We start from the raw sequence: 65,086 nt of genomic DNA, 5'->3' as shown, positions 1-65,086 counted from the left end.
GTCTACGGTTTGCACTTCCTAATTTAGGGGTTTAAACATATTCTTCAATGATTTGCCTGTGTCTTTGGTGCATTTGAGAGCCACTTTTTAAAATTTCACTCTGGACTTTCATGTAACTGAAAATTAACATTTCTATTAAGTAGCTCATGACTGAAATGGTGCATCTTCATTTAAAGCTCTGCCACTTCAGGAGGTTAGCTGCAGCAAAAATTAAAGCGATGAGACACAAATGGATTTTTATAAGGGTTACATTTAAATCAAAATAAAATATTTCGCCCTCTCACGAAACACCAGGCTTTCATTAGCTGCCATACGTAGGTTGCTGGTTAGATGAAGAGCAACTGGAAAAATGTTAAAGCAATAGAGAAAATGGCTGAATAATACATGATATGGGGTTTTAATTAGCAGGCAATGGAGGGCACTTGTTAATTAAAACAGAATGTTGTTCAGAAAGGTCAGGGGCTGGTGGTGTGGCTTGATGGAGAACAAGTGATCTGCATGACTAATAAGGCAGCATCACTGGAAAATACATATATAACAGGTCTTTCGGCTCTTCTTGGAGTTGTGTGGCTGATTTGTTTAAATGAAAATGATCCCTGTCTTTGTTTGATCAGAGTATTTCTGGTTATCCTCGCTCTTTGATAGGAGCGACGTGGTCGCCTGTACACGACCTCACATTTAAAAAAAAAAAAAAATCGAGTTACATTTCTGGCTTGCTCGCTTACATCTGTCTGTCAGTCCCGAGGTGAAAACTCGGGACGTTCATCAACCCCTAAAGGACAAACTGAGAATATTTTAGAGGTCAAAAGGTCAAGGAGTGACTGAGCTATCAGGAATGCTCAGGGGGAAGTTTAGATTTTGGCTCAAAGCTCCACTCGGACTCAAGGAGGCATTCATGGCAGCTAAGCTAACCAGCAGTCCCTCGCTGTCACGGTAACATATGAAGGGTCTCTGGCTCCAAAAATGACGGACGACAAGTGTATTTCCAAAAGTTAATGAGCTGGACGAAGAGATTCAAAGTGATTCTATCCGGACAATCTTGAACTTAAAACTAAGTGGAGCAGTTACCCGCGGCTTAAAACCACGAGACCATAATCTAGAAAGAAATATTTAAATACATTTGATTTCATTTACGGCTCATGTAAAGCTGAATGTCATGTGTTTCGGTGTAAAGCCCCCATGACAGTTGTCTCCTTCAAGGACTCATCATGCAATCAGCTCTCAAGAAAAGGGTGCCATGCCATGAAAGTGGCCAGGGTCTGTGCTGCTTCATATTCACTTAGAATTAATGTTTCTGGCAGATTTTGGTGAGAGGCTCTCATCTGAGCACAAGTAGTGCTTGACAGTAGGTCACAATACAATCAAGGAACTGCTCTGTGTTTTTGTAGCCGCAGCACCTCGTCTGAAACCAAAATCAGCTGAAGTCCAAATTAGACAGGGCGTGGAGCAACAGTTCCTCCTCAGCCTCTCAGAAAGAAAATACACGGCTGACATACGTAGAGTCGAGGCTTGAATTTGATCTTGAGACACATGATAATGTGCGGGCTCATTTATAAGACAAAGGAGGACTCCTCAGGATATTGTAATCTCACTGACTGATTATTTCAGACAAAGAAAGAGAGAAAAAGAACTTTATGATCTCAAAAAAGGTTGGTATTTCTCCAGGAGTTGAATTCAAAAATCCCACACTGAACAACAGGAGATGGAGGTTTTTTTTTTCCCCCTCAGTGTGTCAAGATGGGAAAAAAAAGCCACTACCAAATGCTGGAAACCAAATATGTTTTAGGAGTAGTTGACATGAGCTGATGAAGTGCAACGTTCAGGTAAAATGGCATGTAATCTGATCGCCTTCTTAAATCTTTACAGGACAACAAATGGACCCTAATACACCTCACAATAATACTCAGTCTCAGCTTGATTAGCTCGCCCTTCTCATCAGCTCTAATATCTTACACCACCTCATCATCATCAGCAGGCGTCAATATGAAGTAGCTGCTCAGCTCAAACACTCATCTGCTGGAGAGTCGCTGGCGGCAACAGGTTGAACAATCTCACAAACAAACCTTCTTCCCTGCCTGAGGAACTCAAACGCTGCCTTGATGATAACGCCGTCCGACACCACGCCAGGAGCCAGGAAACAAAGCTCGACACCACAAGTCCTCCTGTCCTCCCACAATAGATGCTGCTCACCCCCTCCTCACAAGCAAATGGGCCTTGTCACCCACACACAAATACCCCTCCAGTTTTTCACTTGCTATCCATTTCCATCTCGCCAATAAAAGATTGAATATGCAACAGCAACCAAGAGCTTAAAGCAATACCTCACGAAATGAAAGGGATATTTAGCTTTCAAGTCCCAACAAATCGGTGCCCTGAGTTCACCTCTGCGTTTGCTGAAGGAGCAGGTCATGTGTACTTAGCTTGACGATCAGTGACAGCTACAAATGACAAAACTGTCCAAACCCCCCCCCCCCCCATTCCATTTACAAACTCACCAGCATCATCCTGTTATCAGCAGTAGCTTCATTGTGGAGTTACATAGAAGTAATGCAGAAGGGGGAAAGAACATCTTGTGAGCTTATTACTTGTGTTTGTGCGTACTTGAGTGGTTCTTTTTGGGGTGAAGTATCACTTGACTGTTACCGTGAGAGACGCGCGCGACCAACAAAACAGGCTTGAGTTAAAAAAAAAAAAAAAAAAAAAAACAACAACAAGATGATTATGAACAACGTGAGTGGATAAAGGAGAGCGGCGAAGCAAAAGAGGAACCAAACCAACGCTAATATTTTACAGGTGAGACAAATGGTGAGAAGTCAGCCGTCAGCCTTGAAAGAAAAACAGTTATTGCACAGCGACCGCCCGCCCAACCATGAGCTCTACTAATGTGAAAGCACCGTTGTGTGCGATACCAGAGCAGGTCAGGTCAAGTGTACTTTCATGCAATGTGAAGAAATGCCACTCCACTTGTTTTACACTTGACAGTTAAGAGGTCGTCGGTTTGTCTCGGAAAGTTTGTTTTGTTTGTGCATAATGTTCACAACCATTAGCTGAAGTAAGCAAAAAAAAAACACTGCACGCATCACTTCAGTCAGGTTGTGCACTTACAGTGAGACAGTGTGTGTGTGTGTGTGTGTGTGTGCGTGCGTGCATGTGTGTGTCCGCGTGCATGTGGCTAACTAACTGGCCCTGCAACCAGTCACTGTCCGCACGTGCAGCAGATTTGGGGGACAAAGGGTTAAAGTTTAGTTTAACAGGGCAAAAACGCTCTATGGTTCCCCAACCACAGCAGGGGCGACGTGGGTTTCACCCCTTTTCCAAACCCTAAAAGTTCTGGTGGACACTAATTTTAATAGGGGTTCACATTATATGTTGTTTTTCTTATATTTGGCCATTTTTCATGTTTGTGAGATTACTGCAATACCTTTTCCAGTGACATTCCACTAGTGGACTTGACCTGAACCGGCTTAGTAGATAATGGCAGAATTTTTCATTTTTGTGTGAACTATCCCCCTTGAACAAATATTTTTGCCAAAAAGTGCATTTCATTTTATATACACACACACACACATATATATATACGCACACTCACCATTCGCTGTCTTGAATTCATTTCCCCTGCACAACTTCTTGATAAATCCAGAATAAGCCAGTTACATTCCTGGAGACTGAAGATTAACAACATTAAAACGATATAAATGTGTTCACAATCTCTCTGACCCGCCGTCTGTGTGAACACCGAATATTCTCAGCACCTTTCTTTATTTTTAAGCGTGAACTAAAGCGATCTTGTTGACAGGCAGTGGTGCTCTGTTCCTGCCTGTGTGCTTGATTACTGAAGCGGGATCAGGTGTGCAGGTGTGGGCCACCATGCTGCTTCTCATCACCTCCAACTACAATAAATGTCAAAATAAAGCTTGAGAGTCTTTTTCCTCCAGTTGCTCTGGCCACCTCTCCGCCTTAGCCGACTCCTGACCTCTGCTCTGCTCCTGATCTCGTTAGATAAATCTGGTCTTTGTGTCTGGATTTTTGGATTCCCTCTGCCTGGCTTCCCCTGGATCACCGGACTTCTTCCCCTCAGCTCCTGATCAGTGGCCCACCCCCAGCGACCCGTTTCACCCTTTCATTAATAAATGTGGCTTTGCTCATACCACTTGGTGTGAATGTGTCTACATTTGGATTGGCACAGTTGGTACTAATAAATGAGTCGATATAGCGCAAGGCTTCAAAGTCCCGAAGGTGACTTCACATTTGCCACCGACTGGAAAATGACCATTATTAAACATCACCAAGTTTATATGTAGAGTTTTTGTCACATGAAAACAGCACACACGAGACAAAGTTTTAAGATAATATAGTACAATTTTCTTACTCGCCAACCTTTTACTTAAATCTCATATCCTGATCTCCTAAATCCTAAATTTCATGTTAAAGCCACTTGTTGTACTCCACTTAATTTCAAATGAAATGACATTCTTACTTCATTATTTCATCCACCTCTGAGTAGATTAGTATTCTAGTGTGTACTACGATTACAGAAACAAACAGAAATTAAATTAGAATGAATAATTCCGGCATCAGTTGTTTCTCCGCGACGCATCTCATGCAGCATAAAGGGACTAAAATTGAGTTTGTGGCTCCATCGTGTGGTTGAATCCGGTTATAGCAGCGAAAAGCAGTGTTTTCTGTCGCTGGGCAACCCTATACACAAGTGGAGATCCTCCTCCTCTTTTCCAAGGGCTCGATTCTCAGTTCTGGTTGATTTTACATCATGGCAGCAAAGGAGAAAATAGATTTAGTTCATCAAAATGCAATTCACGTAGAGATGATCCGGAAAGAGCAAAGACACCAGAGACTGCACACGGAGTTCAGCATCAACCCTCACAGGAAGTGTAAGTTCCAGCTCTTCCCCTCTCATTGTCCACCTCACACAACGGCTCCTACAGGTTAATTAATATGTCGTAGTATTTATCGTTCTAATTGTCAGTTGCACACAAATACTACACTCTCCTGGTAGCCCGCTTGTTTTAAAGGTTCACCTGAGTAGGAATAAGACTCAAAGATTATACTTTCCTGGAAATAAAGTAGTATTTGGGTGGAATAAGACTCAAAGATTATACTTTCCTGGAAATAAAGTAGTATTTGGGTGGAATAAGACTCAAAGATAATACTTTCCTGGAAATAAAGTAGTATTTGGGTAGAATAAGACTCAAAGATTATACTTTCCTGGAAATAAAGTAGTATTTGGGTGGAATAAGACTCAAAGATTATACTTTCCTGGAAATAAAGTAGTATTTGGGTGGAATAAGACTCAAAGATTATACTTTCCTGGAAATAAAGTAGTATTTGGGTGGAATAAGACTCAAAGATAATACTTTCCTGGAAATAAAGTAGTATTTGGGTAGAATAAGACTCAAAGATTATACTTTCCTGGAAATAAAGTAGTATTTGGGTGGAATAAGACTCAAAGATTATACTTTCCTGGAAATAAAGTAGTATTTGGGTGGAATAAGACTCAAAGATTATACTTTCCTGGAAATAAAGTAGTATTTGGGTGGAATAAGACTCAAAGATTATACTTTCCTGGAAATAAAGTAGTATTTGGGTGGAATAAGACTCAAAGATAATACTTTCCTGGAAATAAAGTAGTATTTGGGTAGAATAAGACTCAAAGATTATACTTTCCTGGAAATAAAGTAGTATTTGGGTGGAATAAGACTCAAAGATTATACTTTCCTGGAAATAAAGTAGTATTTGGGTGGAATAAGACTCAAAGATTATACTTTCCTGGAAATAAAGTAGTATTTGGGTGGAATAAGACTCAAAGATTATACTTTCCTGGAAATAAAGTAGTATTTGGGTGGAATAAGACTCAAAGATTATACTTACTCAGACATATAGTAGTGTTTGGGTGGAGTAAAACTTTAAAACTATAGGTACTGCAACAGAAAGTAATGCCGAAATGAGAAGAGGCTTTAAAATGATGTTACCACAGAAATTCAAGAAATAACCTATCATTTTAAGTAAATAAACTTTAAAAATGATCAGTACTTCAAAAGTAAGATGTATTTCGGTGAAATACTACCCTTGTTGCCTTGTCATCAGACTCAGCTGGTAGCGGTTTCGAGGAGAACCGGGTCCTAGAAATGAGGACCTGGAAACTGCAGCTTTGGCCTTGCAGACATGTAGTACTCTTTCTAAGTGTACTGTTGTTTACAAGTAACGTTTTTGAAGTAACTCCTCTGTTATTACAGTAACACTATTATAACTGTAGTATTCCACCGCTAACATGTCGCCCCCCCCTCCCCCCCAGTGCATATCCTGCCAGACAAGCCCATGTCCAGGAAAGTGGCAGAAACTGTTGAAGAAAACTGTAAGTCGACTTTGATTCTCCTGAAGGAATAAAGTGACTGGAAGCTTCAATGACACGAGAGAGTGAAGAAGTAGAAACAGAGGAAATTTAAAGTGGCATGAAGTGTACTGGCCCTGTTCGGACCGTCCCACCGTGACCATTACTACAGCCAAAGACCTAAAATCATTCTAAAACAGTGAACGTTTCAGGAACACCTAAACCGATACCTCGACTCCGAGGACTGAACGATGCATTAAAATCCATTTGAACAAAAATGAAATTAGATTACGTTTGTTTTCCTCTCCTTTGGACCGTCACACACAAGCCAATTCATCAAAATGTGGTTCAGCTGAATCTGTTTCAGCACACTGGTATTACCTCACTCAAAAGCACCTTCGCAACATTGAATATAAACTACATCTTTGCTCCCTAGGTCTTGAAATCTGATACCAGGCATCATTTGATACTTGACAGCACTGAAGCCATACAGTTGGTGCCCTAAAAGTGCCAATGTTGGATGCCGAGCCCCACAAATGATTCTAAGACTGCATGGGTCCAGTCGTAGATCTCCTAAAATAAATGGGATATTGCTTCCCTGCATTAGTTTGGAGTCTGACTGAAGCTGGCTGCTGGTCGTATGTCCCGCCTTCATTAAGCTTCATGGATGTATTTCAGTAAATAGTTAGTAGTGCGCTGGAGTGAACAGAATACATTTCTCATCTTCATCTTTGCTCTTTTCAAGCGGATTTCATCAAAGCCTTCCACGAAGCTCGCCAGGAGCCCACCAGGAAATACGCCATGCCACTGACCGAGAGCCAGGAGATAGGATGGGTCTCGACTCCGCTGGTGAGGGAACGTGGAGAGCCAAGAGGTCACTTAGATTACCTGAACACATTCAAGTTAGCAGAGGGCGAAACAGCAGCAGCCATCTTAGCAAGCTCAAGTCTCTCCATGCTTAAAGAATCCTCCCTGTAAACTTCATTTACTAGGAAAAGCAGATTTACCTGACAGCCTTGCAAGAGTTTGTTTAGCAAGGAAGTGAATGGAATGGATGATGTGACGCACTGACGCGCTTTAACTGAACCCTAATCCTGTCCCGTTTTCCCCACAGATCCCCTCGTCTCGTGACGACGACAGACTGAACTACTACCGACGCAGCTCAGACATCACCAAACACAAGGAATCAGCTCTCCGGTCATCTAGTTAGAGCAGGAAGAACACCAGAAATCCACAGGAAGTTCACTCTAATTCTGGTTTGGTTCATACTCAAGTCCTGGTCAGGGATGATGATCTTCAACCCAAATGTTCACTAAACCACCCAGCAGATTCTCTCTGAGATGCCAAAGCTTCCTTGCAGAGATTCAGCCCCTTTGTGTGGACCACATTTGGGTTTTTTATTAATAATGTCTTATTGGAGAGTTTTAGGTTTTGAAAATTAGGCTACAGTATAATATGCAGCGAGAGTTCACCACTTTATTATGAAGCTCCAGCCCGGAAAAGGTGACTTGACTTTGTCAGTGCTGTTCACCCCACCGCACACCGCCCCTCACCGGAGCCGCCGTCCTCAACCATGGTCCTGCATCAACACTCAATCCATTACGGCCTTCTTCCACACACAACCTTGAGAGTTGCTCGTGTTGAGGGCTCAGGTTCAGCTGAGTCCCCGTCCCCCGGGGGGGGGGGGGGGGGGGGGGGGGCATTTGCACTGCTTTTCACAAAGCATCACATACTGATCATATTAATGAAAGGAAAGGGCAGAAGTGACAGCTGCTCAATATTAGAAAATGCCACGTCACACGGGAGAGAATCGATGAGTTGGGAAGCAGGTTCGGAAGAAATACGACAAAATACACTAGACGGGATAAAGCGCTCGCGGTGAAAATCACACAGGAAAGACAGTGCAGAGTCAGTCGTGGGCAGAGAACCCCCACCCCAAATAATTCCTTTAAAAAGGTGCACAAAAAACTGGCGTTTGAAAATCTGAAGTTGTTCTTCTCTTTTAATGTCAACATGCGCATACTAAAAGATTTGAAAATAGAAGATGACACACTCTTATGGTTGAACCAGCTGTGCCAGGGCTGCTTTCTCACTGGTTGTTGTGGTTCTGCTTGAGAAATAGTAACACAACGATCCCGATTATTAAATATCAAACATGTTTGACGGGATCCGGTGGAAGGGGGTTGAACTTTAGGTGGGTCTGAAACCAGCTCACACCAGCTGGATAGATTATCAGTGAGTCAAGATTCAGACTTCAAATCAACCCTATCATCCTGCAGCGTGTGTCAATCACCCCCCCCCCCCCAACAAACCTCAGGAATATTGCATGTCGTGACACAGTGTTGCATTTTGTGATGCTCTTGACCATCCGCTGTCAAGTCGACCATTTCTGCAACCACGTCCGTCAAAGAGCTTCCCCAGCAGTACAGCAGGGTGTCGTTCACTCCCTCGGAGTGGCTTGATGGAGAAAATACAGTCCTCCACATGAATCCAGACACACACAACAGATACTATAAAAAGTCATAAAGAGGTCCGTGTTCCTACGCCTCTCCTTGAGTGCAGCGACGACAGCAAATGTGGGAAATCCAGGTCCAGCCTCCATCTTGGTCTTATGATCGACCCTTCATCTTCCTGCGCACAGACTTGCCCGGGCGTTTCTGAAAGCCAACAAGACAGGAATAAGCTTCTCTACGGTAAACGGCAGCATACCTATTAAACACAACTGTTTGTGTGTGACTCACATTTTGTTTCCCTCCTTTGCCTTTCTTCCCTCCCTTTCCACCTTTTGCGTGAGCCACTTTAGCACGGAAGCTGGAAACATCGTTGTAACTGTCTTTGGTGTTCCACTTCTTTCCACTCTTCTTGCCCCCGAAACCAAACTTCTGGTCCTTGTATTTTCTCTTGGCGTTGGGACTGTCAACACAGCAGCAGCACGATTAAGATCCAAGAAGCAAATACATTTTTACGCACATTGTTTCCCCGCTGAATGTGGACGCCTCACCCCTTCTTGTCTGGTGCTTTCTTGGAGCCCTGAGTAGAGTCTTTACCCGCCTTTTGGTCTCCTTCCAAGAAATCTAGTTTGTCAGTCATTCCTGCAAACAGGCAACATTTGGAAATCACTTTAATAAACACTGTCAAAAGTAGTTTGGAGGGGGTGATCACCACTGTTTATCTGGGCAGAAAGAAAAGACAGCGTTCATACAAAGCTACAGGGTAAGATACACCAACCTTTCTGGTATTTCTTTACAGCTGTCATCATGGCCTTCTTCTCTTTCTGCCTCTTCTGGATCACCTCAATTTGTACCTGGCGAGTAAAAAGACATATTAATGACTGGAACCATGGCATCTTGATTCCTCCTGACTGCTACTTTCCTTACATTTAAAAATGCAAAGAAACAAAACTACTTTGGAAAACACAGACCAACCTTTTTGCCAAATTTCCGTTGTTCTCGTAGTTTCTTGGCCTTCTCCGACTTCTCCAGTATTGCCTGCTTTGAAATCAGCTTTTTCCTGATCTGGATGATGGAGGAGAGATAAAGTTTATCAGGTAACAATATTTGAATTCAGCTGCGATGCAGCGAAAGATCAAGTGTGCCAGAGATTGAACCGATCAATGCAGCAAAATATCACCCGCCGTTCCAGCATAAATATCAAGTATGGAGGGTTTAAGGCATCCGGTTGACTTTTTGGGTGCAGGTTAGAAATACAGAAGTCTCTTTCATTACTTCAGTTGCTAAAAATTTATAAATCAATAGTTGAGTAATGTGACGATAAACCTTTTGGATAACAAACCACTCACCTTCTGCATGTGCTGGTCTGACTTCGCCATTTCTGCAAAGTAATCCTCAGGCCTCTTGGTGGCGATGCCATGCTTCTTCAGGAGCGGCAGTGCCTCAAGGACTGTGGCTTGTGCTTGGCGGTAGCTGTCAGGTAACAATGTCTTTTCAATCAATCACATTTTATGTATATAGCACATCCTCAAGTTTCCGTACCAATCAAGCGACACATTTACGATTCTGTTATTCACACGAGTTGATGTAACTAAGATAAACATCATTATTAACAGTATTTACTTCACTTATTGATCTGTTTGCTTCTTTGTTGTTCTCTATAACTGTATTTGGTTTTTCACTACATTGTACAAGAATCATGGCAGATTTTTATTAAGGGAGTCAAAACATAAGCCCCTGGGGTTTCTTTGGTCCTGCACATGCCTCTCACAGTGTATGTGTGTATATTTAGTTTCAATATATCCCATGTGGGGTTTACATCTGTTAAGGGCTTAAAAGATTGTTTTGTCTACTACACTGAACACAAAAACAAACTGCAACTTTTTTTCGGCTTATTAAAGAAAGACATGAAGCACAGAATGAGTAAATGAACAAAGCTCAGCTCACACTAACATAAATATATCAGTCACACTCACAAGAACATCTCTCTTTGGAAATCATCATCTGCATTGAGGCCTCCATTTTTCACACTTGGTTCTTTTCCTTCCACCTTGGATAGGACGTCTGCAACCGGGGGGTTGGTCAGGTCCAGCCTCTCCACCCAGGGAAGGTCTTTCTTGAGGTCAGCCAGGCACTGTTTCATGCCCGCCTGCGGGATGCACATGATAGTGTTTCATGAAATGTCCACAATCCAAACAAGAACACTAACATTACAGGATAACGGGTTTCCTCTCACTCACCACATTGTTGGTGAATTTTCTGGGTTTATCCACCAAAAGGTTCATCCCGGGTTTTAACAGTCCTTTAGCAAATGCTTCTTGGAGCTGAGGAAGAAAACTTCATGAGATAAACTCACTTACATATAAAGATGTCACGATGTAGAAACAAAAAAAGATCACAACTACACCACCAAACCCACGTCAAGTAAACGTACAGGTCACCTGTAACTGAATAAGACTGGGAGACAGACGCGTAAGCTCGGCGTCTATAGTTCACATTCTAATATGAACTCGCGATGTGAGCCACTTTTATTAAAGCATACAGTTGGATTCAACCCTCAGATAGCTCAGCTCGCTAGCTAACGTTAGCCGACGCCAGCATGATAATAATTCACCCACCTCATTGTCTGACAATTCACTCGTTTCCTCCTCTGACTCCTCGCCGAGCTGCTCGTCCTCCTCCACCAACTCCATGGTCTCACTATCGATAGTCATGCGACAAGAACAATTGATCTAGAAGGACTGAAGGAAAGGCACCGAAGAGAAACCACTGCTCACATGTAGCAAGTGTCCACGTGAGGCGGAAGTGCTTGTGTGTGATGTCCTACCAGGACAATGGACCGACAGAAGACGCGTGTCTGCTCACTGGTTCCGACCAAGAAAGGCGGTTTGTGCAATTATTGTAAAAGTGAAGACGACTATGACGTGGATATTAGTTTTATTGCAGAATTCATCATAGTAACACGTTGAAGACTAATATGTGGAAACGAATGTCTAATTAAATGAAAAGTATTGCTTAAACAAGCTAGGAATGGTATAGGTGTGTATATTTATTAATGAAGGTAACTGAAAACCAAGGGAAGCCATTTGGAGGTGCTGGTAGATGCTGATTTACATTCTGGAGAAACCTATCAGTATCACCTTTTCATAGCTCTCTCCCAAAACCATTTCCTGTCAGGAAGGATATCGAAGAAAGTGTAAAGAATTGTCCCAGAATTGTTCTATCAGGAAGATCAGGGAATGGCAGTCTAAGAGTTAGATTTGCATACGCCACAGTTTACTAGATACAGTATATAGATGACCATCAGTTGGTGTGCACAAGATCCATATTTGCATTCAAATCATCCTCACTGTTACTGACCAGTTAGGATCTATATGGTATTTTCCAGGTTAGAGCTAAATGACTGAATGCAGCTTTAATATTTAAATCTGGAAACAGAATATTAAAAAGTTAGGAGATCAAACATTATAACTATTCTCAGGTCTCCTTGCAAATCACCCAAATTTGATGGGTTTTTTTTTTTCCTGAGATAGACATCAAGGAATGCACGCAAACAGCCCTGAAGCCTCAAATGTCCACACTTTAAGTGCTGTAAGAAGGTCGTCTCAGCGTGCACCCTGCGGCTCACTGTACAGCAGAAGGCATGAGGAAGGTAGGAATCGCAATCATTCCCTTTCATGTTGCATAAAGATGGTGCGTATTCATCCTTTGCAGTCATCCAGCAGTCATGAGAGAGTGGTTAGCACTTAGAGGCATGGTGCACACTTGCTGAATGCTGATGTTGTCCTGACAGAGAGCGTGAACGTGACATGATCCTACCCAAATTTCATTTGATTAGGATTGATAAAGTGGTCATTAAAGGATAAATTCTATCACAGGCATCGTCACATCAAGCTCTCAGCTGTAACTCTGTCCGTAAGGCATTTACTACCATGACATTATGAATATGCGTTGGGCCTTGTTTGATCTGTAAGTTTGTGTAAGACACTAACATCAAACCAGTGTTCAAAGCAGCATTGGAAATTAAAGTCTAGACAGTCATTTAAATAAAGAAAAACAAAAACGGATCATCCAAGTTGATGGTATCCATCTTAGAGAGCAGAGATACGAGGGCAAAAAGGGCCAAACATCTTGTAGGCTTCTATTTTCATGTATTACAACATTACTAGATTCATATTTGACATTTTCTTAACTGTAAAGGAGATCAGCTAAAGAGCTGCCATCTTAACATTTAAAAAAATGGCTGTTTTATTTCAAATTCAAACAGACAATTTATGAAATGCATGCCTCTTTGACAAAAATATTGCGGTTTTTATGTTTTCTGTTGGAATAGACCATATATCTACTTTTTATAGAAATATAAACAGGAAGTTTATTTTTCTGGTTTCTTTCAGTATAACATCTTTCTATTTTGTAGTACACATTCAAAATATTTGTATTTCATCCATGCAGTAAACAGACCACAGTAGTCACTGTCAGTATTACAGATGGAGAGAGGATGGGGACTGCTGTAATAACTATGACTGCATTTTTGAGACATAATCAGTCCCTTTAAGTGGCTTATCCTCCTCGTCCTCAAAGCCCAAACTGACAGATCCCCTTGAGAATCAATATTTATGATTTGTATCTCAGCACCTTTAATCCCTCTATTCTCTGCATGGTCAGATCCCCATTCCACATCTTCAAAAGGAAAAATACCGTCATTTCCATTTCTGTCACTATAACAGACGCTGTAATCGCTTGAGCCAGACAGAATTCACACTCTGCTGTCACTCTTCATCTCACAATGACAGGCTGCTTCCTGACAGCCGATAGAGTTATTCCTGGCTGCCAGAGCTTGCTTGGAATAAACAGACAAACAGTGCCATAACGTCCTCCATAATCTGGGCTGAGTATCATATTCACACCACACCCCACACGAAGGTAGCATGGAAACCATCTCACTATAGCAGTAACTTGCAAGACACTATAACAGGCTGTATAACTGTCACATAATTTGGTATATTTCGACGGTAAGCATGTTCAAATCTAATGCAAAACTCCTATTGGATTTCTTTCCTCTATGTTATGCAACTAATAGATCATAAAAGTCTTTTTTTTTATTGTGGTTAAAGGCTAAACTGGTTTAGTTTGCCACAGCACAATGAGACTTTAAGGTTTTGCAAGATGTGTAATCACTGACTTCAGCTCATAAGCTCTTTAATGTCAACTCAACACTTATAATTGGCTTTCTTGATGGTCTAAAGTTCCTGATATCAACTCCATGGATTGGTGAAAGTGAAGTTGTGGATCTGATGATGATATTTGTGAAACTCTGGACAAGTTTCCGACAATGAAATGATGTTAGGTTTTGCTAAAGAGGCTGTTGTGCCACTCCCTATCTTTGGTGTGGAGTCAGGAATTCCACGGAGCATCCATTCCAATATACAAACTCATTCAAGCACCCGTCTCCCTTTCCTTGCCGTCACCTTAGTGACTACATTTGACACCCTGGCCAGGTGACAAGGTGTTTTATAATTTAGCTCATAGACCATCAGGTGCTTGTTCTTTAAGTGCTTTGTGGGAACCCAGGTCATAAAGCTGTTGAGTGTCGAACCAAGCATAAGTGGTCCCTCTGTGGGCATGAAGCCCAATTTTTTTCCCCTCCCCTAAGACCTGGAATGAAACTACTCCAATGTTCAACCATCATGCCGGTCAGATGTTACATCCCAGCATGCTTCACAGCCTCCTGTGAATGGCGTATGGAGAACGTCCCATAGATTAGATAGGTTGGCTAATAGCCAACACCTGCACTCATTCTACAATTCTTATAATTTGTAATAATCTAACTTGTGCATTTAGCATCGCATTATAAGTGTATCCAAACCACAAGTGGCAGTTCTTTCTTTTATCAGGGGTTCTCCAGATGGTCTCCCTTTTAGCACTGTGTACAGAATCCCAGGCAGTAAAATGGGTTCAAAAGAACAGAACATCTTCCTGATTGCTTTCCGCTGGTGCCGGTTGCTTAAACCAGGAAGTTCCCATTGAGCAGCACCTTTCGTAGATTTTCCATGTTCTTTCTCTCTCTCAGTATAATTTGAGGGAGCAGCTCATGGACCTCAAGTTTAAAGATGCTGTGGAAGAGAAACTGGATGTTGTTTTTCTTTAGCGACCTTCTCAGTCACGTTTCATTAATAAATATTTAAAGGGTGTGTCAGTTTGAAGATGTGCAGAGCTGGCTGGCTGTGTTAGGCATGAGGGGCCTCAGTGAGGGGCCGTTATGGTGCATGCTAATGCTGCCTCTCAGGCAAGCCATTCTTTAAATCAATAATGGAAATGAAAGTTGACCATTGTCGGTGAGTTGCATCGAACATGTACACTAAGGACAGATTTCCTTCATAGGAAAACCAATAGATTCTGTGGTTCATCAAAATGCAAAATTCATAAGGTGCTGTAGCAGCCCCTAGAGGTTGAAATATGTATTACAATCCCACAATGTCCAACAATGAAGTCATTTTTTATGTTGCAGATGTTTTCGCTCAGAAGCACGTATCTTACCCCGATACACCACATGTACACACCTCTGTGGCAAACTGAAAATAAGCATCACTTTTTTAATGTCAGTCTGCTCCGATAATTTGATGTCATCTTCGCTAAATAAACGCATTTCTCTAATGTTGTAGCGTGAGTTCTTTCAGAGCAGATTGCATTCTCGGGCCACGTCTGTACACATTTACCATCTAACGCTTTATATGAGCTGCAATATAACTAGACAGAGTGAAAAATAATGCGCTTCAAAAGGCTGCATGATTTGCTTTCAGTGGAGTGTTTCACTCTCTGGCCAATCAGTGTTTTATTTCCCCATATGGCCAGGTTGTTCTTTCACTTAGCTGAGGCATTTTATGTATCAGCGTCTTTATTTGCTCCCCTCCCGTTCTTAGCTTTTTGTATAAATGAAGTGAAATGGCATACTTGCATTGCAGCGTCCTGATGGATCACTGACATCATGCAAAGGAACACCGCGTCTCTCTGTGTCTCAGAGGCACCCTGCAAAGCTTTTTTCTCACAGTCTTTCCTTTTTCTCTTTTAAGAATAGTTTTTCATAAAAGGCCTCCCGGTCAAATTTAGTTTTAAAAGTGCACAATGCATCGGGATCTAACCATCCCTTTTACCACTCCTGTCGTGTCTGCCCAGTGTAAGTGAGAAACTGAGATGATTGGAGATGGCTTGTTTGCCAGTTATGTAAATACTACAAACAAGAGATGCATGAAGATCAGATCCTGAAACCCGTTGTTAGCCATCAGTTTCAGTTAGCCTCGAGAGAATAATAAGCAGGTGTGTCTTTTTGCATTCTGGATACAAAGAAGTAATGGGGGGGGGGGGCACATGGATTCATAAATATCACCACAACAAAATCATGGCGAGCAGCTGCATAACACCTGTTTGCAACGTAAAAATATAGGATGCTGGAGAGACCACGTAAAACTTTCCCCTGGCGATGATGTTGAGGTGAGAGAACATGTAGGCTGCATGAGCTATACAGCAGCTTGATACTTGGGACATTAACCTGATTAAGGTTGGTGTGACGTTTGCCATCGAAAGATTTCTGGCAGAAAACCCCTTCTGACTCTTTCTGTCAGACAGAGCTCAGGTGTACATGGAGAAATAAGTGGTAGGTTCAGGTGGCCGAGGAAGCAGAGGTGGCTGCTACAATACAACTGGAGAATCACCAAAACTGCATGTAGCACTTTTGAAGCAAAAAGGTCTTCCATTAAATGTTTAGGAGCAAATTTGCACCCTCCTCCCTTCCTGTCTGCCTTGGTTTCCTCTCCCCTTCCTTCCACTCCCTCTTCCCTCCATCACTGTGTCCTCCCACTATCCTGACACTGATTAGAAGCGAAGAGATAAATTAATCTGGGGAGCGCCAGGTTGCCAGCTTTCTCAGAGAGAGGACATCCACAGAATTTTTAAGGGAAGTGCGACGTCAACTTCCATCAATGCTAAAGCAGCAGGGGGTGTGTATGTGTGAATGGTGCTTGTATGGGTCAGAGCAAAGCGGGGCCCATGCATAATCACCTTATTACATCCCTGTGAATGGAATGGGGAATTGATCGGAGCAGCTCCCTCTAAAAGATGAGGAAAGAGGGGTGGTGGGAGAAGACAGAGAGTAGTAGAAGATGTAGGAAGGAAAAATTAACTGAACATAAAAGGCATAAGAGATCTAATAGGAACTGGAGCTCAAATGGAAAAGAAATTGAAATGATTGCAATTTTTTTTGTAATTTTCTTCTCGCTGTCAGTAATGTCAATTTGACCCCAGCTAAGTACTGATGCCAAGAACGTTATTAAAGAACATGAAGTTACTCAGTTCTGAATCGTTTTCGAAGACTTGTTCCTGTTGGATTAAAAGCTAAATATCAGATAAGGGACACTTTGTGTGAACTGAGCAGGATTTTAATCAAAAGCTCAAAAACAGATACCAGATACACCAGGTAGAAAAAAGTTTGGTGGTGAAAGGTCAAACACAAGGTCACGGTCACCTCATATGCACACAATATCTGTACTATTAATGCTACATCTCTCTTGAGGGAGTCGTTTTCAATTTGGTGATAATATCCACTGGGATTCTTGGATGCAATGAAAAGATTTTGGGAGTCTGAGGTCACTCTCACCCTGTGTAAATGTGATATCTTTGGAACGCCTTGAGGAACGTTAGGGTCGGTTAAAGGAACGTTGGTGGTCAAAGGTCAAGGTCAGGGCTTTATTTCCTCACCTTTTTTGGGTAAAAGGCTGATTTCTTTTTCAGTTGCAGTGAGTCATGCACTGGTTGACACAAGATATGTCTTAATTAATGTGAATCATTCACTTGAATTCATTTGTAACAGGTGAAACATAACTAATGTTGCCTATGACCACGTGGACACTCTGCTTTCCACCTGCTTATCTTAGCTTCTACCATTTTCTTCCTAAAAACTCTGGATTCACCAAAAAAAAAAAAAAGGAGTGTGCACACACAAATATGCAGTCAGCAGTTCTCTGGAAGGCACAGCAGTAGATCATAATTAGAGCCAATCAAAAAGAAGTGTACAGACTGTTACTTCCTGCCAGCCAGCCAATTAGTCCATCTGGCCATACTTAGGCCTTCTGTGCTCCACTAAGTCTCTTAAATAGCAAACTCTCCAATAACAACTGCTTTCAGTTATAGGGAATAATTTGAATGCATGTCCTGGCAAATAAACGTTTGACTCAGCATGTGACCTCTTGAATACTAATCGTAGAGTTTGTGAGCTTTTCTTTGTGTTTTCCTACTTTTGATCACCATCAGTATTGAACGCGTTTACATGGAGGGTAAGAATTACATTCTAAACAAGACAATATTTGGACTAAGGTGTTTACGTGCGTTTCTTACAGAATATTCCCTTCATCCCATGCTGTTAAGCAAAGGTGGACTGAAGACGCCCGTCCACATTCATTTCCTCCATTCGGAGTTTCCGTCCTGAAACCATCTGTGTCATGGTACATTGGAAGTGTTTTCTAACAAATGCTGCAGAGTACTGTGCTTAAAGCCAAGTTCGTGACATTTGGAAGCTGTCAGACATGTTGCAGTACACCACAAAAAGTAGAGTGGTACTTCATAGTGTGATTAAGGTGTTGACAACAAGTTTCTTTAATACGAAGATACACCAGGTTGTATGTTGATTTTTCTGTCTCTGACTTTGACCTTATTCAGAAATGCTGTTTACTTGGCAGCGTCTTACTCAGTCTTAATCAGGTTAATATTGTAATATTGCCATCTGAGTAAACTTAAACGTGTCGCACACTCTCACCTCCTCTCCCTACCTCTCTCTCTGTTTTTACCTTTATCTTTTTTCAGCCTCTTTGTCCACCATCTTCTGTTTGCTCACTCCTCCCTTTACCATCTCTCCTCCCTTCAGTGTCTTGCTTCCCCTACATAATTGCCTTCCTCACTGACTCATTGTCCAGTCATTTATCTCCGCTCTCCCTATCTTTATGATTACCGTTCCGCAAATCAGGCTCCTTGATCTCTTTGTGCCTCCTTTCTTTCAGCTTCTTCCACCTTGTCTGGTCTGTTGTGGGCCACATTCCAACCTGCCAGGTACAAAACAGAGTCAATTATGAGGATTTATGTGTGCTATTGTTACCTCGGACAAAGATGTTACATTTTCTTTGCTGTTTTCTGCAGGACAATTAGTGAAAAATATTTTGAATAGGAAATGTGGTCTGATTAGGTTAAATAATCATTTTTGTAAAAAAAAGAAAAGAAAAGAAAAGAAAAGTTTGAAATGAATATTTTCTACATTGTACCAAGTTCAACTTTTGAAAAGGGAGGTTTTTTTTTAGTCTGAATTTGAATCTTCAAATTATGCAAAAGAATGAACAGCGTTAGCCAAGTTACCAAACACATACAAACTACAAAGGTATATTTACACAGCCAGCGATGACGTCCCTGTCAGATGAGAAGAAATCCACATGACTTCAAACTTGCTAGACTAATACTATCAAGACTCAACTTGACTTGGTATTCATAACTTGTGACTTGTCCAGACAGATGGCTTCCAAGGACCGAAGCGTTTTCCATACATTCATTGATGTATGGCGACCTGTCGCTATAAAATGTGAAGCAAATTGATTACCTATTTTTGGAGCTGTTCATCCTGAATCCTAAATAGACGTGATTGAACACACCTGCACCCATTCGTCCCCCCCCCCCGCCCCCCGCACTGAAAATAGGTTCGTCCTCTCAGCTTTTACTTTGCATTCATGCCATCTGTGGCACAGTCTCGCTCTCTCCCTTTAAAAACTCTACTATATGGTTTTAGCTGCACATACCAGGTATGATCAGCTCATCATACAATTAGGGGTTCAATACTTTGCTCAATGATGCTTAGACAAGGTCTCAGGGAGAGGGAGGGATCAAACCAGCGACCCTTCAGCTACTACACGGCCGAGACACGCTGCCCAAAACCGTCATCTACTGAGGCTGATTATCACGTGTTCATATGACCTGACTTGCTTGACCTGAACAATGACTTGACTTGCTCGATTCAAACCACGGTAACTCGTCTGAGACTCGAGGGTTAAGACTTGAGACTCAACTCCCACCTGGGCTTAAACCTGTGTCAGAGGAGGGCGTCAGCTGCTGCGTCTGATTTACATTTCATTCCCTGCAGGGTTGAAAACCAGGAGCTAGAGCAGGAAGTGTAAATGAATCTACTTTTAGAGAGGCAGTGAATGTGAGTCAGCGCTGTGGTGCTAATGAAGACCCAGACTGATCCTCTTTCCTGTGTTAGAAGTCTGGTTTGTACCCTTTTTAACAGCAGATCTTAGTTGTTTTTCTTACGTGAAATGACCAGCGCCATTGGGTTCCTCAAACTGAATGATACTGACATGAACTCGTAAAGTTTTGAAATGTGAAGTCAAGAGGCACATGAAGATGAAGCCGAACAGTACAATATTAGATTCTCTGGAGAGGAGCAAGAGACTGAAAAAAAAAGAAGATTTTACTCAGATGGATGAAACTTTTTATTGCAAAGTGTTGCTCTGACATCAAGTTTCTAAAGTCTTTGTCTTGACGCTTGTAGGAACAGCGCCTGAGGGCGGACAACAAACCACCACCAAACAACTCGTGACGAAGACGGGGACTGCTGATTTGTTATAAAATCCATCCATCCATTCATCTTCTACCACTTATCCTGTTAAGTGTTGTGGCCTTCAGGCAAGAGGTGGGGTTCACCCTGGACAGGTCACCAGTCCATCGCAGGGCCAACACATAGAGACAGACAACCATTCACACTCACAGTCACACCTACGGTCAATTTAGAGTATCAATCAGCCTCGTCCCCTCTTGATGTCTTTGGACTGTGGGAGGAAGCTGGAGTACCAGAGAGAACCCACACAGGAACAGGGAGAACATGCAGACTCCACACAGAAAGACCCAGTGCCCGAACCGGGGCTGGAACCCAGAACCTTCTTGCTGTGAGGCAACAGTACTGACCACTGCACCACCGTGCTGCCCTTGTTATAAAATATTTATTTCTAAAATTCAATCCTCCATTATGATGAATGTGCCCTCAACTAAAGCTAAAAACAGGCCCAGAGGATATATATTTCATTCTGATACCACTTCCATTCAGGTTCACAACATAACAAATCAGACAAAACCAGGAATATGTCTGAAAATAAAAAAAAAAAAACAAAGTTCAAAGCAGCTCTTATGCAGTCAGGAATGATCGACCGAGATTAGGCTGCAGCCTAATCCCAAACACACGTGGATTCTGGTCAAGGGGTCAGTCATTTAGATGTGAAAAGATGTGGAAGGTTTTAAATACAGGCGTATCCCGGAAGAACGCTGTCAGGTTTTGAAACATCTGACTGTCAGCTCATCGCTTTTGATTATCTTATCATAGATCAAATTTGCACAAGCCTCTCCAAATTCTTCATCAAGTTCTCTCCTTGTTTGTGCTCAATGAGCCACGGTCTCATACATCACGGTGGGCAAGGTGACTGAGCTGAGCTGCAGTCTGGCTCGTGAAGGATCACACCGGAAAGTCTAACACACGCATGCGCACACACGCGCAAACACACACACTGCTAACTTGTTCATTTTTTGTTTGTCATTACTTGCATGCCAAACTCAGTGTGGCCTGTGATAGCACCACAGAGGCCACTCAGCTCTCCAACATGCTCACACCACATGATTTTGAATTTCCTATGGTATGTATTCCTTTTCAGTTCCACTACAAATATGTCTTGATAAATATTATTGTATAAAAAGGGTTCGGCAGCTAACAAATTCGCAGTGCGCACATCCCTGTCCCCGCACATAATCGTGAATAACAATGCTATTGCAGTAGAGAATACAACCTATTTAGAATAAAATTAATGTGCATTTTATGTCTGTAACTTAGAGATAAATGAACAAAAAAACCTCCAAAAAAACACCTCTTTTGTCAAAATTCTCTCATTGACCATCTGCTCTTCAGATCTGCTCATCTGTTATGTGATATGAAAAATGACTTGAAAGGAGAGAATGAGAAGAAAGGGAACCAAAAAAATCACACACGCAGAAAAGATTAAAACTGATTATAGCATCAAGAAGCTGATTTAATCAACCTCTTAAAGCAATGCGACAGGGTTGTGCTCACTTCCGTTTCACTACAACTTGATATTGTTCTCCAACTTGGCTCATTCATGCAGAACCTTTGTGCTTTTTGTTTTGCTCTTTTAAAATTCAAGCGGTGCAACTGCACGTTTGTTTCCTACAGTTGTGCAGCAATTTGTAATGTCAAAATTTGATAAGTGTGAAACAAATATACCCTGTTATCTGGAACAAAGCTCACATTTGTCTGTTTTTACAACGTGGGGGACATTTTTAAGTTTCAAGACCATTTTCTCCTCGCCATCACGTTATTGTCCAACCAACAGGAATTACATCCCATCTGCATCCTTGTGTGTGTCTGCCGTTTATGATCGTGAGTGCGCGCGTGTGGTTGAGGCTTTTATTACTAGTAATACATTTTTATCAAGTCCCCATGATGTATATCATTAAAATTACCGAGTGTGACGACTTGGTTTATTAAGGTCAGTGTTAGGGTCTAGAAGATATGCATGTAAGCCAAGGTGATGTCCTGTGTGTCTGTGTGTGTGTGTGTGTGTGTGGGGGGGGGGGGGGTCATGTGATGTTGAAGTGACATAAATCTCTTCACTCTCTCACGTTGTGGGGACTTACCTCCCTTTTGTTCAGCAAGTCTCCATGATGTAAATCATTGCACTGGTTGGGGTTAGACTCCAAGAAATCAATGTGAGTGGATGTAATGTCCTCTGAAGGGCTGCAAACACGAGCGTGTTTGCGTGTGTGTGCATGAAAGAGAGCGAGTTTGTACATTTACCGCCCATTCATGAATAAAGATTTGCTGGGAGAGCAGCAGCTGCTACTCTGTTGTCAGATTAGTTTGCATCTCTCTCTAATTATAATCCATTTGAACACCACAGCTTACATTTTAAAATCATTTGATCATAGCGCTGAATTTGTACCTGCTGAGAGACGTGTTGATGAAATAGGAGTGATATTCATTCTCTTTCATGCATATCAAAGCAGCGGGAGAACCAGAAATACAAACACAACTGGATACACAAAAGAAAAAGAAAGGGTTTGTATTGTAAATGGAGCCATTATCTGTTATTCTCTCGTTATTCTCTCGTGTGGTGCGTGTTTTTCCATTGTCACTTCACCCAAACAGATGTTGCTGGCTCTTTCTTCAGTGCAGAGCTGGGAGGAAAACATCTTTGTAAACTCCAGACACCTATTTGTTAGTGCCTGAAAGGCAAAATACACTTTTTGGGGGGTGAAATGTTGCTTTGTGAAACCAGGGAACGTGACATAGTCGTCGTGTACAATTTACAGCTGTGTTTTTCAAGTGGTTTTAAAAAGGGGACCTGAAGCTTCTCTTCACTGTGCAGCAAAGCAAAAATGATGTAAACCTCCAGCAACTGACATGCAGGCAACAGCACAAGGAGTCCCTCACCTGCTGTACCTCAGTAAGAAGACCAACAATCATTGCAGCAACTTTCTGAGATTGACTTTCTGCATGATTATTCTCAATGTCATCGAAGTGTAACATTTAGAGTGCTGCAGGTATCATTAGAGGCTGGCCTGGATGTTAGCCTCACCGTGGGTTCCCTCTGGTAAGTAAATGATAATCTAAATATTAGTAATTGTAATGGTAAATAACTTCTGTGGTAAACACTGATTTATTTTCAGGCATTTAATTGAAACCCTTAAAAAAAAAAAAAGAAGAATCAGACGTTCAGCAATGCAAACAGTTTTGGGACTAACTCTTAAACAACTCCACTGGTTATGAGACAAAGTGCTTTGTGGCATTGATAATTCCTTGCCAAGCATTCTGATCCACACCACAATCACCAGCGTGACCCTGGACTGGGGTCTGGAGTCGTGTCGCTCCAAACATCAAACTGTTGTCCACGTGAAACACAGTTCACTGCGCTTCACCGCGCTTCAGAGAGAATATTAATCTGACTTAATACAGGGCCTGAAACAGGAAACAAACCAAAACACAATGCATTGTGGGATGAAAACAGATGCTAGTACTGTGAGACAGGAGGCATTGAGGGTGTGTGTTTGTGCACATGAAGACGAGAGGGGAAACTACAGCGGGATCATATGAGTGTCATTCCCTAAATGTCTTTTTCTTTAATCTGACTTTGTGAACTCAACACATTTATCTGATTTTTTTTTTAATTGAAATTGTATAAATCATGATTATTGTATTTGACACAGTGGTCTTTTGAGATATTGTGGATCAGTAATTCATGCATATTTCATGCCTGTTTATGACATTGTTCTGCTATGTGTGAGATAAAGAACCCAACATAATGCTGATCCTTATCCTTTATGTGATATGACTGGAGCACTGGAGGACTTTTCTTTTTTTTTTTTTCAAATTTGGCTCAAACATCCACTAGGACGAAAGAATGATCTGAAAATAGTTTCAGTGAAACAGGAACAACTTTCAAAGGCAGACAAGCACAATGTGGTATTTCTGCTTGTTTTGTTTTCCTAAGTAACAGAAACGCTGGCTGGAATCACTAAGTAGCTGTTCTCTTGGCAGTTCACAGTATCCCACCAGCAGCAGCACGGCAAAATGTTCCTGACAAACCCCCGTCAGATTATTAGATGGAGCAAAGTTTAACAAAAATGTTGTGGCTGTTATTTGCAACAAAATAATTCCACTTCCTCCATCAGTGTTGATATGTTGTGCCATCCTCCCGACCTGGTAGCTTTCATTTAAATGGAAATGAGACAGTGGTTCTTATAGATTGAGGATCAGGAGCCTGACTCAGTGTGTGTGTGTGTGTGTGTGTGTGTGTGTGTGTGTGTGTGTGTGTGTGTGTGTGGACAGTATATGGTCTCTGATGGGAAGGTCAGTTTGGTGTCAATACAGCGTGACTGAGACAAGAGAAAAGCAGAACTTAAAAATAGCTTTCTCTGTGAAGGAAGTGCAACATTTTCAACTGATGACCTCTAACCACTCTCACAGCTCAGTTATCAAGTTGTTTCTAAGGTTCTTAAACCATTTCACTCATTGCAGAATGCAAGTGGAGGTGTGAGGGAATCTGAGCCTCTGTGTATTCATGAGAGCAACAGCTTCCACCTATGAACACACTGATGCCCAGCTCATCTCATCTCATTGATCTGTATTAAATCAAGTTGTCTTTCACAATGAAAGCCTGTATTTTAGAGTTAAAATACATTTCTTCCCTGCACTTAAGAGAGAGCGTTAACGCCACTCTCAACAGATTGTTGTACATCTGTTCATGAGAACACTCCCCTCTTCTGGAGTGGAGCTGTAGAGGTGTAATAACCGCAGATGGAGAGAGGCAAAGAGAGCACCTGGAGAGAAATATGGTGGCTGTGAGCAGGAAAAACAAGTCACTGGGACTCACTACGTGTCAGCCTCTTGCCAGTTGGGTACCGTGTGACTGACGTCAGTGCACTCGGAGTGGAATATTTCTCTGCTCTGCATGGCCTTCTCTTTTAAGGGCTGTGATTTATCAGTCCACATTTGAACAGAGGTGAGGGTTGACGCAAGTTTGCAGAGTTTCTGTGAGTTCAGCGAGAAGTCGTTACTCAGGAGCTCAGACTAGCTCTGTTCTTTAACCTCGCTACATTATCCCTCAGTGAGTTTTGACAGGTTATTCCAAAGAGTTGCTGAGTGGGTGTAGTAGTACATTATGTGAGAAGGAAACATGACCTTTTTTTTTCCCCCTTCAATTTGAATGATCCGTGCTGCTGAGAGAAAACGTAGGTAACATTTTGCTTCCCAACAATTTCTCAGTTTTTCTCTGTTGGGGGCAATTTGAACGCAGCCAATTTAAATTCAGTCATGTGATATAAATTTGCATGAGAAGATTTAAAAACATACCAAACAAACAGTTGATTGTTAATGTAACCCCCCACCTCCTCCCTCCCTCCTCTGCCACCACACCCCCTTTACCTCCCTGAGAGAGTGCACTGGCTGGGTGAACACCAACACACCTCATCAGGCGCGAGTGAAATGATGGATCTGCTGAATGCTCACACTTTTTAACGTAAACAGTGGCTTGTATATTTGACTCTCTGCAACATGTCACATAGCTCTGTTTCAAAAAGGGGTCTCTCCTGAGGGTCCTTTAAATTACAAGAAACTGAAGCACCAGAATCAATTTTTTAAAAAATATGCATTTTTTTCCCCCCCCCAAAGTCCAGTTAGGAATACAGACATGATGTAATCTGGCAGGTCAGTGGAGGAAAAGGATCAATTCCACTGACCTTACACAGATTCTTAACACACAGCGAGCGAGCAAACTTTTCCATTTGAAGCAGGAATAATCATCAGCCACACAACAGCCAGAGTTGCACCACCAGGAGGGCGCGGCAATATTTCTGCTGCTTGTATTTCACCCGCTGAGTACAAACTGGTCACCTATCGGCAGGTGTGGACACCATTTTTCAATTGCACCCCATTTTTGTAGAATATTTTCCTCCAAAAAGCCTCTCCGCTGTAGCTCCATACACACACCGATGGTGAGTGAGGCTCAGTGTGAATGCACCCTGATGCCGAGGGGACAAATACTGTACAAGCTTCGCTGTGCAGGCCAAGCGATGTATTCTGCATCTTATAGCCCACTGGAAATATTGTGGTTCTACTGTCAGACTTGTCTGTGCTGATGAGAATATTTATTGACGTGTTACTTGAGGTTATATTGTCCTTTTAACATGATTAGTGCTCAGTGGCTCATGAGAAGTTAAAAATGAGCCCATGGCTGTTCATTAAAATCATTTACCTCACATGTCAGTGTGATCAGTACAAGATGGAAATTCGTATTTAAAAATGTATTTCTGTCACAAGGTTAAGACGGGTACTCGGACGAAAACCCTGTACTCAAAATGTAGTTTTAATTACGTTACAGTACGCCATGACACTCTCCTGGATGTGTTTTGCTCTTTTCTGCCGTCCCATTCACTTCAAGCAGATTTAAATCTATCATGCAGGTTTTTATTCATGCGTGTTTGTTTTTTTTTTAATTTTACATTAGTTTGATGAAAGAGGAAGAAAGAGGATACCATCATCATTCCAGTAGATCTTCCAACCCAAAACAACCATTTAAAGGTGCATTGTGAGCAAAGAGAACCTCACTTTAAGGAACTCGCCAGTTCTTGTGGCCCACTTGTTTCCATAGCAACCAAAGTCCTGGGAAGATTACACGGATCCGTTCATCCCTCATTAGAACCGAATGAAAAAGTCTTATAACATGATGATAAAACAAATGAAGTGCTGGAAGCTGCACGCGGCAGGTGAAATGAAATGCTGAGTATTTCACCAATCAGAAATGTTCAGCATTTTAGGCCCCACCCCCAAAGTTACAGAACCTCTGGAAACTACTAACAGTAGACACAAAGGGGACTAATCTGGGGGTAGGTGAGTTACCCAAGAGCTGAATTTAGACCCTGGCTCCCGTGATTCTGACACACCTGACCCTCTGACGGCGCACAGAAGCACATCCCTGTATCATAAAATAAGGATGTTTTCTGGCTTGTCAACGCTACGTCAAGGTCTGGTATTTACCTCTAAAAACTGAAATAACAATTTGCATAAAGAAAGAACACCAACTAATTAACTGGAGATGTGTGATTTGTTTTAATTAATCTATAGTCCTACCTATTGCTTAACAAACATACAGTAATATTGCATTCCACCAACTCATCCACACCGATCAGTTTTTTTCTGTCTTTGGTCTATAAATAACACTTCTGTGTCTGCACATGCCGTCGTGTGGTAGCACCCCAGTGAGCAAATGACTAGCTGTGAATGAAGCACTTGATCTAATTTTGGAATGTGGTTCTGATGGAGAGAGGAATATTGAAGACATGTTGCCGGAATTCAGAACAAAAACCCAACAGGATCCAGACTGAGGAGTCAACAGATGTGACATTTTAGGGTTAACTCTGTGCTAGTGTTTATCCTCCCTTTGTCTTCAGTGCTGCTGTTACATCCAGGGTGCATCTAAAGATGTTCAACCATTGAGCGTCATGCCTCACTGATGTGGTGATGCAGGTTTGTGCCGTACACACAATGTAAGCTCCAGGATTTACAGAGACCCAGCGAGAGAGCTGTGACAGACCCTTTTCGCTTGAGCTGCTTGTTTTAGCTCTGCATTGGGTCTCAAACTCAAACACATGCCTTTTATTTCAGGTGATACTGTTGTGGTCCAAATGGAAAATGCATTTGAAGTCAGTGAGTCAAAGCGCAAATCTTCCTTTCCCATCTTAACAGCCCAAGTTTTTGCGATTATTAGTGTTTCTGACAACATACATTTACATTCTTCTTATACAAAAGAGGGTGAATAGCAGAGCAAAAAAGGAAAAGTGTGTATATGTATTGTATAAATATACAGTGTGTGTATGTATATATATATATATATATATATATATGTATATATATATATATATATATATATATACTGTGTATCCTCTTCATATATTTCTACAAACTCTTAATATGGATGGATGTAATCCCTCATCACTGTTGCCTAGTGACTCTTGAATTCTGCTCATGAAAGCAGAAACATGGTCAATGAGCTTTTAAATAAGATCTATAAGAAGAGAATTTGCACAGTATCCAATTAGACTGTAGTCAAGATATCGAAGTGCAAATCCATATGATGATTCCTCATCAATTCAATAAAATATCCTGATACATGAGTCACTTTTTTGTGCGTGGGGGGGGGGCATTTTAATGACAATTAAGACATCATAACCCACTGTTTGACTGACACATCTGTGTTTGAGTGTACTGCGCTCATTACTGAAAATAACGCATGCCGAACCAGGGTGTTTCAACAGTAAGTTCAAATAGAAGCTGGATTGACAGAACTGTCACAGACATTAGAGAAGCAGCCTAATCAGCTGCTGGGATGCTCAGCTTACTGGTTCCAGTGGTGGTTTCTACTGAAGTCTTCAAGCTCTGGTTTATTACCCAAAGACTGCAGCTGCTGTCACCTCAGTTTAAGACTTATGACAGGAGACTTTGCTGGATGACAAAGAAATAAATCCACATTTCCCAAAAAAACAACAACAACAACACAACTTCTACTGAACACATAAAAGTTCTCTCATAAGGTTAGTTGAAATTGTTACACTGTGTATAACAACAAGGGCATACTGCTCGGAAACAATCTGTAACTCTGGCAATTTTACTGAGCAACTTCACTTTGTAAAACCCAACACAATAAACAGGTTGTCACTGATATACGAAGCGATGAAGACTGCGGCAGAGGTGCCAGCGAAAGCTTCCGGGAACTTTAATACTGTGATCCCTGGAAGGTCATGGAGAAAGAAAAGGCGGAGGCGTAACACATCCTCCCATGCTGTGATGTCACCGGCTCTGACCTCTGAACATTACCTCCATTAGACACCTTCCCACACAACATCAGTGACAGAGAATGAGTGCAGCATCTCCCTAATGATTCAGAGCCACGCCTGGCTCTCCGCTGGCCTGCAGCCCACAGCAAACTTCAACCAAATCTACCCCATAGTTTTGTTTATAAAGACAACATAACAGCAAATGATTTTTGGTGAAGGGAACGTTCCCCGGACATTGCATGAGGGGGCAGGGGAACGTCCACAGTGAATGTTCTGTTCGGGTTATTTTAGAATGTTCTTGAACTTTTGCCATGGCCTCCTCCTGAAAGATTTGGAAAACCTCTAAAAATAACTCTCACTGGACCTTAAGGAACTTTGTCCAAGGGTTCCTAGAAAGTTTTAAAACATAACATTCAGAAAGTGAAGTAAGGCTCTTTTTTTAAGGGATTATGTCCTGCAACGTTACACGGATTTGACCCCAAAATTGAATGGGAACTTTTTAGTAGTCATGCTGCATCCCCCTCTAAGGTTTGGATAATCAACAGGCAGACAGAAGTGTGTTTGAGGATGAAAACAGTTTTCTCATCCATAAATTTGCCCGCTCACAGGTGACAGCCTCTGGTTGAACTTTAGGCTGTACGTACGCTCGGTGCCGGGTGACGTGGTCCCCCCTCTCAGCGAGGTCTGGACTTGAGTTTCGCTCCATCACAGTGGGACTTTGTTCATCGCTGCTGTCACATCATCCGGTGTCTTATGCCGCTAGAGTCGCTCGGCGGTGCAGAGGTCGATCCAGCCTCTCTGTCCCCTCCCACCGCAACCCCCCCCCCCCCCCCCCCCCACCTCCGCGCCGTGCGCGGCCACACCTGCATTAAACTGGGAAAGTCCGTCCGGTAGAGAGGCAGACCGGCTACGGAGAGCGGAGGCGACGAACGGAGCAGCGTCCGTCCCGTCGCTTGGAACCCCGGAGTCTGCGATCCAGGGAGGGCTGGAGGGGTGGAGGCGAGCACCGGCTGGTGGTGCTGACTCCTTACAACCGACGACACAAATCGGAATTTGGAGCGAAGCCGAGGCAGAGCTGACCTGACCGGGCTGGACCGGGGCGAAGGAGCCGGAACAGCTGAGCGCACAGGTAAGATCTGATCGACAACTAACAGGTAAACAGAGAGAGGAAGCTGCCTCTTTGTAACTTTTTTTAAAACTAAACTTTATTAGATTTTTTGTTTTTTGTTGTTGTTGTTGAGAAATGTCTCATTATATCAGTATGGACAAACCACGAAAATCAATTCCACACAAAATAATATTGATAAAAATATTGTCATGCATTTGATTTTCTGTTTTTAGGTTCATTCGTGTAGGAGATGATTGTTAATCAGAAGCTAAATCGAATACTTCATTGATATGTATCTACACAACAGTAACACACGTGATGTAAGCGACTAAAATTACTGAATACTTTTAATAACTATCTGAATTAATTTGCTTGAGCTCTCGGCTTCACCTTTACAATGTGATATGTTTTTCTTGGAAACAGTTATTGCTACTTTGTTACATCTGAAAAAACATCGATGTGATAACCGATAATAGCCTTTGTAATCACAAGGGGCGATTAGGTGTGTCTTCCTGAATCCTTTATTTCTTCATTTGTAGTCATTTTTGTTTCTCTTTTAATTCTTCCTGACCTTGTTTTCTTATTTTCCATTCAAAATGAGGAAGTAGAATGTGTCGTTGGTTGTATCACACCCTAACCTTTGCACCCGCCCCATGGCCCACAGCTACCTAGTGCACAGGAGGGTGATCGAAGGCCTGATGTGGCCCGTAGATCACCAGGCTACTTTTACCTGGAGGTCAGTTTTGCTGCATTATGGAAAATCTATAAATCATGGAGAGAGGAAGTGTTGTTGATGCTGTATTCAAGTTATTGCGATGGTCCGGATCGATATTGTGTCCAGGCATGAAGCTCTGGGCTACTTTCTTGTACAACTGATAGCACAGCAAAGATGAATCGTGGCTGGGCGTCTCACTGGGCTTTCTCTGTCTCTTTTAGGATCTTTGGGGTCTAACACTTCAAAACAAGTCAGGCTGAAAACAACATGTGATTGTCCTCATTATGAAAGAGCCTCAGGTCCACGCGGAGCATTGACAAACAAAGTAATTGGTGATTGAGCCTGTAGACGGCCGGGTAAAGTGGTAAACCAGAGCTGGAGCTACATGAGCTCTGTATGGATGAGGTGTGGGTTTTCAGGTGTGTGTGTGTGTGTGTGTGTGTGTGTGTGTGTGTGTGTGTGTGTGTGTGTGTGTGTGACATGGATGCCAGACACTGAGTGGAACAGAGACTAGGGCAGAATCTTAAATATCCCCGAGAGGCATTTTGTTTCACAGTCAGCAGATACACAAAGTCAGACAATGGTGTCGTCAATAGTATCTGTACTGACCACGTCCACCTCCGTCCCTGCACGTTACACGTGTCCACCTACTGTATGAGCATAATCGATCCCGTTCAGAGTTGGTGGAGAATCCCATTGTCTGACTTGCTGTTGTGAAAGTCACACCCTCATGAGGCCATCTCTCATTTATAGATTTAATCTGATCCATGCAAGATTTTTTTTTTTTTTTTATAATGACAAGACTAAAAGTTGACAGCCATGCAAGCTGATCTTTGATGACCAATTACCCACGAGGGCTGCACGATTACTGGAAGTAGGACTGAAATCTCACTAAAAATCTGACAATTTTAAGAGCCTGGAACCAGGAAATGTTTGAAATATTTGCTTGAAAAAAGACTGAATCTATTTATCAATGATCAAAGTAGTTGGCAGTTGGCTTGGCCCGAGAACCTGATTCTTCCTCAAGCGCCAAATTGAACCACAATTCGATTGCAACTTTATGAATTATCCAGCTAACAAACAGACAAACCCACGCCGGTGACCACAAGTTCATGAGCATTGTATTAGAAGCGTCACCAACTCTATGAAGTTGCCGTGTTGTTTGTGGGTGTAGTTCGACCCCCTGCCGAACCTCCCTCCCCTTTGGGAGGCAAGTTTATCGTCAGTTTGAACCTTTGATTCATTGCATCACATGTAGGTCTCTTTAAATGTCCTTTTATCCATCTTAATCTAGTAACGTTGGCAGCACCGACGGAGAGAACAGATGTGTTGCCGGATCTCACTAGAGTGAGTTACTGACATGGATATCTAGCAACGTTAAAAAAAAAGAGCATCTAGACAACCGGAGAGGCATTTTAGATGTTTTTTACACGTCTCTTTCTCATGTTTGTCGCTGTGAAAGCCTCACAAATTTGCTTGAGGTTGTTTTAAAAAAAAAAAAAAGCCCACCCAGGGGCCTTTGCCACATAAGTAACAAAACATGGCTGCGCTGCACTGGTGGAAACATGGTTGACAGGATGTTTTGTTTCCGGATCGGCGATGATACATTCAGTGCTCATTTGAATAACAGGACTTTCACTACAGAGCAGTGAGCTCATATGGAGGGAGGATACATTTTGTTTGTTCACATACACTTCCTTTAAAAAAAAAAAAAAAAAAAAAAGCAAAGCTGGTTTGTTTCGCTCCAAACGTCGACATGTCAACTGGTATCGTGTCTGGTGTCATCCTGCTATTGAATGGCTGTTCAGTGAAAGTGTTGGGGGAGCAGCAGTGTGGCTCATCTACCACAGCATGTTGCTACTTGTTGATTTAATCACGATGGTGTCAGTATTCCGTTGTGCAAATAACACTTAGTAGATTTGAGTATTTGTACTCTAACTTTAGGCTAGAGAAGCGGCCACTGGCCTTATCCAAAACAAGATCATCTATGATGTCACTGCCAACAGAGAGAGTCTGGATCTTCTCTCTTGAAGTCATTAAGCTATTAAGACTGAAAGGTCAAGGGGCGGCATGGCTCAGAGGTAGAGCGGCTGTCCAGCAACCGAAGAGTCGCTGGTTCGATCCTCACTTCCCTCAGTGACCATGTCCAAGTGTCCTTGAGAAAAATACTGAACCCCTAATTGCTCCGAATGGCCCTTCGATGGACTGGCGACCCAACTAGGGTGAACCCTGCCTCTCGAGCTATGTCAGCGGGTATAGGATCCAGCAGCCCCGCCCCGCCCCCCCCAACGCAACCCTTAATGGATAAGCGATATAGAAGATGGATGGATGGACTGAAAGGTCACGTGTCTATGAAGGCTGGGACAACTTCTGTTTGTCATAGCCTGATATTGCAAAAGTTTCTGTGTCGTCTTGTGGAAAGATGCATCTTGGTATTATTCAGCATTATATTGATCTTTTTATTGCAATTAAATCAACAGAAAAAATCGAAGTTGGAAGCAGCATTCATTCATATTCACAGTTGTGAACCTGCTGCTGCTGCTGCTGCTCACACTTCTCACATCAGTTGCATCATTTCCACTGTCTCCAGATGAAGTTATGGACGCAGACATGATGGTGCTTTTTTTCAGAAAAGTACAGCAAATGATAGGGTAGCAGTCATGGTTGATGATGGAAAAAAAATGTGAAAAAGAAAGTTCATATTGGACTTTGAATACGCTTCTGGAGTGATCTACTTAAAATGTTACCAAAAAAAAACAAAAACAAACGGTTGATCAGGATCGAAAGGTTGGTGACCACCGGCTCTGAGATGAGACTGACAGAAGAGCAAGATTGAGACAAAAAGGCACAATTACAAATCTGTCTGCTACTTCATCTCCATGGATGAATCAATGTGCAGCACATTGACTTTCCTGATATTTCAGAGCCACGGCCGGGGCCATAGATCCGAACTTCCACGAACCTCAGTCTGATGAGGAATCAATGAGTCAGGCACAGTCAGCAGCTCACATGTTCAACTAAACAACCTCTCTGAACGCTCTCTGCCCCCAAATGAGGGGGGGGGGGGGGGTCGTCGAATGTCGGTTGCTGATATGCTGATATTGAATATTGAATATTATTGACCAATATTTACAGATGTTGCTATGAAAGTCTATATTACATTCACTTTTTGTAAAACCCTTACATTTACTGTGCATTTCCAACCTTTTCCTCCTTCTTCAACACCCCCCCCCCCCACACACACACACACACACACACACACACAAACACCGCTGCCTGGAGAGTGCCACACCCCCAGCGCTTCCTCCATCATCCAGGATGGATGTAGCCTGGGGGGGGGGGGGGGGGGCACTAGTTCCCACCTGCAGAGACATGGGCAGAAGTGTCTGTGTGGACCACCAACAACTTCTTCTGAAAAAAAAACCGAAACAAAAAAAAAACCCTGCAGTGAGTTGAACCAGCAACCTCAGCACTGGTCAGCGCAGACGTTGTCACAGTTCATGTTTCATATCTCATCCAGCTCATCCTGCAGTCATTTATGGCTGATAACACACCACATTCTGAGTCTGTTACTCCAGGTGGTCTACAAACAAGACAGATCTCAACCCCCATCTCATTCATTATGATCATTATCACCAGACAGCCAATATCAAGTTAGAATAAGCTCAGTATCACCTCTGAACCCACAAGAGGAGGAGACGGGGAAAAAAAAGAGGCAGCCGCTTTGCCATTGTCAGCAGAAAGGGAGCGGCATATTAATTGGTGATTTGATTAGTGTTTTAATATTGCAGCTGTGCACAGCAGAGAAAAGCAACTGCATTCTCTGAGGGTTTCTTTAATCAACAATCACCTCCAACTTAGGGAGCGAAGGATTTCATCTCATTATGCACATCAACCAGCTCCTAAAAAAAAAAACCCAAAGAAATCAATGTGTCTTTGCACTTGATTGTATCAGAGATACAGAAGCACAGATGCTCCAGCCAGGCTGAATGGAACCGACCCATTTTGCTGAATAGTGTCTGAATAGGGCCAGCAGCTGGTTCCAAGCTGAGCTGAACTACAGTAAACTGGGTTGGGTTACATGTTTTTCAGCAGCAGCAGCAGCAGCAGCAGTGTGTACCGCTGAGAGGAAGCTTGATTCAAAAAGAGGGAAATGCCATATGCCATATTAGATAACAGATTGAAAATGTTTTCTGTGTACTGCACGAATCATGTTTTGATTATCTCTACTGGTAATGCGTGTGTTGTTGGCGGATTGGGAATGATTTGGAAGCGGATCCAACGTGGTATGATTAGGGGAATGAAGCCCAAAATTCACCAAGAAAACACCACGACATGAAAACAGATGCAGCTTGCTGTGTGGACGTGGAATGCCAGAGGAGTTTTACATCAGACAGTGTAACCCCACCACCACCACATGTACACCTCACTCTCCTCTCTACATCAAAATTACTCCACAGCAGACTGGAGAGATAAGAAGTCGAGGAGATAAAGTGCACTGGTGATGAGACAGAGGGGCAGAGAAAGAAAGACGAGTGAGGAGGACTGGTGAGATAAGCAAAGAAAAACAGATGCAGATGAGTGTGTGTGTGTGTGTGGGGGGGGGGGGGGGGGGGGCAGGTGTTGGCTGGTCACCCGGGGTGATGTTGTGCCGTAAACTGAGAAATGAGCTGGATCAGACAGAGCAGAATTAAACCATCTGAGTGGAGCCAGGGAGTAAGGGGAGGCATAAAATAGGACGGGTCTCTTTAAAGTCTCAGGTTATATTAAAGCAACAGTTTCTCCTTCCTCTGGTAGTGACACTTTCTGGATTACAAACAACCACGGACACATGCTGACGTCAGAGGCTTTGCGGTAAATCCCGGGAAACGGCTTTGATCCATTTGGCGTGATAACATTTGGAAAGTCTAGAAAAAATGTACGACTGAAGTATTTATCCACATTCATGATAGCGGAGGGCTAACAGAAGTAGTGGATGTGGCCTGAAGAGCATGCAGGGGGCGTGTCCTAACAGCGGCGTGTTGCCACATGCACAAACTCCATATACTGTTAATCACTGCATGAATCAAATGTCTGACCTGCTAGTGGCACTAAAAAAAAAGTTTCTGTATCCGTCTATCTAATATATTAAGATGACTCAGTTCACAAATGATAAAAAACAAACAACCTACTTAATCTGAATTTAACTTTATAATCAAAGTAAATCAGTCAACAGTCTCTAGTAATGACGTTTGATACTAAATTTGTTTGACTAAAATGCTGCTGTATTGAATATGTATGTGTTCCCGTCCAAAGATGAGATCTAAAATAGTTACAAAAAGCAACAATGCTCCAGGTGAGGGACGGATCTGTGGATCGTCTTGTAAAACATCTTAATGATACATTGAGATTTGCACCTTGTAGTTACAGTCAGAATGTTACACCGTAATTTGATGTCACTGCTCAGGGTAGACCGAGTAGGGAAGGTGAGCCATCGACGAGGCTTTACAGTGCAGAGTGTGCAAAGAATAAAGAGCTCTTTCATTCTCTCTCTTGTCTTAGATTTTCCCCCATGAGCCCTGGATGACTGAGGACAGTGACACTGACTCAGCCATTGTCTCTTCACTCTTCCCGGACAGAGTTTAGCTCCCTGGTTGGCTCGGCTGTCCATTGTTACTGTAGAGAAGAAAGAAAGTTCCAGCGCGTCTGCATAAAGACCTATTCAGCATCATTTCTGTTTGCTGGCCCCAAGAACAGCACTGAAGTCTCAGCACTATCGCTAGCCCTGAGCCTTTCCCTGCACCCGAGTTCCCTCCTCCCCAAACTCCACATCCCTGTCCCATTCCCTCAGCCCTTCTCCTCTTCACAGCCTCAGGTTCACCCTCAGCTTCTGCCCCTCTCAGACTCCCAAATGACAGCTCAGAAACATCCGTTACCCTTCCTCTCCACACGAGCCTTCTTTCCTTTCCCTCCAGCCCCTGTGGCGCTTGGCACCAATGCCCATCACATAGACAGATGGAGCCAACCCTGACCCCTCTCCTCGCCTGCAGGGACGCCAAGAGAATCTACGCCTGACTAGAGGAGAGGGGGTTGGGTGAGTGTGTAGAGGGGGAGACAGGAAGGAGAGGAGGAGAGTATTGCTTTGTCACCACGGCAACACATCACCCAGTCTCCCGTGGACCCAACCCAAGGCACTTGGATTAAAAACACCAGGAAAGTCAGCAATGGGACCAGAAGGACCTCAATTTTTTTTTTTTACCACTAAATTGTGCTTGACATAGTTAAGCATCGTTTACTGGGCAGCAAATCTTGTTCTGAGGAGGTGTGAACAGTGACAAAATCTTAACTATAGAGAGACTATTTCAAGGAAGAAGGAAACCCACAAGAGGATGGGTCTAACGATGCTAAAGGAAAACAGAAGTGCTCAGGAACTTTCCCCAAAATTTTCAGTTCTAATGCCTTTAAAAAAAATGACTATTTTCAAATGCAAAACAACACTTGCCCTGCCACTTCTTTAGCTGTGCGTCCCGCATCTTGGCAGCAACAAGATCTTTCCTGGACTCCCTTCAAAACTCCCCTGTAGAGGCATCTACACTGCATCACGTCCCTGCTAACGTCTCAAAAATCTACTTTTGCATCCCACCGAAAGTCCCAGCAATCTTAACAAGAAGCAGGATTTTTATTTTTGGAAGTCTCGTTTTATTGGATATTGTTGCTGTCTCTTAACCCACTCAGATGACCAGCATCCTTGTTAGGGTATAATTCCACACTAGAAGCACGTATCAACAATAAAATGAAACACTAATGGCTGGTGAAATGAATTCAACGGGCCAACGTAACAGAGGGGGGAATACCGGAGTCCCAAAGCTTCCCAGGTAATTGGAGTGCTGTATGGTGTGTTGGTTTTTTTTTTCCTCCACAACTCTTTGAGTGACCTTGCAGGCTGAAAACTTCGAGGAGGGATGCTGAGAGAAATAATGCAGGGAAAGATACTGTTTGTCTGAGGTTTGTGTTTTCCATCATTACCCTCAGCGCATTAACATAGCAGAGAATGTTTGGACTGTTAGTGTCAGACTGTCTTCAGTCATTTCAGCTTTCACCGCAGCGCTGAGACGACGCGCACGCTGTAGTACTGTCACTTAAAAGAGACCCATTTACATTTTTTGACGTACAGTATCTTTTTCAAATACATTGCGATAATGATCACTAGTGCAGTTTTTATACAGCTCATAGAAGATATTTCCTATCAGCGTCTTTTACTGTGTTGAATTTGTATTATTCGTGCAAAACTCTGTAATGAAATTAAGGGCAATTGCACTCTGAAATAATAGCGCAATGTACGTCTTGAATGAATATGCATTTGTTTGATGTTCTTAACACACCAGTGGACTGAAAATAGTTGTACTTCCAGATGACCATACACTATGTGAACTGATTGTGCCTGAGTACATGTTTTTAGGACTTAAACAGAGGCCATTGGAGAGAGCAGCAGTGAGTCAGTGCTTCTGTAAAGATATTTATGAGGCCAATATGACAAGGCTGATATGACGAAGTCTAGAGGTCATTCTAGCAATAAGAGTAAAGGCAATCCTGCAGTTCTATGAGTGTACGTGTCAGTGCACGTCAGAGGGGTAGAAACACAGCGAAGGGGGGTTTGCTTGCTGGTGTGTTTTAAGGTTCTTAAGAGCTTTGTTGCATGTTATTACACCTCTTTTTATTACACGCTGCTCTTTACTATGTGATATTTAGTGAATCAGAACATAATCTTTCATAAACTCACATTAAATGAAAGAAGGTGATATTTTCAACACCTTCATGAGACAAAGGGTGGGATGGTAGAGGAATATTAAAAACACATCCAGACACACACACACACCTCAATTACTGAGCTATTTCTGTGGTGCTACCTGACAGTGACACTGCACTCAAATCAGCTGGGATTAATTAGTGAGTCAAAAACACACAAATGCCCACACAACGATGCACACAACAAATTAATCTTCATTGCTGTCTTTTTGTGTGTGTGTGTGTGTTTGTGTGTGTACGCGTGTGAAGTCACCAGAATATAGACAATAAAAATATAGGCTCCTTTTACAACCTTAGTAAGAGCACACACAAACCATCATCTGTCAGATACAAGATGTGAAAAGCTTCCTGAACAATATGTCGCCAATAAACACCTCTCCTCCTCTACAGTAATTACACTCTCCTCATTTCACACCTTGTGCATGCACCTCATATCTCCCTGTGTCAGGCTGTTACTGCTCTGGCTCAGTGCAACGCAGTGCCTGTCCATACAATAACAAAGGTGATCTGGCATTTAGTTTATTGCAGGAGAAACACACCTAAAAGAGCTTTTTTTTTTATGTGTCCTCCCCTGGAGGCTGTGTCGTGGTCAAAGGTCAAGGTCACTGTCACCTCACAAATTATGTTTTTGGCCTTGTGAGTAAAGTCATTTTCAAAATTGGCACAAACACTCACTTGGACTGAAGGATGAACTGATTCGATTTTATGGTCAGAGTTCAAGATCACCTGAACTACCAAAACACATTTTCAGTCATACCTTAAGAATTCACATGCTAATTATGCTGATATTTGACACATGCGACATGAAGTGATGACATTTGATATTAAAATGGTCCAAGTTCAACTTAAGCATTCACCCAGAGGTCCCTGTTCTGTGTAGGAAACTCATTTATGTATTCAAATATGCCTTTTTGACAAGAACAGAGCAGCGCTGCCTTACTGTTTATCGAAACACTGCAATATTCTTGGTACAGCTGAGTTTTGCTGCCGTTTCACATACTTTGGAAACAAGTCGATAGTTGTGGTTCCAGTATTTTCTAAGGGGTGTCACATGTTAAAAAAAAACATGGACCTGTACCTCCTGTCAGCCCGTGCCACACACTGCTGACTTTGATAGAAACAAAGTCGCTGACGGGATTTTAAAGACAAGCTGTCACCAGTCATAACCGTGAGTGTGTTGTGTTTGTGCGTGTGCAGTATATGTTTATGTGATAGTGTTACGGAGGCGTGATGAGGTTACAAACTGCAGTGGGAGATAAAATATGCCGAGGCAAGACTGACAGGACAACGGAGGCGGATACGTACTACAGAACGTGACAGATAATAACACATTTGGCAGGTGTGATAAACCTTTTCTGTCTGCGTTATAAAACACTTCACAGTGTAGACAACAGTCGGTTTAGACAATACACACACACACACACACACACACACACATTTACACATCACGTTGGAAGGAAGATTCACTGGACTGCAGGAGAGTTAAGCAGGAGGACTCATTCAGTGTGTGTGTGTGTGTGTGTGTGTGTGTGTGTGCGCGCGAGCAGTGGTGTTACCCAGGTTCTAGGGAAGTATTTGTTTACACAGTCACACTTGCCTTTTGGGGTCAAAATGATGTAAATATCAGAATGTTTTTTGAAGTTTGGGAGAGCCATGGTCTCCAGGAAATGGATGTAAGTCAGTGTGTGTGTAAATGTGATGTTCTCTGAAGTGATGGAAATACAGCTGTGTGTTTGTGTGTGTGTGTGTATGTGTGTGGATGTGCATTGTTAATTCAGTCGGCAGCTGATGCTTGTTTTACCCCGCCGCCTCTGTCGTGGCAACTCATTAGCATAGTGATAATGAGAGATAGAAAAGGTTGCCGGTGTCAGCAAACACAAGTTTGTTTTTTTTAACGCAGTCAAAATAGCAAGTTCGGGTGTTTGGAAAAAGTACAAAACTCTGTGTGTGCATCTTTTAATTTCATGGAGCTTCAAATTGCAAAGATGCACAAACTTAAGACTTTGTTAAGTGTAAGCGAAACTGGTGCTGATTCCTGTGGTAGCAGCTCAGGCCATCTCACTGTCACTCTTTTTTTAGTTTGCATTCCTTGTTCAGAAAGCCTTGAACGATCAGAACAGTGGGGTTGAAAGTTCAACTTTTAATGGCCAAGTAAAACCAGTCTGTCCTCTCTTCCAGGTGAGTGCTGCCGCTCTGCCAAATAAGGACTGAAATTTTCATGGATGTTTTTGATTCTCGCATTGGATGTGGATACAATACAGAGAACTGGATCTTTGCAGGACCAGAAGACCCAATCTAACTTTGTATCAGCCTGATGTGGATAAAACTACAACAGTCAAGTGATTTAGGACATTTGAGGTGTTCCATTCATCGTCCACGTTAGGCAGCTTCCTCTAAAACTGCCTGAATCATCCACTAGTCAGCAGCGGTAGTTGTGGGTCATTGAGGCTGAAGCTACTTCTGACGTAGATTCCTCTTCCTCTCCGGTGGCGTCATTCATCAGGCTGGGATTGGCAACAGAATGCCTGAACTGGACATCTCCCCTCCCCTGAGGGGCCCTAGAGGCCATGAACTGAGTCTCAATGGTCATGCTGACCCGGTTCAGATACAGCACAGCATCCTGGAGGAACAGGTGGAGCTGTGGTGGTTCAGAGATCCTGGGAAGTCGTTGCTCTGCTACTGCGTTGCTGTATTTCTAATCCTGGGCTGTGGGCTTGGAGGCGTTAGCCTTCTCTCCACCACCACAAGTGTATCAAGCGAATGGCGGCTGGGGGCAGGTACAGCCCTCTGCCTGCTGGCCCTGGGGGTCCTCCTCAAACAACTGCTCAGCTCAGCTGTGCAGGACATGAACTGTGTACGAAGCCGACAGCGGATAGACATGCTAAAAAGTGGAGGCTTATCAGACTTCCTGGTGGTGTTGATCACTGGGATGTCACTGTTGATTTGTGGGGGGGTCCTACTACATCTGGCCCTAGCTAACCACATGCCGAAGCCTGGCCAAGCGCTGAATGATATGTACATTTCTGGAGTGGTGCTGCTGGCCGGTGGAGGCGCTGCGGTTTTGGGCGTTGGGATCTACTCCGTTGTGGTTGTCCTGCTGGAGAGGACAAGGCATGGACGAAGGTTGGTGGACCGGGTTTTGAATATCTTCACTGTTTCTGGACACATGGACCGCCAGGCCCACAGAGAGACCACCTCCAGTCTGGCAAACCTCATATGAGATGTAATCTCCGTTTTGAACCGGAACTCATCATGTCTGAACATTTAGCTTCAAGTGAATCAGGCTTTTTTGACCAAATCTGGGAGAAAACGAGATTCATCCTTTCCATGCTCGAGCTTTGTCACTAGCTGATAAGACTGCATATGGAGCTAAATGAGTGGACTGCAGTTTGATGATGATGGTGGTTGCAATAGGCACTAAAATCTCAGTCAGGCAGCAAGACTGAAGAGATGAAAGAACAACACACTCATTGAGTGCTTCTGCTCATATTTGATCAGACACAATGTCAGACGCTGTGGCATTTAAAAACTCAAATCAGCATTTTCTTTGTTCTTTTTTTTTTTTTTTTTTACAAAATGTAGGTCTTTATTATTCACGCTAGACGAAGTTCCAAAATCTTGGTGCCTGTAGCAGTTTAGCTGAGGCAGTGTTATTGTGCACCAACTTTGGGGCTGAGTACAAAAAGAATTGTTGATCCAGTCAGTATTGAAGGAGATTTGGTGAAAAGAAAAGCACAGCTGGAAAAACAGCAAATACTAGAGGAGCAAGTGTTGGTGAGGGACATGTTTTAAAGCTGGCACTTTGGTTCATCTAAACATGTCATATCCTCCTAAATGAAGTTTAAAGCACCAGTGTGTAGGATCGATTGTAATCTAGTTGGAGGTTCTAGTCCCTCATCTCTCAAAACCTGTTCCCCTTCAACACACTATTCCTCAAACCTGGGCTCTCAAACGTCTTCACAACACACAATTGTCACACAGCTCCAGTAGCCACTTATTCAAACTGAAAAAAAATAAAAAAATAAACCTCAGACAGTCTTATGTGATTTAAGTCCCTGGAGATCTGGAGTCCCAGAGAGGATCAGGTCACATGGAGTTACTGTGTGTGCTGGTCAATAATAATCAGCCGGTGAATATCCACCCTTCATGTCCAGAAAATTGAAGAGAAGAGAAGGGCTTAACACATCCATGAGGGTGCTCTGTTTCCATTTCTTTCTGCTGAAATAACCACATTACCACTGTTGGACTCGAGGAAACTCCTGGATATGTCATAAAATCAAATGCCATCCGAGGTGCTCACAGCCCTGACATTTACAGTCGCCTCCAAGACCTGCATCGGAATGACTGCTGATGCAAACTTGAATTTTGCTGAAATTAAAAATGTCAAAACCGGGAACAAAATAATGCCAAATAACTATGTCTTTATACTATTTGGTACTAAGGACACGACTTTGTCAGGGCCACCTTTTGACATGCGTGTTTTCTAAATGGAGTTTGGCACAGGGATAGGGTTAAGATCACATTTTCCATCTGTCCAGCTCTCTGTCCTCATCGCTTTGTTCGTCATCGGCATCCTCAGGAATTCTGTCTGATGTTGTCGCCATGGCAATCAACCGCCCTGTTCCACTAGTCATCTCATGTAAACAACCAGACCGTGGAGTTGTTGGACAAATGCGTTCAGCATTGGAATGTAGTTGAATAAAGAAAACAAAAAAACAACAACAACAACAATGAATAAACACATCGCAGAAGATACTGCTAGCTGTTGCTCCACGGAAGTGTCCCACTCCCCAACCACATATAAACATCTCATTTTAACCACCAAAATGATTAGTTTCAGGTTATTTCGTATTGTACACTGATAAAAGTTTTGTTTTCCTTTTCTACTTGAAGAGCCCTCCAAATCCTACACACTGTTCCTTTAAAACAGACCATTGTGAGAAGTCAACACAGATGAAGTACGTGTTGGTTAAAAAGATAATTACAAACTGTTGAGTCACACTTCAAAATACTGTATGTGTAATAAACATTTGTCCTGACATGTTTTGATCGATAGTTACAAAATGATAGATTGATGGAGCAATATTGATTATTTTTTAAATATTCGTTCACTGTTCTTGTGAAGTATTCCATCGATGAATTTAATTGTGGATCAAACTGAAGATGGTTGATCAGTTTGAGGACTGGTGAGGCAAACTGCAAAGACTCCCCTTGGCCAGTTTCAACAAAATCCATGCAGTTGGCCCGTGTTTGTGGCAGAACATTTGCCAGTCTGTTCACATGATACAAGACAACATGATTGTTGGAGAATTATATCACAGCACTTTGAATGTATGGATGGTTTGTGGTTTTGTGCATGAACAACGTAGTACTGTGACTCTTGCGGCACCGTGTTTTCCTTTAGCCTCCTTTTATCTACATTTTTGACACTAACACTGAATCAAATGGCCCCGTAATGTAAAGTGTTGGCTCATAATGCAAGAGCTTTTTTTTCTCAGCTCGATGTTGTTGAAAATTCCTCGAGGCAGGTTTTTCAACTCCTACCTGACTGATGAGACTTTAAAGAGGCTGTCAACTGAAGGACCCAAACAATCTCCTTGTGAGTCGAAGGGTGCAAAATCAGAGCCCAAGGGTGTAACAGCTAAGAGTTGGGCGATTAGTAGACAATGTCACACATCTGAGGACAGTTCCCCACAGCACTAACAGCGCATGGACGTGTCAGTCCACTCCTGCCAGAAGAACCAGTGGTGCGTCACGCCAGCCTCACAACTGCTGTGAAAAATGAAGTAACAAATTTCCCCAAAATACTGAACTATGCTTCAAAACAACATTTACACTTAAGCGGACCTTGTCAGACACAGCGAGGCAAGTATGCAAGTAAAACCCATTAAAAAAAAAACAACAAATCCCACTGACTTTGAGATGAGGGAATCAGACTTTCAACAACCTTCAGGGTTGTAGGTCTCACTCCTACACCACGCTATCGCAAAACCATCCACCTATTGTTTGGATTTTGTCTTTGAGAATGAACGAAAGTCTAGTTTTATTTGTATGAGTTTATGAAGTTTAGTGACTACTGCCAGACCAGACTGACATGTGATTGGTCCCTGTGATTGTGGCGGTTCAAGTAGGACCTGAATGCAGAGAGGACAAGGAGGGAGATGAACTGAAGAAGGTCTTTAATTAAAAAGTGAAAAAAAACAAAATCAACTGGGAGAGTAAAAGCTAAGGAAACTTTCAGTACATGGGGACCCACGAGGAAAACCTGGGTGAACAAACAGGTAAAGTCAAAAGATGATTCCAAAAAAAAAAAAAAAAAAAAGGAGCAAAACCGAAAACTAAACTAAAATACAAGCTCAACTAATCACACGACGAGAAGCAGGTGGGAGAGCGCGAGGGGAGGAAGGAGCTGATTGGATGAGAAACACCAGGAAGAGGTCTGTGCCTGACGATGGCTGACGAACAGACCTGACACAGGTGATTGACTCAAAAAAGGCGGGAAACAGACAAACATGAAGTACAAAGGAAGCCAGGATACAGGAGGGAAGTGACGTTAAAATGAAACAGGAACTGTCTAGAGACTCATCTGAAACATGAAAAAACACATTATGAACACAAGAACTAAGGCCGTTGATCCTCTATGTTAAAGGGATCTGCCCGAAAACTGAGTGGGCTCTTTGGTCCATGCTGCACTCCTCTACCTGGTTAAAGGGTTTTGCAGATCTCACTAACAGGCATTAAAAACCTCTTCGATGGTGCAAATTATATCAAAAGTGCCAAAAAAATAACGTTAGACCGCTTTATGTTACAATTCTTGGGGAAATTGTGACTTACATTAAAAGTGGGATTGTATGGGAGCTAAAATCTAACCTAAAATGATTTACTCTGTGCTATTTACAGCCTTTTAATGTAACTTCTTGGTATCCCCAAAGTATTTATTTCTCCCTTTTGTCTTCTCAGTTAAGGGATAGAAGAAGACCTCAGTTCTTTGAGTTGACTTTACATAAATGTGTGTTAAGCCTGGTAAATGGACATGTCAATTGTAGCCCCATAGCACTTTTAATTTATCAGATGGAAACGGCTCGGATAGCTGGTCTTTACCATTCCCCATAAGGTGAAAATAAAAAATAACTGAGGAGAAAACAGAAGGGAAATTAAAACAATCACATCAACAAGCCTGTAACAGGATTTCAATGCACTTACACAAAGTTAAACTGGTTTTACAATACACTTTATCATCTCTTATTGAATTAGGTGGATCCACTGTATGCTGACAGCGCTGCCTTTATTAATAAATCTCATTGTGTTGTGTTTGAAAATTCACTTAAAAAGCTCCCTTTCTGTTGTTAAAATTAATCTGACACTATTGAGGTGATAAGAAAACATGTGCTCAGTGGCAAACGCAGGCAATTTCTTCTTGTAAAATGTGTCAAAAACCTTTATCCCTCGCAGAAAAGCAGGGGGGGGGGGGTCTTTCATAGAATATCCTGCGTGTGAGTCAGTCACGGCTTTTTGTCAAACAGCACATATAGTGCCTTGAGACAAAAGGGGTCATACAGTTAACTATTGTTGGTGTGATGACAGACAGCAAGCTGGGGGCACAGCGCACAAGGCCGTGGTCGGCAGGGGCTGGCATAGACTTGCACCAGTCACTCATATGCAGAGGGGGGGAAGGAAAAAAAAAAGGATTGCTCATACATTTTCACAGCTGCAGAAATCCTGTAATCCTTACATGAATCAATCTTTTCACCTACAGCAAACACTGTAGCCATCATGGCAGTTTGTGTGTCAGTGCGTGAAAAGGAGATGGGGATGAGCAGAGGAGGAGGAAAAGAGACAATTTGAGATTCGCTGTCAGTCCTAGAGAATGTGATGCAACGGCTCTAATGCTGTAAGCTCAAGTAAGAAGATCACTTATCAGACTGAGTGGACAATGTGCCTAAAACATGTCCAGTATACCCGAATCATTGTGTGCTGCCATCGCATGTTAACACTGATTTTGGCTTTTCCTGCAAGCTTTAATGTCAAAGGTTCGTCCTCATCAAACAGAAGATGTCTTCTTCTTATTCAAATCATTACAATAGAGTTGATTTCATACGATCCACTCATATCTGCTGATTAGTGCACAACTGACCGATAGTTTAATTAGTGACGTTTGTTTTCAGCTGGATATTTGACGAGCACTCGCCCAGGCTAGAGCTTCTTCCTCTTCTGTTTCAGCTGTCGACTGCAGCAGTGAGAGGGTGGTCTACACCGTCTTTACCACAAGCTTGTCACTGAGGGACCATCAAGAAATTACTCTTCAACTGACACACATCTGTTAAGATTGTAATATCTCGGAGTTAACTTGCTTATATAAGTGAGAAGTTTGATAAACTGCTGCTTACATAATTAGCCTCATGTTGCAATTGTACTTTAATGCTCAGGTTTTGTTTTTGTTTTTTTTAATAATATATGAATTGGTAATAGCTTCAGTAGCTTTCATGTCACGTGACCAACGGACTCCAAATCAATACCAGGTGTCATCAATAGGCTCTTTTTGTGTTTAATTTTATATTGAATTATTCATGTTAAAAGAGGAGATGGTAAAATGTCATGCCAGGAGGTGAGGAAGAGGAAGATATTTTTGTTTTAAAATGTTGTCCAGTTTAGTAATAATATTTGCAATGAATTTGGGGTCACTGGGTCACGTGACATGGAAGCTACTGAAAAGAGAAAAAAGAAAATTGTGTCACAGATGTTTAAGTGAGTATCAGAAATCCCAAAAATTTGACCCATTATCCCATTTGTGTTTTGCTCTAATGCTAATGCTAGTTGTGTAGCTTTGAGGTTGTTGGGTTGCTCATCCATGACATCACTCCAGACCAAATAACTCAACATTTTTCCATCCATTTTCTACTGCTTATCCTGTTAAGGGTCATGGGGGGGGGGGGGGGGTGGAGCCTATCCCAGCAGGCTTCGGGAGAGAGGCGGGGTTCACCCTGAACGGGTCACCAGTCCATGGCAGGGCCAACACATATGGACAGACAATCATTCACACTCACAGTCACACCTACGGTCAATTTAGAGTATCAATCAGCCTCGTCCCCTCTTGATGTCTTTGGACTGTGGGAGGAAGCTGGAGTACCAGAGAGAACCCACGCAGGAACAGGGAGAACATGCAAACTCACACAGAAAGATCCCGCGCCCGAGCCGGGACTCGAACCCGGAACCTTCTTGCTGTGAGGCCACAGTGCTGACCACTGCACCATGGTGCCGCCCATAGCTCAACAAAAATTTTTATATAATTTTCTATGAAATTTGGTGTAAAATCTCATGGTGTTCATTTCAATGCATTGGAATATTCTGGTTATTACAAAAAGAAAATCAGCTAAATATTTCATAACAAGATACAAAACATGTTTATTTCCAAATATATCCCTTTGCTTCCTGTGGACAAACAGTAGATGTTAAATGAATGAAAACAAACAACAACACAGAATTCTTCCGAAGTTTTCACTGGTGTCTGAAATATGTTCCCACGCTAGGTTACGGACTGATTGAACAGCAACTCTCCTCTATGCTAGTGGCAGTGCAGCTGAACAGATGCTAGTGGTGCAATGCATGCACAAACTGCTTTGAGGTCAGCACATAAAAAAACAGAGTCAATGACCTCAACATATTGTCAATATTCTGCAAAGATATCACTTCAGGTTATTTTACCTTCGCTCTGGCCTCTCTCTGGCGTCTGTTCGTGTCCTTCACTTTCCACAAGGGACCAACTAGTGATGTATAAACAACAGATAAAAAAAATCTGTCCAAAAATTCTGCACGGTGTTCATTCTTTCAGTCCGTCTGTCTCTCAGAGGACAAGGATACAGGTCCTGTGGGACTGCAGACAGTATTATGTTACACTGCAAACGCCTCAGACAATATTGTGCCTTATTAATCATTGACCTGGTCGCTGGTGTTAGTTTCAGTTCACAGGGGATTATGTTCACAGTGCAAAAGGTGATGCTACATCGGCAGTTTTTATAAGAAAATGGACGTTTATGGAGGTTTGAGTCAAATGTACAAGAGAGATGGAGATCTTCTGAGTTAGAACGTTTGTGGATAACACGGTGGCCATGAAGGACCAAACATAATATACAATTATATCATGTTCGTTTCAGAAATTATGTGCCAGTAAACTAAAAACCATGTGGTTTACATGGTAGGACATAAGGAAGTGAAACATCTAATTGACGAGCAAGTGGACACGCACCCAAAATAGATGCTGCTTCAAATTCTATGTCTGAATATTACATTTTTATTTAGCATTCTTTTTTTTTTTTCCCTGGAATGTTGCTCTAAATTAACCTCGAGGGTTATCACATTAAAAGTGAGGAAATGAGAACTCGCTAAAACCAGCCAGAGTCATGAAGTTATCAGTTCATTATTCACACAATAAAACTTATACTGGTGTCCTGAGGAAGCTTTGAAAACAAACCAAAAAAAAAAGCACAGTTCAGGAGTGATGGAACAGCCCTTCCGGTCTGGGGTGGGGGGTGGGGTCTTCTCCGAGGACGGGACGACGATTTTTTTCGTTTTCATTCAGAATGGAATCGTGTCCTCCTGCACTTGTCCTCTCCTGTCCCACACAGGCATGGAGGAACAGAGAGACATGAGGAGAGGAAGACAGAGAGAAAATATCCATTCGTCTAGCAGCAGCTGTGCCCTTTAGTTCGTCCGGAGCTGGTAATCTGCCAAGAAATGAAACAGCAGAGCATTAACACATCGCTTTGGTCCCCTCATCACTCCTGTACATCACATCATTGCCAGTATAAACCCGATTAAAGCTCTAAATGAGATTTGCTTTCATACGAGAGGCACGGTGGCGCTGTTCCTGAGAAGACCTGAACTTACTGCAGAAACAATTACACATTAGATGTCGTAAAATCACACAACTGCCATGAAAACAGGACATAGGGGAAAAGTGTAGAAAAAGATCTTTTTTCATGATTCGGGCTTTGTTGATATTGCTTAAAGTAGTTTGGTTACGTTCGATTATGGACCAGAAGTTATGGTGCTCTGCTTTTTCCAAAAGCTGATTTTGGCAACACTGAACTCTTGACTTCAACCCTGAACTTTGGTAGACAGCTGCGCACTTTCGACCCGTACAGCACAGCAGCGTAAACACAGCTGCAACTGATAAAATTAGAGATGCTCCTGTTGTGTTTAGTGTGTCACAGCCAGTCCACTGAACCTGGCCGAGCTAATTAGAACAGGGCCATAATTGATGCTATGAATTCCACCTGTGTTTACCTTGCCGTGACACATCAAAATGGCTGACAAGAGGCTGACCTTGTTGCCCAACTGTAATAATGCTGGTGGGAGGGGGGGTGAAAGCCTGCAGGCTGTAAAAGGATCATCCATAAGCTCCTGCTGCACGTTTGAATGTCTACACAGCACTTCTGAGCATCCAGTGAATCTACAGGTTATGAACTCATTCTTGATCCCCTTCCTCTAAAAGGAAGAGCGTTAAAGTTAAATTTCAAGAGACACCGTCAGACACAGCCTCACCCTTCAGGGTTCATCACTTCTCTCTCAGAAATGTTAATATGAAGAACCTGACGAGTTTTCCAGGAGGACCTGATCCTTGCTGGTACCGAAAGCACTCCCAATGTAAACCGCAGAGTCTTGATGTTCATAACAAAAGGATGCAGAAGTGCTTTCTGTCACCTAGCAACAACAAACACTTCAGGGAAATGCTTAGAAGATTATTCGGAGGGATCTAAATGTTACAGCTGAGGTCTGGCGCCGCCCCCGGTGAGGTCTAGCCTGGGTTAAATGCCTGTTCATCTCTCATTAATGCAGCACAGTCAGTCTACAGTATCAAAGCGTTGTTTAGCCGATGTCAGTGTGTCTGCATGTTGCCTGAAATGTGATCACTGCTGTCTTCTCTCCTCATGTTGCTGATGGTAAAGACAAGAGGAAGGTGATAGCGCCAGTCCATCTAACTTCATCATTCTTTTAACTCTCACTCTCATTCAGATTCTGTCACCCACACACACACACACACACACACACACACACCCCGCTCTCCTTCGCTTCTTGCTGACGTTACAGCAACGTGATAGTAACCTTGGCATTCGCTGAGTGCCACCCTGGGAGCCTCCAGGCACTTCCGAGTGTGCAGCTCCAGACTCGTACCTGACAGCGTCTGGTAATGGCCGTGATTGATGCCAGAGAGGCAGCTTCACTGCTGGGGTGGATGGCAAGTATGAAACTTAATGATTTCTGGCCCCGATCCAGTGAATGTATTGGGCTTCGATCTCTATTGCATTTCCATTTGCCCCCCATTCAAACTGGTGAGTGACTCGGGAGGATTTTGCTGCAGGCTCATCAATATACTGGAGCTTCAGTGAGGCTGAACATACTACGTGTCCCACAAACAGGGATCTGCTTGAGGTAAAGCTATAACATTTTAATATTATAGTACTCGTGATCGTAAGCTGATAACATTTCAAAGCTTGTCAACTCCACATCATTTCCTGTGCCTGTGTCAGCCTGGATTATGACAGATGTGATGCATCTGGGTTCATTCACAGGGCAGCCATTGAATCACCAGATGCCAGCTTGGCTACTGCCTCTCGGTGAATTTACACCAGCTGAGAGAGTTTACTAGTCTGAAAAAAGGAAATATACAGCACCCTGCAAGCTAGCAGGCAGGTAAAGTTTCTATTCTTGGCGTGTGGTGTTATTCTAAGCCTGCAAGGCAATGGCTCGTGGTGATAGAGCCAGATAAGGGATATGATGGATGTTATGGAGCCGGGTTCATTCCTGGGGCACAAACTGAAGAGTGATTCAGAAAGACAGATTCTGAGGCTAATCTCACAAGGAAAACTATTTAGCCTCACAATAACCTCACGGAAACCAGCAGCCTAATGGATTTGGTGTTGGGACAAGCGTACAAACTTGGTAGATGCAGATTCTTTTATTTTACCGTTTGCTTATTCAGTGATTGATAGATTACTGTTTAGAGAAAAACATTTGAGAGCAGGTTTTCAGGAGCTTTGAAAGTAATTAAAAAAAAAGAAGCAAAGATTCGATACACTGGCACTTACTGATTCATATTCAGTTTCTCTCAATAAGTTAAAAAAAAAACCTCTCATTCAGTTCAGTTTCCAATTTGATTTAAAAATTAAAACACTGGTCGTGGATCAGTAGAGAAAGGAGAACTGCTGCCATTCGAAACCTGTCCCAGATTAGCAGGTGTGGGTGCGTGTGTGTGTATGCGTGTGTTCTCACCTCCACTTTGTGTGATGTAGCGCACCCACGGTAATGCCTGGTAACCACTCTTCTCTATAATCTTCAGGTAGCGCACCTAGGGGTACACAGACAGGTGACACAGAATTATTTCACTATCTTGTGCTTTCTTGCGCCCCCTATCTACTCACATCAACATTACAGGGTCTCATTTGCACATCTTTACCACCGTGTACTGAGGTGCTGATGTGTTTTCCAATTATATGTCTTAATTTGTCGTTATTATATGTCAATTCTGTTTTATATCGTGATTTAAGCCGAGCCATCCCTGGCTACATGTTTTTGCTCTGAAGTTTTGGTACAGACAACATTCAAAGCTTTGTTCTGTGGAGGCGACCGGTGACTCGGGAATAGACTTGACGTTTCTCCATACTCAGCAAACATGGAAGACACAGTGCTGCAGTCTGACTGATCGATTGATTTGTGGTTGCCCAACACATATTGACTGCTATAAATTGGTTTTCTATCTTTTAAATATTTAAAACAAGTAACACTGAGCAGCTGCACATCGATCCGCTCTGCCTCTCAGTCTTGTTCTCACAATCAAACAGGGACTGAGGATGATGTATTAGGAAAAAATGTCACATTCTGGCACATTAGATCTTTGAATCAACAGAAAAACTCCACAATTAACAGGAACTAAATCTATCCAGACATTTTGCATTCTCTCTGTAGTGCACACTCATGTGTGAATGTGAGTCGGTTCAATGAGGAAACAGGATTAAAGCCAGCCTGAGGGAAAGGGTCCCACCTGAATCCCAGACACAGTGAAATAAGGGATCTCAAAGTGAACCGTGATCGGTTTCTTGGCGTCCAGCTCATCACTCTCCACACTGGGCAGCCCAAAGTGAGCCCGCATCAAGTACTCCTTGCCCCCCTTCACACAAACAGACAAGAGAAGTGTATTATTGCTGCTGCAAGTAAATCATTTCATGGAGAACATCGTTTGTTTGTTTTTTGTTTGCCTGATGATTCCTGACGTCAGACTCCAATTAACACAGGGTTGTTTTGTCTAAACTAAATACCAAGGACGAATGAGATTCGTCAGTTTATGACATTTAGCATTCAACCATGGTTGAGCCAAACATCTCTTGGCTATAAAAACATAAAAGTGGATTATTTTTTTTTTCTTTTTTCTTTTTTTTTTCAATACCAGCAATTGTGTGACCCATCATCTGAGTGGCTCTGTGTTTGGACTGTGGTTGCACTTGCTGGAAAATTTAGATTTCAACTTGGAATTCATCTAAAATTGACAGAAACTTTCATTCTATGAAAAACACAATTTAAATACAGTAATTAAAAAAAGATTCTGTTTGAAATTATGAATTATCCTCATTCATTTCTACAGGAAACTTTTTAAACCTGTCCTGTCTACACCAGAGCATAAGCCAGAAAAATGATTCAAACATTTTAACCTTTTCGAAGAACACACCCACAACCAATAAATGTTAAATCAAATATCTACACACTTTCCATTTCAGTAAGACGTATAGAACAGGGTTGTAAATAAGTGGTGGGAGCGGCGGGCCGGTGGACTGCCGAGTGAGTCGTCATCTGTCTTTTATCAATTCAAGGTGTCATGTTTGTTACCTCCAACCATCAAACGTTACAACTTAAATACAGCTTCCTGTGAGCACGTGCGGTTCTACGGTGTACTGAGGTGGACGGTGACGGAGAAAAATGTGCTGCAGCGTCGTACAGGGGCTGGGTGACCACAATATGTCACCAGTCACTGCAAGTCTGGGCCTTCCCTGACAGGCTGAAGGTACCATCCATTACCCAAGAGATATCAGAAGCTGACAGATAAAGGCAACTTCAACTCAGTTAATGCTCCACACGTTCTTATTAATAAACTCCAGTTATCTCTGCTCATATTTTGGAGGTATCAGAGACTCTCAGCCAAAAATAAACGGATGATTGTGTTTATGGGAAGTTGATCATAATGTGATAAGTGGCTGCTGGGAGGAAAAAAAAAGATGACTACCTTTTTTTTAAGCTGCACATCATTAAAGTTTATGCGTACATGATGCATTTTGCTAATGTTGTGCAGCATTAAAATGCACCTAATGTATTCTAGCTTGTAAATTCTGATATTATGATAATGTTTCACACTAACAGGGAAAGACTTGATGTTCCACTGCACCGCGTTCTTCTCAGGCAACCACTTGGCGTTGCCTGTGCTGGTCTTGAACTTGGGTGAGTCAGCATCACTGGGCACTGGCACTAGAATGGACACGTTGTTGGCAGTCGACCGGCTCTTAAACTGACTCCGGGCCTGCGGGAAGTGACACAAAACAGAGTTAAAATGTCATTTGAAAGCATGAACATCAAAATCTAAATGATTATGCACACTCCAACTTGTTATTTTAAGTGTGAGTGGCTCTAACTAGGCTACAGCTAACAGATGGCTTGTGGTGTTCCAACTGGGATGAATGTGTCATTAATACTAAATAAGTTTCAGAGGAGGGACTAGTGTTGATGAGAGGATAAGGACCTGGTACTCTGTGTGTGTGTGTGTGTGTGTGTGTGTGTGTGTGTGTGTGTGTGTGTGTGTGCTTATGTGTTATTCATCATTACCTTCACCTTGATCTCCACGCGGCTGTGAGAGAACTTTTCAATCACGCTCTCAATCCATATGAGAGGCTTCACCTGTCAGAGGGAAAGAAAAAGCGGACAATGTCAAAAGGGCGAGCGAAGAACTGCATCACAACGGTGAACACAAGTGTCAGGCAGTGGATAAGAGACACAGCGAGTGTGTTTGCATACGGGACACAACCGCTACCGTCACTCGCACCACTACAGTTAAAATGGTTGGGATCAAACTTACTTATATGCTGCGCCAACAGAAATTCCTCAAAGATATTTAGTATGAGAAGTTTTTCTCTTGTTAAAGGTGCCTGGTCAAGCTCTAAAACACTGAAATATCTGAGGAGGCGTACATTTCCAATTAGCCCTATTCTTATTTTGTACGACTGCTTTGAGCTGAAAAACATCAATGTGCTAAACAATAACACTGAATAGTTGAAACAGAAAAACTAATTCAAACCACATTTTGGTAAATTGGTTTATGTTTTCATTTTATGAAATTGTTTTGAGTGTTTGAAAATATATCAGCCTAGACCTCAACAGAGTGGCACTGGAACGAGTCCTAAAACCCAGAAGTGAGTATTGTTGAGTGTCTGGATCCTTCATTCAATTGGCTTTTATTTAAATCCCTAAAATGAGGTCTGTGGTGATCACTTGCACATTTAAACATCTGTTCAACGAAATGAAACTAGTCAGTAAAGCGTTTATGTGTCTTAAAAATGGCGTTTTCTAACAAGTGGCTAAACGAGACTAGAACAGTCATCAAACTGAAGGCAGCAGAAGCAGGAAGTCAGCTGTGGTGACGTTGAGGTCGATGGTGTAGTTTGTTCCTATCATGATATCAACTTTGTACCTCTAAACACTGAATTTATACTTCTAAAAAATCATTAGAGTGGAATTCATTTGTGAAGACTGAACAAAACCCACAAGTCTCAACCATTTTCTTCTTGCTACAGCTCATAAACCCCAGATACAAGCTGTGAACACGAACTAAAAAAACCTGATAATTGAAAAGTTACTCTTCAATATCTATTAATCTATCTCAAGAAAATGGTCAACATAACGCTTTCTGTTGATGAATGATGGTGGTGTGATACACAAAAGAACAAAAACATACAAAACTATGTGCCGTGAGAAAAAAAGGAAGTAAATCAAAGTGATAGACAGTGTGTGCGTGTGTTTGTGTGTGCATTGAACTTGTTTTTGTATCTCACTCACTGTTGTGTTGAGGCGGTAGGACATGAGCTCGCTCTCGCCGTCGGGGGGGATGAAAGAGATGGTTCGGTCATTCTCAAATCGTGAGAGACGAACGCACTGATGAAACTTCACATCCTCCAGCTCCACTGTTTTACTCTTCTCTCCTGACACACAAAACATACACGCAAACAACACAAACACAAACACAAACACGTAGAAGCCAGAGTGAGAGCTTTCACTAAGCCTCGGGGAAATCAAGGTCAAGGTAATGATGACTGACAAATACTCACACACACACGCACACACACACACACGCACACACACACACACACACACACACACACACACACACACACACACACAGTCATCTTTCGAGGACATGACATTGACATACTTTAGTGCAACTTCCTGCTAATTGACTAACCTTAACCTTAACTCAACTTTACCTTAACCTTACTCCAAGATGTCACCCCGACATTTAATGATTTATGTTATGGGGATAAGAGGTATACCAAGTACAAACACACACACACACACACACACACACACACACACACACACAGTGTGCTGCTGAATCCATCTGCCCTCTTCTTGTCCCCCGCCGTACAATTATTTAGCTGCCACACACAAACACACACACCCACAGTGTGTCTTCAAAACCTGCTACCATCATCATCTCCCCCACCGAACCTCATCCAGCTGCCACACAAAGATACACCCCGGACACACACACACAAACACACACACACACACACCGAGGTCGATCACTGAAATGGAGCTCATCTATCTTTTGTCAGGCCACTTATTCATATGAAGTTTATTTGCACTAGTTTGAGACTGAATGATTAATTAAACGACTGATTCAAAGTACGTGCTTTGTTCTCTCATGTACTCCATCTGTTTTATACTGGAATATTTTTCATTAAAAAGCAGCATCAGGGTTTGGGACAATTCCGTCTAACTACTGCGACCCATGTTACATGTTGTTTTACAGTGTTGAGAAAATCTTTTTATATTTTATGTGTTGACAAGCACACAACAGAATGGCATGAGTCTCACACAGAGCATTAATCCAGCGCTGGACTCAGCTGATAAGCAGGGATCTGCATCGGGACTGCACATTATTAACAGCGCCTCCCTGTTTCAAACATTCCGCTATATGAGGTGTCATGTGCTCATGCTGCATGTAAAAGGACAAAAAAGGCTGCCGAAACACACATCCAACATAGAAGGGGAGCAGCAGTTCTCCTGCAATCGCTCTCCCTCCACCTGAAAAGGAATTCAAACAACAACCGACTACAAGCCTAAAGCAGCAGAGCAGCAGAGCAGCACAACGGCAGTCTGCTTGCAAACAGAGCTTGATTACTTTTACAACCTCAGGACAAAGGTCAACCTCTCCTTCCACCAGATCTAGAGCAAGCCCCCGCATCATCATCATCATCATCATCATCATTATCCTCATCAACATCGTCACTGAACAGAGGGTCAGAAGGTTCTCAGGATCAACTAATCGACTTGTGTGCTCATAGTGCTACCACAGCAGCTATAGACAAACATGAACAGATTGTGTCTGCCATACTGTTTTCTTTGTAAACATAATGTCCAGATTACACCTCTCAAGCGTGGAGTATGAGCGCAGGATTACTGCGACAGGCAGTTAAAAATGCGACCTGTTTAATGGTGGCATCTGTAGTCTGCTGGCGTAGACCTGAGGTTCTCCTCCTGGCTGCTTAATGGAGGATGCTGATGGTGGAAAACTGCTGTAATGACTCTGGACCTTCAGCTAAATCCCCCATTCAGCTAAAACCTACTCCACCTGCTCGGAATGCAGCCCAGGACTGGCAATAAGGCCTGTCTAAGAGGATAGAGGGTGTGTGTGTGTGTGTGTGTGTGTGTGTGTGTTCATTTCAAGGTGTGTGTATGCATGCATGCATTGGTTTATTCGTGCTCATTTTGACAGATGTGGCTAAGTTGTGTAATTGGGGTCCAGTGGAGGTCTTCGTCAGGTAGGAAAACCCACATCAGTCTAACACCCTCAAAAATACAAAACACCTAAATTGTAAGAACTAATTGTATCTCCTGACCACTAATTAATTAAATGGAGGTAACAAGTTCTATCTCGGGGTCTTAAATATGTTCCCTTTCTATGCTCACAAAAATAAAGGGACATCTTCTCTCTATTTTGTCACTCTGGGGTTCTGTATGTCAATCATGGACCAGCAAAGCATAGCAGCACTTTAGAGCTGAAGCAGTTCTACACACACACACACACACACACACACACACACACACACACACACACACACACACACACACACATGCGTTAAGTATTCACATAAAAACAAGAAGGAAAGGTCATCTGGGACATTTTCTGTCATTGCAAGGACCTGAGGGGACTCACAACAAGTGTGAGTGTGTGTCCATGTCAGAGGACAACCAGCAGAGTCCCCTGTGAGTCACCTTTAAGGCTGCTCTCACCTCCTCACATGCTTTTAATACACAGCAGCAGGCAGGAGGAAGCTAATCTCATCCCTGTCATCCGAAGCAGTTAAAAACACAGCACATCATCTTCTAATGGCGTCTGATGAATATTTATACCCACAGAAAGTGTAGATTAAAAGACCAGTGAAAGCCTGCACTGCAGCTCATACAGACAGAGCAGATTTTTATAAACCGTCTTTACAGAAAATGATCCAATTAAAACCATAAAGTTACATCCAACAGCTTCCAACATCTACAGGAGGCGAGTGATGCTTCGGTGTTATGAATGAGCAGAAATTTCATACAAAAGACCACAAATTAAAAAAAAAACAACTGCTGTTTTTGAGCAACTGATCATAAATTTAAACTGCAGTTATTTGAATGATCTACTCAACATGTAGTAAAAGGCAGAATTCCTCTCACATCCCTGTCTTCTGGGCTTCTGCCAGCAGAGGGCAGTGTCACATGATTTATGCCTTTTATTTTAATTCAGCTGCATCCAGCTGAGTTTAAATAGTGCAGATCCCACAAACATGATAATCAGGAAATGACTGTGAAATGATATGTAAAACAGTGTAGCTACTGCAGGATGAAAGTGCAAAACATATTTTGATATTTGTATAAACATTCAGTGTGAATATATATTTCTGTATCTGTCAGGGTGCCTGTTTGATCATTATTTCTCATCATTATTTCTCAGGATATGTTATTTCCCAGACTACTAGACACCGTAGGGGGGATTTGGGGCTGCATATACACCACATCTACAGACCCTCACCTTTCATCTGAAGGGCTGCAGCCTGGGGTGAGGATTAACTCAGAAGCAAAAAGGCAAGACAGTGAGGAAAAGGCAAAAAGGAGATCTAGCAGTGGGAGACATTGAAGGGGAAATTGGGAATGTTGGGAGGAGTGGAAAAGGAGGGGGGATGAAAGGTAAGCTAAGAGTGGAGTTGCCGGGGTGAGGGGTTTAGACAGAAAGCAAAAACTGCAAAGGCACAAGTGTGAGGTGAATCTGAGGTGAGTGTGAACAGGTCACAGCTCATTCATCAACCGGAAGCCTATTTGAAAAGGGTTTTTGGCACTTGTGCTGGGTTCAAGCAAATTTCGAGGTGGAAAATTGTAATTCAGAATACAAGAAAGCTTCCAGCATTGAAATAATCGTGCTCACTGTAAAAATAATATCACATCCTAGCAGCTTGAGTTCACATAGAGTCCTGGACAATATGATGCCATTGGGAACGTGAAGGTAAAACTCTGAATGAGATGCTGCCATGTAAACAGCAATTTCTGATTACCTTCACTGGAATGAGGTCATAGTCGGAGTGAGCAATAATCGGATAAAGACGAGTGGAGTATTACGATCTGAGTGGCGATGTGAGTTGTAGATGGGCCTGTATTTTAACTGCACAATGAAGTCCTGGCAGGCCTGTACAGCAGTCAAACAACACAGGGTTCAGCTTGTTCCAAACTCAGCTTTACCTTGTTAGCATGAAAACACTCAATTTACCACGGCTGCAACATGAAAAAACACTTCCAGAGGGAAATCCAGGAGGGTGTGTAAAACACTCATTAGTGGGACTGCTCTGGAGCATGTAAACAGGGGTATGAATGAAATATTCAGTAAGAAAATTATGTAAACCCCTTAATTTGGAATATTGTCTTATTTAGGAGGTCAATACAAGTATCATTGTCGAGAAAGACATAGTGGATATGTGAAAAAGTTAAGTGCACAATGAACCTGTGAGCCTGGACGCCATACATACGCATCTCTGGACTTTTAAAAGGTGTGTTCATTGTTACTTACTGCCTGTGATTTCGAACAGCACTTTGTCATTGAGACCCAGTCTGAGTTCAGGCATCCCTGAGAGGACCACTCGCAGCTTAATGCTGCCCAATATTTCGCTTCGCAGGACGCTGCCAGTGGCACTCACCTATGAGAAGAGCAGACACTGCACAATTAGAACAGAAGATTGGAGGACTTTTTTTTTTTAATTCCTTCTAATAAACAGATAAACACGTGTTAAGCCATTTGACAGATTTCCAGATCAACCTTTCAGAAATGGAGAAGACTGAAAAACTCTCTTTACATACTACATGAGAGACGTACTTCAGCCATTCATGAGAAAGAGCATGAAGAAGCTGTGAAGTGGCTCAAAAAAGGCCTTGGTCCAAGAAAAGGAAGCAGCAACTGCAGTATTTACAACTGTGGATTAACACATCCATAATGCATCAGTTTCTTTTTGTCTCTTAAAACTGCGCTGCTGTGTTTCCTTGTCATTGAGGAGCTGCTTCAAGGTTAATAGATTTCAGAGGGAAGTCATCCGTCTTCTCTCTAGTTTTAACTACGCCTCGTGCTCATCTGCACATTCATGGAGATGGTAAATGGGCTGCAGTTATATTGTGCTTCTCTAGTCTAGCGACCAGTCGCATTGCTACACACTCACACACACAGTCAAAAACACACTCATACACACACTTGTCAAAATGACTCTATTTTATATTCTACTACAGTTTTATTGAAAAGTTACAATGTAATTAGTTGGGAAGGATCATGGAAAAAGTTGTTAGAGTAGTTAAAAGTATTCAGCTGGCAGCACTGCATTGTCATGTGACTTGTATTGTTTTCAGATTTTCCTGATTTACAGAGAAAAAGCTTCTCATTCTTCACAGCAGACAATTAAGACAAAATAAATACTAAAACACAATGGCGGATTGTTGAGAGACTGTTTCATTAGCAGTTCAATTCCAGGAAAGAGAGCAACTGCGTGCAGGAGTCACAACAGGCTAAACTCATTGTTGAGTCTAAAAATATTCTCTTCTATTTTTTTTTTGTTTTTTTTTGTCCAGGACGCATAAACTTTGACGAGCATTTATTTTTCTCACCAGTAGATTTACTGATTCAATCACATCCATAAAAACTTCATTCTTCCTGTACTTGATGCCCTCTGACCGCCAGGACACGGCGTTGGTGACAGTGGCAGGAGGTCGAACAGCCCCCACCTCTAATTTATGACCCTGCTGGGTGATGTACCTGAAGGAGACAAAGGCAGAGGAGCACAGGTCAGACTGCTTCAAGCTTCTGTCTGGAACCACACAACCTGGATTTGACGCATCCAGGGGAAAAAAACCAGTATCATCTTCTGTTCTGTTATTCATTTTGGTTGGAAGAAGACTGATAAAACGAAGAGAGGGTTGCAGAGCTAAATAATTTAATCTTCTCACCTCTTTTTAAAGTCACCTGCAGAGAAGAATGTCATTTTTATCTCATCAAAATCAATAATCAGTATGGCGACACATATCAGGGTGTTATTTGCGGCATGCTCTCTCTTGAGGATAGTTTTTGAGGAGCTTGATGTTTGCGTTATATGAAGATTATTCATGGGTGTAATTGGAAGTGGGGATTTACATAAATGGTTTGTTAGCACAGCCTGTGACAATGTAACTATATGCATTTTTTTTTACATGATTCTGCACTATCAAATATCACTCCGGAAAACTCAAGGACATTCAGAGAGTATTTAACTCAGTCAAGGTAGAACAGCTCAACTACTTGTAATGTAATCATGTCATGGCTTCGTCTTGGGCCCAAACTACACCCCTCCACCAAGTTTGGTGAAATTCTCCCTCAGGGTTTTTGATTAATCCTGATAGCGGCCCGACAAACAAACCCCATCGAAATCCTGATCCCTTGAGCTTTTAAAAAAGTTTTGGGGAACTAAAACGATCAGAGCAGTGGCACAAATGCTGCAGGACAAATGCTAAGATGTCAGTTTTCCTGTCTGAACTTTCTTTTAGAAATCCTATCAATTTACTTTTTGTTGGTGATGGAAACTCCCTGCTGTCGGTGGTAAAGCAGGTAAAGATGCAGATGGAGCTCGATGTGTTTACCAGCCTTCTAAGTGAATAAATATGTTCCATTTATGCAACCAACACTGGAAGGAATCCTGTGACGCGAGCAATGGTGATAAGACCCAACACGCAGACATATTTAGAACTAAATATGTGGAATTCAAATACTTTGCACGAAATTGTTAAGATTTGGATTTGAATCAGTCAAAAACATGACTAAATACTAGCCATGTTCATTCGTTTCCAGCTGAGAGAAATGGCTTGGTAGTTTATTTACTGGCTTTTAGGACTCTTTGGGTTATTTTTAATATATTGAACATTACAGATAAGAGTCTTTCTTAAAAAAAAAACATATTTTGATGCACATGTCCTTTTATTGTGGATGGAGCAGCATGTAGCAAATTAAAAGCCACAGCAATGAAAATAAATTACAGGATTTTTTTTTTTGAGAACTCTGAGTCTGTACCTCTGCCAGCTGAAGCCACAAAAACTGCCCTGTGTTCGTGATAAGAGGTGGCCAGTTGATGCCGAAAAGGGCACCAAATTCCACTGTACACCATAATCAGCGTAAACACAGCCTCAGCTACGCCACCGCTGGTGCAATTCCCTGCCAAGAAATTACCAAACAGGAACAGATGCAAAAAACCCAAACTTGCACCTGAGGAAAACTGCATACAGAGTGTGTTACCCAAAGGGCTGGCTCTGCGCTGGCAGGGGAACTCCTGCCATTTAGTGTGCAAGCTGGAGAGACAGTTTGATTTAGCAATTCCCTGACTGTGTCCAGAGAGTCATAATGACTTGCATGAGAATAAGAGGGAGCCATACTTAGATAAACAACATGTGACCAGGACTGTTTTTACTCAAACACCTGCTCCCCACCACTGTTTACTTCTCTCTGACCTCATTCACACTGCAGTTGTCTGATTTTAACTCCATATTATTTCCCTGAAATATGATTCTACTACAGTTGCTTCATTTTAGGAATCAATAATTATATTTGTATAAGAAATCTATTTAGGTATGTGCAACCTATTCAGTTGAGTTTGAATAGCAAACAGGTGTGGTCATACTTGAGCTGGTACGAGGAAGTGTCCCAGAGAAAAAATGGTGCCCCAGCTACTTGGTAATTAAAATGTTTAATCAGTGCAAGTCCAAGTAATCCTACTGATGTGGCCATATGACTACGATACATGGAGTATAGCTGTTGAAACAAGAACCCATTCACATGAATGCACACACACATCAAACATGCCTTATCACAGAAAACATCTCTCCACTCCCTCTGTGTCCATACCTGTGACCACTCCTCTTTCCCTGCATGCTTCTCCTATTCAAACCCTTTTCTTCCTCTCCCCACACTTGAACGTTTTCTCTACAGTCAGAGACTTACTGACATACTGCTCCACATTAACGTGTTGTCCTCAAAACTACATTATGTTGCTCCAAAATATCCTCCTACAACAGGGCAGATGAAGTGCTGAAATTGTGTTCAGGCAAAAAAGAAAAAAAAAGAAAAGGATGTTAAGAATAAATGGCGCTAATTATTGAGGTATGTGATGAATTATGCATGAGGAATCTCCTGTCAGTTGACTTAAAACAGCAACAGGAATGATATGCATGTTCTATATGCAGTCTGTAATTTGAGAGATGGGCTGCAGTAAATTATGCAGGCAGTGTGGGTAGAGCTCCTGCTCTAACCTCTTTTGCACAGATCAACGTTTTCTGGTAACCAAAATTGCAAAAATGTGTTAGTCACACCACAATGCATTGTTGGTCTGAGGACAGAGGGTGTTGCGTGTGCGTGTGTGTGTGTGTGTGCGCACGTGTGCGTGGTTGGGTGTGTAGGTGGGGGGCTTTGCTCAACAACAGTAAATCTAATCCTTCCTCCTAGCGAGTGTATTTTTGAGGTTGCAAGCAACAACTTTTACATCAGAGCCGTCCTCCTATTTAGGCGACAAGTATCTCTTTGTACTGTTTTTGTATTTTGATGCACTCCAAATTTCAGGACCAACTTGACCGCCCAAAGGGAAGTTTTTCTGCTGCTCCCTCTGGTCAACTGGCTCAGCATCACCTGCAAGAAGCGTCCCCGACGGGTAAGTTTTGACTGGGCACTCCACTAGTTGAGGCTCATTCGTGATGTTTTGTACACAGGATAAATAAAACGGACCTCATCACACAACTGAACTTAAACATAAAACTTAACCCAGTAAAGCTACTTCCTGTTTATTTTCCAGTTCTGGGAGCACCCAGCTCTGTCTGTGGAGAGGCTGAAACGTGAGAGACTCCATCACACTGTAACCACTGATTGTTTGTAGTAGTCTTTGTCACTGACGTAACTAAATATGAGCTCAAAATCTTGACTTATGTATTGCAGTTTAAATGAACACGATTGTTGTACTTCATTTGAATAATTAACTCTTCAAGTCTGAGCCAAGTGTCACGACCACGGGAGGAGATACCTCCTGAAGTCTACTTAACAAACACAAAACAAAAAATGTCTTCTTTTCAGTCTAACTATACATTTCCTGAAGTGCTAAACAAAGCAGCTTTAGATTGATTGATGGATTGAGGCTCCCTGGTTTTCTGCCCCAGTTCCTCCCACCTAGAGGGTCTTGAATGCATGTTGACACATAGCGAAACCTAAAAGTGCTAAGAGATGAAAGGCGGTGACAAGTGGGCTTGGGGTCGCTGATGGGTTGTTTGTTGTGTTGCTGTTTGTTGTGTTTTGCCCTGATTCTCCTCAGAAATGCTAATGAAGGGATCTGGAAGGGGAGTTGGCAGCAAACTGATAGATTAGCATAACAATAGCCGTCATAACACACACTTGCACACACACACACACACACACACACACACACACA

General features: G+C 42.4%; 4 protein-coding genes and 1 long non-coding RNA gene across 10 annotated transcripts in view; 2 read left to right on the top strand and 3 right to left on the bottom strand.

Moving 5' to 3' along the window:
* Positions 1 to 3,869, bottom strand: part of LOC147249544 (uncharacterized) — an 81,041-nt gene extending 77,172 nt beyond the window's left edge. Inside the window, exon 1 of one of the 3 annotated variants that reach the window (XR_015119228.1) lies at positions 3,590 to 3,869. This is a non-coding gene — a long non-coding RNA (uncharacterized LOC147249544). The remainder of the gene's footprint in view (positions 1 to 3,589) is intronic. The other 2 variants (XR_015119227.1, XR_015119226.1) reach the window with 2 other exon arrangements.
* Positions 3,870 to 4,721: 852 nt separating this feature from the next.
* On the top strand, positions 4,722 to 7,742 carry cfap144 (cilia and flagella associated protein 144). Of its 2 annotated transcripts, none has more exons than XM_086224263.1 (4): positions 4,722 to 4,889; positions 6,311 to 6,370; positions 7,092 to 7,195; positions 7,461 to 7,742. In XM_086224263.1, exons 1-4 carry the CDS (start codon positions 4,769 to 4,771, stop codon positions 7,554 to 7,556), a joined length of 381 nt encoding a protein of 126 aa, XP_086080389.1. In that variant the 5' UTR covers positions 4,722 to 4,768; the 3' UTR covers positions 7,557 to 7,742. The 2 variants fall into 2 exon arrangements, with proteins under 2 accessions (XP_086080389.1, XP_086080391.1); XM_086224265.1 differs by having other exon boundaries at positions 7,092 to 7,220.
* Positions 7,743 to 8,056: 314 nt separating this feature from the next.
* On the bottom strand, positions 8,057 to 11,624 carry ebna1bp2 (EBNA1 binding protein 2). The gene is made up of 9 exons (XM_086223955.1): positions 11,415 to 11,624; positions 11,037 to 11,120; positions 10,773 to 10,945; positions 10,146 to 10,269; positions 9,772 to 9,861; positions 9,575 to 9,650; positions 9,348 to 9,438; positions 9,088 to 9,259; positions 8,057 to 9,003 (listed from the first exon to the last, which is right to left on the bottom strand). Exons 1-9 carry the CDS (start codon positions 11,508 to 11,510, stop codon positions 8,956 to 8,958), a joined length of 954 nt encoding a protein of 317 aa, XP_086080081.1. The 5' UTR covers positions 11,511 to 11,624; the 3' UTR covers positions 8,057 to 8,955.
* Positions 11,625 to 30,103: 18,479 nt separating this feature from the next.
* tmem125a (transmembrane protein 125a) lies at positions 30,104 to 46,432 on the top strand. 2 transcript variants are annotated; one of them, XM_086223397.1, is made up of 3 exons: positions 30,104 to 30,346; positions 36,582 to 37,894; positions 41,004 to 46,432. In XM_086223397.1, the coding sequence occupies exon 3, from the start codon at positions 41,347 to 41,349 to the stop codon at positions 42,043 to 42,045; it is 699 nt and encodes a 232-aa protein (XP_086079523.1). In that variant the 5' UTR covers positions 30,104 to 30,346; positions 36,582 to 37,894; positions 41,004 to 41,346; the 3' UTR covers positions 42,046 to 46,432. The 2 variants fall into 2 exon arrangements, with proteins under 2 accessions (XP_086079523.1, XP_086079524.1); XM_086223398.1 differs by lacking the exon at positions 36,582 to 37,894.
* Positions 46,433 to 48,215: 1,783 nt separating this feature from the next.
* LOC147249540 (AP-1 complex subunit mu-1-like) overlaps positions 48,216 to 65,086 on the bottom strand; it is a 27,135-nt gene continuing 10,264 nt past the window's right edge. For both annotated transcript variants that reach the window (XM_086223395.1, XM_086223396.1), the window contains 8 exons: positions 61,260 to 61,407; positions 60,181 to 60,307; positions 55,917 to 56,059; positions 54,690 to 54,761; positions 54,229 to 54,387; positions 52,864 to 52,989; positions 52,095 to 52,170; positions 48,216 to 49,546 (listed from right to left, as the gene is read on the bottom strand). In XM_086223395.1, coding sequence (XP_086079521.1) covers positions 49,524 to 49,546; positions 52,095 to 52,170; positions 52,864 to 52,989; positions 54,229 to 54,387; positions 54,690 to 54,761; positions 55,917 to 56,059; positions 60,181 to 60,307; positions 61,260 to 61,407 — 874 coding nt within the window. In that variant the 3' untranslated portion in view covers positions 48,216 to 49,523. The remainder of the gene's footprint in view (positions 49,547 to 52,094; positions 52,171 to 52,863; positions 52,990 to 54,228; positions 54,388 to 54,689; positions 54,762 to 55,916; positions 56,060 to 60,180; positions 60,308 to 61,259; positions 61,408 to 65,086) is intronic.

This window comes from Aulostomus chinensis, chromosome 14 (genome assembly GCF_037954235.1).
Source record: "Aulostomus chinensis isolate RoL2024-O1b breed Wild chromosome 14, RoL_Achi_v1.0, whole genome shotgun sequence".
NCBI classification, from domain to species: domain Eukaryota; kingdom Metazoa; phylum Chordata; class Actinopteri; order Syngnathiformes; family Aulostomidae; genus Aulostomus; species Aulostomus chinensis.
This window is presented reverse-complemented; position numbering and strand designations above follow the sequence as displayed.

What these genes read in the sequence shown, in the direction of transcription:
- cfap144 (XM_086224263.1), top strand. Translation starts at nt 4,769, where the DNA reads ATGGCAGCAAAGGAGAAAATAGATTTAGTTCATCAAAATGCAATTCAC. An exon ending in AGAAACTGTTGAAGAAAACT is followed by an intron (nt 6,371 to 7,091) that starts GTAAGTCGACTT and finishes GCTCTTTTCAAG; the next exon opens with CGGATTTCATCAAAGCCTTC. An exon ending in GATGGGTCTCGACTCCGCTG is followed by an intron (nt 7,196 to 7,460) that starts GTGAGGGAACGT and finishes TTTTCCCCACAG; the next exon opens with ATCCCCTCGTCTCGTGACGA.
- ebna1bp2 (XM_086223955.1), bottom strand. Translation starts at nt 11,510, where the DNA reads ATGACTATCGATAGTGAGACCATGGAGTTGGTGGAGGAGGACGAGCAG. An exon ending in GAAAATTCACCAACAATGTG is followed by an intron (nt 10,946 to 11,036) that starts GTGAGTGAGAGG and finishes TGCATCCCGCAG; the next exon opens with GCGGGCATGAAACAGTGCCT. An exon ending in CAGACCAGCACATGCAGAAG is followed by an intron (nt 9,862 to 10,145) that starts GTGAGTGGTTTG and finishes TCCATCATCCAG; the next exon opens with ATCAGGAAAAAGCTGATTTC.
- tmem125a (XM_086223398.1), top strand. Translation starts at nt 41,347, where the DNA reads ATGCCTGAACTGGACATCTCCCCTCCCCTGAGGGGCCCTAGAGGCCAT.